Below are 72,089 nucleotides of genomic sequence, written 5' to 3'. Positions count from 1 at the left end.
AGATTTGAATTTACAGACCGTAGAGATTATTACATGTGCAGCTTTCCAAGAACCGTGTTCTGAGCAGTCTTCATGTGCAGTGTAGCTGTTCCACAGTCTTGAAACTTTGTTTCCAAAACAAGCCCAGACGGGCGAGGGAACGAGCAGCGCAGAAAGACCGGAATTAATTTAAATGAGTGTATACATGATCGCAGAATTATTCTATTCGGATTTAAAATCGGAATAAACCAGCCACTTACTTTGGAATTAAGTTTAATTCAGAATGGTCATTTTCATTCAGAATTAGGTGTTTACATGGTCATTTTTACTCATTTTAAATCGGATTTAATTTTAATTCTGAATTAAAGAGGAATTAAAATTCCCATGTAAACTCACTCAGTGACCTGAAGGCAGCGTGTCCTGGTTCCGTCATCGCTATTTAGACAGTGAGCATTTCTCTTTTATGAGGGGTACATTAGTGCGGGGTACGTAATCCATCCTGAGTTCATTATCATGAGTCGAAAGTCTTCCACCACAAGTCATCTTCTGCAGATGATACTTTATTCACTTTTCCATCCAGAGGGCAAACCCTAATGACCGGCTCAGAGGGAACACTCCCTCAGCTGCCTTGACCGGCTCGTGAAAACACAAATCTAGAGCATCTCAGAAGCTCTCCAGAAGGAGGAATGACTTCCCGAGACTGCTGCAGCCTGTGAAGGTCTGAAGTTTGTCAGAATCTGAAGAAATCCTGAAAAACTCCTCATCTGCTCTTTAATTCTTGCGTGCAGCTGCAACAGAAACACTCTTGTGAGTGCTGATGGTCCATTTGCAGCTGGCGATCATAACTAATTTAATCTTCCTAAAAATGTGAAGTAATATAAAAGTAAATTAAAAAAGATTTTCTCACTAACTGTTAAATCATGGAAAATGTGATATCATTGTTGTGCAGTCTCAAATTCTGCCCTCAGACCTGAGCTGCAGATGAACTGGATTTAGATTCGGTACGTAAGCTCCAATCCTACAAACTGACATCTGAAAAGTTCAGCTTCAGTTCAACAAATCATTTTCCCACCGCACACATGAAGAGCTGCTTCATCGGCTCAGGGCTCGCCTTGCTACAATGAATGTCCTACAGTCTGGTTTCCTGTTCTGTCATGTGTGCCTTTGAAATCGTTGGGACCTACATCAGTCCACAGTGAGACCAACGACGGCCGGATAGCAAAAGATTCATTCAGTGTTGAATCCAAAAGGTTGATTTGTGGTTGAGGTGGATCAACCATTAAACAGTCCAATTCTAGTCAATCAACGTGTTGAAAAGATGAAACTCCGTTGTTTTGTGGAAGAATTTCTTTTTTCTTCTGTCGAGGAATTTTAATGCCAATGTCTCATCAGTGTTGAATCAACGTATGCTCTTAGTCACCGCCCACTTTTGTATGATTTTAATTTCACGCTTCAACATGGATTTAATACTTCTGCCCAACCATATTTCCGAATGTTTCCAGCGACTACTGGCCATGTAGTGCATGAACAGCAGCAACAAGAGTCTCCGGGTGCATCCTGACGACCTTCCTCTGACCCCTATAACAAAAAAAAGGGAGGAAACTTTTTTCTAGCTTTATTCAACAGTGGATGTACAAAACAAGGTGTACGTGTTTCAAGTACTGCTCCACACACCACTGACTACGTTTACATGCAGTCAGAATTTGGGTTAAGGTCAATATTCCGGTTACTGAAACATTCGGAATAATGTGTTTCAATGCGTGAGCAAACAGGGTTATCCCTGTTTACATGGTGATTAATCATTCAGGATATCTGGATCAAACCAGCGACACACGGAGAACATGATGACGCAATTACCGTCATTTCCGCTTCTTCTTCCTGTATCCAAATCCAAAACAACATTAACAGCAGCACGGTGGATAATCAACAGTCCAGTAGAAGTTGTTTTGTTTCTTGGTCCTGTAGTTCTCCTTTTCCAGCGTCTTCCAGCGGAGCTTGATCTGGTCTGGCTTTCCTACAAATCCTGCTTTGTGCAACTTCTTGTAAATCTTCTACCCCGGTACTTTCTAGCGTCTACAAATGCAGAAATGTTCATATCCTTCATTACATTTATGAAGTGATTAGTCTCCTCCTGGTCTTGGTTTCTCCGTGTTTATAAGAACTTCCTGGACTCAAAAGACCAGGATTCCTTGTGAAAAGAACATGCGCAGAAAACAAATTCCTGTTCCTTTTGATGGGGAAATCCCGTTAGGCTAAACATGACCAAATATTGGGTTAGAAAAGGAGTAACCCAGGCGTCATTTTTGGGTTTTTAAAAACTGGAATTTGCTCATATTCCGGTTATTCAAAGGGGTTATTGGTGTTTACATGGCCTTGCGCAACCGGGTTATTGCTAATATTCCGGTTAGAAAAGGGTTATTAACAAGGCCTGTGGGCCTAATGGCTTTGGAATAGAATTCTATAAAAAAAACATATCGATATCATTTCCCCTCTTCTTCTTCGGATGATAAACTGTTCTGTGATAGATGGAATATTTCCCAGCAGCATATATGATGCTCATATCTGCTTCCTCCTGAACAAAGACGGGGACAGCACTAATGTTGCGTCTTATCGTCCTTTAAGCCTCCTGAACAGCAATCAAAAGATTATTGCGAAAGTTTTGACTAATCGATTAAAAGAACATGTTGGCACACTAATCCATCCTGACCAGTCAGGCTTTATTCCGGACAGATTTTCTTTCTCCAATACTCACCGTCTGTTAAATACTATATACACCTCTCAAAACCATTGCACTCTGCTGTTATCTCATGGGATGCTAGACAAGCATCTGATCAAATTGAATGGAGGTTTATGTTCATGACACTCCAAAAGTTCGGCTTTGGCGGTAAATTCACATCTCTTTTAAAAATGCTCTACGCTTGTCCCAAGTCCTCTGTCTTGACCAATCACGACATATCTCCTTCCTTCTTATTACAACGCGGAACTAGACATGGATACATGCTCTATACGCAGATGACGTGATCCTGACTTTGTCTGATGTAAGGTTGTCCCTCACCCCACTTTAAAATCTTATAAAGAACTTTGGACAGCTCTCTGGTTTTACCATCAACTGGGATAAGAGTCTGTTCATGCCCCTGTCCGACGGGCTCGACCCCGCCTTTCTCAATAACTTACCATTTAAAGTTTCCACAGAGTCCTTCGTGTATCTCGGAATCACCATCCCCAGGAATCCAAAACTTCTTTTTAAGTTGAATTATTCTGCCCTCACTGACAAACTCAAAAGTATGACAGATAAATGGAGGCTTCTCCCTCTCTCGTTAATTGGCCGTGTTCAGGGGTGGACTGGCGTACCGGGCAATGCCCGGTGGGCCGAGGCACATTTTTGGGCCGGCCCGCACGGGCCTGTGATTAGAGGGAAAAACAAAAACAAAAAAAAAAACTATATTACAAAGATATCTGTCGACCGCGAAGGCCCATTGGTTGATTTTTTTGAAGGACATTGACCTAATCCAATGATTTCTCTCAGCCCTCCTTGGCCCGCCCCTCCCTGCCCTGCCCCTTGACCAAAAACAGGTCAGAACATGTTCAGACAGCGAGCGAAAATGGAGAGAGCACCGGTACAAAAGCGCAAGGGGGGCGCAGAAAAATTGAGGGAGAAAAAAAGAAAAACCTAAAAAAAGATGCACAAAGGTGTGCTAAACTGACAGATATGTTTGCTTCCCCATCAACATCAGCAGCAGCAGCAGCAGCGCTTGCAGCAGGGCCGGAAAGGGTACAGGTGGATTTGGAGGAGGAGGAGGGGACGGGGGGGGACACGTCCCCCCCAGATTTATAATGACCCCGATCCGTCCCCCCCAAATTTATAATGACCCCGATCCCTCCCACCCACTGTCCCTATGTAACAGCCTGTCCTAACTGCATGAGAGCGCGCACTGCGTTACATCGGACATCTCTGTCCAGCTGAAAGCGTTAAGCCCCCTCCCCCCCCCACGTTATTTTGATTGACAGCTGAAACTCGCTTTGTAGGCTGATTTATAGTTCCGCATTACACCAACGCAGACCCTTCGGCGTAGGGTACGTGGCGACACGCACCGAACTCTGCGCGTCGCCGCGTAACTTACGCCGTCGATTTTACGCGGAACCATAAATCAGACTTAACCGCACTCCCCGTGCGCTCCTGAAAGAAACTCCTAAAAGAGTAAAGAGACAAGTAAAAGATGGGTGATTACTTCACTTGTAATCTTCCTACGTTTTTACTTTCTAAACAGAAAACAAGCTTGATATTGTGATATTTGAATGTTCTATTTTCTTCCTGCCGCTCGCATTGAAAGCTGGTTGAAAGCCTACCCATAATTTTTTCCGACTCGAGTTGACTGCGCATGTGTATAGCAGCAACTTCAGACTTCAGAAGGCCATAATATCCTGCTACCTGATCGCCGCGGAAGAGAAAAGGTTAGTTTCTTGTATTTTAATACTTTGTATTGACAGTATTTAATGCATATACGTTTGAGGGACAAATCAAATGCATGTCTTTATGCCTGTGCGTGAGTGAATGTGCCTTTCTAGCTGTATTAAACAGCTGGAAAAGTTATTCAGTTTTGTGCCAAAAGCAATGATGGAAATCAACAGGTAGAGCAGGAAATGGACAGACCACCAAAGGTTAACTGCAGCATCCAGCAAGAAGGTTTGATTGATTTTATTTATTATAATTTTTTGGCTACGGTAGGAAAGAATTTTAGGTAGGAAGAAATCTCAGAACACCGGTTGAAAGCCGGTTGAAAGCGCTGTAGGAAACAGTCATGGATGAAGAACGGCTGATCCAGTTAGTTGAAATGAGAAGTTATCTCTATGATTCCTCCTCATTTCACTACAAAAACATCAATAAAGTGGCAGAAAGAAATATTATCCTATTATTATATTATTTTTTTGTTAACAATTTTTTATACACACACACACACACACACACACACACACACACACATATATATATATATATATATATATATATATATATATATATATATATATATATATATATATATATATATATTTTATTTATTTATTTTTTTTTTTTTTTGAATCAACACAATGTGCACACATATCTCTGGTATGTTGTGTGCCTCTGCATATAAGTCATCATGGTGGGCCGCCATGACCAAAAATGCCAGGGCCATTTTTTGGTCCCAGTCCAGCCCTGGCCGTGTTAATATTGTTAAGATGGTAGTTCTTCCAAAATGTATGTACCTCTTTCAAAACATTCCCACATATCTCACAGCCTCTTTCTTCAAGCTGATAGATTCTATCATTACTCATTACTTTTATTTGGGCGGATAAACCTCCTCGTATCTCGAAGGCACACCTAAGAAGCCCGCAGCAGATGGAGGTCTTGGCCTCCCTGTCTTTCGCCACTACTATTGGGCCTGTAACGCCAGAGCTATGGTTTTCTGGCGTCTCTCTACTGCTGTGGCCCACCAGAGCGTTTTTTCTAGGTCGCCCTGTTGGCCTGAAATTGAGACTCAGATAGCTTCAGCCCATGCAGGTGCCTCCTTAGCAGCCATCCTATTTTCAAAATTGAATCTACCTTCTAAATGCTTTAAGGATGATTTTGTTATGCATAACACTTGTAAAATTTTGAAGCAGATTAAGAGTGTGCTGAACATCCCTGGTCTGTCTACCCACGCTCCTATCTGTCAAAATCCTAGTTTTAAACCAGGCACGATGGATACTGCATTTTTCCAGTGGTCCGTTAAAGGCCTGTCTTCCGTCAAAGACCTTTACATTAACAACCACTTTGCTTCTTTTGCTCAGTTGCAGGAGAAATTCAGCCTCCCCTCCAGCCACATTTTCCCGATATATGCAAGTCAGAAACTTCACTAAACAATCTATCCCTCACTTTGAGACTTTGCCAGTGCAACAGTTTTTATGAGCTTATGTCCAAACCCCCCACATCTAAACACTTGATTTCTCAGTTTGTTGATCTTTTCGGTTTGGCTGCCCCTTCTCTCCATATCAAAGAAGCCTGGGTATCAGACATTGGGATGGAGATTTCGGACGAGCTGTGGGCTCAGGGCCTTAAGAGGATCAAGTCTTACTCAATCAATGCCAGACTTCAACTTATTCAATTTAAGGTCATTCATCGTTTACATTATTCCAAGGCCAAACTGAACCGGATTTTTCCCTCGGTTTCTGCTACCTGCGATAAGTGTAAACTAGATGATGGTACGCTGGGTCACCATTTCTGGTCCTGCCCTAAGCTTCAGAACTTCTGGGTGGATGTTTTTCCATTTGTATAGCATTATATATGGTAAACAGTTGACCCCTGACAGTCATTTGATATTATTTGGCTGCTCAATCTTCTCTCTCACTCTTCCCTCATCATTGCAGCAAGCCCTTATGATCGGCATGGTGGTAGCAAACAGAGTTATTCTTAGAGACTGGAAATCAGTTTCTCCCCCCTGTTTCAAGAAGTGGTTGAACGACATGGTATCTTGTATCTACCTGGAAGAAATTCGGTATACTCTGTCAGACACCCGCTACAAGTTCCTAGATGCCTGGGGACCTTTATTGAGTATTTTAAAAATGGTAGACATCGCCCTCCGGACCAGTGATGTTGGATTCTTCTATTCCATCCCACGTTGTCTTGTTATGTCCACGTTAAGCTTTACACAGTCAAGTTTCCACCCCCTTGTCTACACTTGGACCTTGCTCTTTGGACACTGTGGACTCTGTCCTGGACTTTTTATTCTTCCTATAAACCTTGACTCTGTATGTGAGCTGACATGCATAAGTGTTACTATTACGTGACTATATCCCTTCTGGCAGTTTGTTTCGTTTTTGTTTCGTTTTGTCCTGATCTGTTCTTGTATTCTGTCTCTGCTGTTTTATGTGTGTTTTACACTGGAAAAAATCTTATAAATAAAATTTTCAAAAAAAAGAAAAGGGTTATTGACTGCATGTAAACGTAGTCACTGGCTTGAACTGAACCAAGCTGATTATGCTAGTCCGTCAGGTGGTCCCTGGATCCGTCCCTGGATCAGTCAGTGTTGGGACTGCAGTAAAATGTGGACATATGCATCCCAGACCGCCTTCAAAGCCATCCTCAGAGAAGGGACCTGAATACCTCCTGGATTGTGTTCAGTCCTTGCATTGGTGTGGGTCAGTTCTAGGGGTGTAACAATATATCGTGCCACGAAATTTTGCGATACAAAAACGTCACGATACGTGTCGTGGAGGTGACAAACTGTATCTGATATTGGGTTATTAATATTAATGTAGGGTCCGACCCAAAACCTGAGGTGAACCCGAGTAGCCAACAGGCAGGAGACCAAACGATTTAAATAAAGAGCCAGAAGGCTGTTTATTAAAGTGAAGGGGAAAAAACTGACTCACGGGTTGATCCGGAGGCGAAGGCAGAGGAAACGGGGGAGTGATGGTTGGGGGTCCAGGAGATCCCTGGTTTTTTGTGAGGGTTACGTTCCAAAAAGAACCTGTGATAAGTGATATCAGCACCGCCTCGCACTGCTCTTCTGACTGCAGCTGCATCCCGACTCGCTCTGTAGCGTCTTTTTCATCTAAAGCCCGCGGTGCAGGGGTGTTTTCTCCAGAGAAGAAAATAGTTATAGGTAGTTGTTGTCGCTCTTTTTTCTTCTGGGCAAAAAGATTCTTATAAACCAACATGCCACCATTGGTTATATCTGAGACTGTAATGAACGATTCATCAAATGGTCCCGTTCTTCAGCTGCTGCTGAAGCTCATTGGACGTTCTCAGCTTGTTGCTAAGCAACCAACGTTATTGACACAGGAAGTGAAGAAGCGGGGAGACTGTTTAGCCAATCAGAATGCAGAACACGATGCACAATGTAAATCCATACAGTACCTGCTGAAATGAAGGCTAGAGGGCATTGATTAAATTTTAAAGTAACTAAAAAGTTACATTTCATAGTAACTCATTACTTTTTGGTCTAAGTAACTGAGTTACTTTTTAATTAAGTAACTAAAAAGTTACTTTTCATAGTAACTCATTACTTTTTGGTCTAAGTAACTGAGTTACTAACAGAGTTACTTTTTAATGAAGTAACGAGTGGACTTCTGGTAAGATGGCACCGTGAGAAGACCGCAAGTCCGCTGCCCCCAATACACTTTTACTTTTTTGCCTTTTAATATATTCGTTCCTTGATAAAGTCACGGCTGCTGTACGCTCAAGGTACGACTTACGCAGTGGACCCTCAACAACAACGAGTATGCCGCCGAAACAAAACCCCCGTAAGACCGAGTCAAGCTCGGGCCCGGATCTTGAAAACCGCTCCAGAGGGAATAAAATCAGGTTGATAGGAGTCCCCGAGCGCGAAGAAGGACCCCGTCCCACTGCGTTCATGGAGTTCTTGCTCAAGGTTTTTGGGAAGGAGAGCTTCGCCAGACCCCCAGTCGTAGACAGAGCCCATCGCTCGCTGGCTCCACCGGCGAAACAGAACCTACTCCCGCGGCCGATGATTGTTCGGATACACCACTTCCAGAACGTATTCTACGCTTGTCGAGGGAGAAGGGCCAACTATTCTTCAGAGGAGTGAGGGTCCATTTCTATCCCGATTTTAGCGTCAAATTAGCCAAGAAGAGGGCTGCATTCATCCCGGTCAAAAGCAAGCTGCAGCGAGGCTGGTATGGAGTTTGCCCTGCTGCACCCAGCACGGCTGCGGGTCTTTCATGGTGGGAAGAAGCATTTCTTTGATTCACCTCAGGACAGAGGTCACCACCTTCTTACAACAAAAGATCCCGCAACCGCCGGGAGACTGAAGATGTGACACTGGGACTGCCCCGCTGTTCTCCGGTACTGTAAGCACTGTAAGTACTGTAAGGTCTCTGGCTGCTAAATTACTGGGAGTATGAGCAACCTAATACATTCAAGCTAACGTTAGCTATTAGCTTCTGGTGGTCGCTCCCTCTTCATTTGTACCATTGAACTTTTTTTTTTTTTCTCTTTCCTCGGACTATGTTGCACTTTCTGATTTGTCATGAATAACCTGAGAGGCTTCTGTTTATCCTAGTGGCTGCCTAGGTCGGTTTTATCTATCGGTTTTAATTTGGTGTAATCTTGTCAGGCCACAGTGTTTTTGATCACCCGACAGGCGCGCGAGCGCACACACATACACAGACAAACATACACACAAACAGGGCAGCTATTTATCTGGTTGATTTTACTGTTGACTGCATGCAAGGTACCCCACTTGTATATTTACTCCTTTGTGTGGGTTGGACGCAGATGTCATGCTGCTTAATTAAACAGTTTCATTGCTGTTGTTGTTGCTGCTATTATTTTATTTATTTATTTACTTATTTTTTAGATTATTGGAGGTATTTGATTTAGGAAGAGGCTGCTTGGCACCACTGGACAGGGGGTACAATAATTAGGGCCCGAGCACTTACAGTGTGAAGGCCCTATTGTATCTGTAGGAGATGTTCTCGTTTTTATTTTTCTTCCGACAAAATGAGAGCCTTTTTGCCCCCCTAAACGTGCCCCAAAAGTCAAATTTTGCACGCGAGCCAGGCCTGCCGAAAAATTTTATATTTAATGGTTTGCGTTTAATGGGCGTGGCCTAATGGCTCAACAGCGCCCCCTAGAAAACTTTGTGCCTCAAGCCCCACAATGTGGTTTGACGTACATGCACGAAAATCGGTACACACCTGTATCATGGCGCAACTTAAAGAAAAGTCTCTTGGTGCCATGGCCCAAACCCAACAGGAAGTCGGCCATTTTGAATTAATCCTGTAATTTTGGCGAAATTTATGCCATTCCTTCGGCCGTTAATACCAGAGTGCGAAATACGGGGGTCCGGGGGGGTCGGACCCCCCCGATTAACTCTTGAGCCCCCCTGAAGGACTCAAAAGCCAAATTTAGGGGGGGTCTCAATGTTGTCAAAAAATAAATAAAATTAGGCTATATAATATAATTTGATAATTTTATTGTCACTAATGGTCAATTAAATATGTTAAAGAGATCGCCATATCACGTATTCACAATTCAAAACTTTTATTGGTTTAACACAAGTCCTGCACCTTTATGTATGCAAATTAGCCATGTGCGCCAGCACAGTGCAATGACTAGGCTGGCTAGTTGAGATGCCACAATAACATGGCTAAGCGGAAGCTAACTCAGAGTGTGTCACTTGCACACTTGGGTTCACATCAAAAAAGGTGTCAGTGGCAGCCAGAGATGAGGATAGAGACGATGTCACAACAGAGGGTCCCGTTCCTCTCCCACCCTCTGTTGAAGAAAGTGAAGTCGAGGCCGAGCGCTCCGGGGCAGATGCTACTGCGCCCCCGCTGCTAGCATTGACTTGCTTTAACTTAAGGTAAGAGGCCAGCCTGCTTAATATGGCCTGAACCCACCTGAGAGCTAATGTTTTTTTTTAAATTATTGTTATTATTATTATTTTGCGTTATGGCCTGTTATGAGTGTGATTTGTGAATGTGTAAGCTGCATGAACCCACCTGTTGAGAGCCATCATGTTTTGTTTTTTTTATTTTGCGTGATCACCTGTTATGAGTGGAGTTTGTGAATGTCTTCACACAGCTGTGTTAAAACATTATTTCCTGGATGGTTACATAACGTTAAATAATCATTCATCATTGTGCAGGCTGAGGATCTGTTTAAGTGCACTGATTGCACGTCTCCGATAGTGGCATTTGTTGTTATTACTGTTGTTTGAATGCACAATTAATTTTCATTGTATTTTTTTTATTTATCTAAAAAAATACATTAGCCTATTTCATTTGTTTATTCGTCTCTGCAATGCACTGGTCGTGCGCCAGTGTCCTATACCTGGCATTTATTCATTAAGTGCACTGTGCACCAGTGTGGTGCCAATTAATGTCTTTTATTTATTTTAATTATCAGATTTAATTTGTAAATAACATTCTGCATCGTAATGCACAATTTTGCCTCCTGTTAGTGAAACAACGTGCATCTAAAATGGTTAAACATGTGCGTGTATTTGTCATAGGCTATAGTAGGCTGATTGTATTGGTTTATTGTATAGGGCCACACTGTTAAAAAAAATAAAAAAAAATAAAAAAAACGCTAGTTAGGGACCCCCCCCGAATATGGATGGGTATTTCGCACACTGGTTAATACTGCCCGAACCGTAACGCAACCAAAATGTGCGTCTCCATCCTGCGACGACGTGCATTACGGGGGTGGTAGCCTAGTGGTTACAGAGGAGGGCTGGAGTCTGGAGGACCCAGGTTCAAGCCCCTGGATTGCAACCAAAAGTCAACCACTTTGGGCCCCTGAGCAAGGCCCTTAACCCTTACTGCTCCCCGGGCGCCGTGCCCTTTGCATGGCGACCACTGCTACTAGTTCAACTAGAAAATGGGTCAAATGCAGAGAAAAATATTTTCCCCATTGTGGGACTCGAAGGTTCGCTAGATGCCAAAAAGCGCACCCCCCCTTCATCTGATTGGTCCATATTTGATAGTTCCTACTTTCTGCCATAACTTTTGAATGGTTTGACATAAAGACTCCTGGGTGGTGTCAACGGACTCGGTTTTGAGTCCTTGAACATAATTGGTGCAAATTAGCCCCGCCCGCCTTCTGATTGATCAATATTTGATAGTCCCTATTCTCTGCCATAACTTTTGAACGGGTTGTGATAAAGACATGTGGGTGGTTTCATCGGACTCGGTATTGAGTCCTTGACCTTCATTGGTCTGAATTAGCCCAGCTCCTTCTTCTGATTGGTCAATATTTGATACTCCCTATTCTCTGCCATAACTTTTGAACGGGTTGTGATAAAGACATGTGGGTGGTTTCATCGGACTTGGTATTGAGTACTTGACCTTCCTTGGCCTGAATTAGCCCCGCCCCTTCTTCTGATTGGTCAATATTTGATAGTCCCTATTTTCTGGCATAACTTTTGAATGGTTTGACATAAAGACTCGTGGGTCATGTCATCGGACTCGGTTTTGACTCTTTCATTTTAATTTGTGCAAATTAGCCCCGCCCCTTCCTCTGATTGATCGATATCTGATAGTTCCTACTTTCTGTCATAACTTTTGAATGGTTTGACAAACAGAGTCGTGGTGGTGTCATTCTGACTCGGTTTTGAGTACTTGACCTTCATTGGCATGAATTAGCTCTGATCTTAGCTCACAGCTTTGTACACAGGAGATAATGCAGCTGAGAGGTACACGTATATATGCAGTGTACACACGCACGCACAGGCACACACAGGCACACACACATATCATCTGGTGTGTGTCGTCTCTTTAATTTCCTGGCCTCATATCATTTTACTCTGCAGAGTCGTCAAAATAGGATTAGAGCGTTTAATAAAGGATAATTCCCACTGTGAGGAAATGACTCCACTGGGGAAACACACACACACGCACACACACACACACACACACACACACACACACACACACACACACACACACACACACACACACACACACACACACACACACACACACACACACACACACACACACACACACACACACACACACACACACACACACAGGCAGAGTAACACCTCAAGAGTCTTCACTCTGGTCATCTGCTTAGCTTCTCAGTTTCCACAGGATTAACAAACACCTGAAGACTTATATAACCTCACACACACAATTATCTCAGCTCACATGTGACTGCATATTTGTCACATCTATGCTCACAGGTTCTTTTAGAGTTGGATGTTTTTTGTTATTCTTTTACAGCTGGATTCTCAGTTTCTCAGCAGAACACACACCTGAACCTCACCCAAGTGACAATTCCTCCGAGCATCGTCAGCTTTAGCTCGACTATGTTCAAATCAACCCGGAAATTGACTGACAAAAATGTGATTTTTTTGTTTATGGCTGGTAATGCTGGAAGCATTCAGCAGGTGGCGCCATTTAAGACCTGTTCTGCCAGGGACGCTGCACGTGGCGATAAACAGCTGCAGGGGAAGAGGGTGGAGCACCAACTCTGACAGAACGCTGGGGAAATGAACGCTAGATGGTATGATGGAAAGCATTTGTAGTCCACGTACAACCACATATTCAAGAAAGCTTGGGATGACACATAATACGTAAACAAGAAAATTATTGACTGTAATTCTTGTGTTTAGTTTGAGTTTAATTCCGTAGGAGACAGGATGAACCCAGCGACTTTCATGTTTTTGTCCCGTCAACTCGATTTCATTTGATAATATTTTCACACCTTTCACACTTCGATCGATCGATCAATCAATCAATCAATCAATCAATCAATCAATCAATCAATCAATCAATCAATCAATCAATCAATCAATCAATCAATCAATCAATCAATCAATCAATCAATCAATCAATCAATCAATCAACCAACCAATCAATCAATCAATCAATCAATCAATCAATCAATCAATCAAATTGTATTTATATAGCACCTTTCATCCAGGTAAATGAAATACAAAGTGCTTAACATTTTGACCGAAAAATAAGCATAATAAAAATAAAAATAAAATAAAAACCGGGAGACCAATGCACACTGACATACAATATAGTTAAATTAAAATGAAATAATGATAAAAGTTCAAGAATTAAGGCTAAAAATAATCAGTCCACAACAATAAAATAACAATAATAAAAACATTACAAGAAATAGATAAATAAATAAAACAAGTACCTCTTAAAAATGTTGCATCACATATCCAAAATAAGTTGGTACAGGGGCAATTTATGTGTTTCATTTTATGTATTATTTATAACATTTGATTATAACAGGGTATTGTACTGATGATCTGATCCTGTGCTGATCTCTCTGACGGAAGATTTTAGAGCCACTCATGGTGCATTCAAGACCTCATGTTTTCCCGAAACAGCCATGCATTTACAAACAAGACGATGAAAAGCTGCATTCTGGACACGTGAGAAGGACGTGGCTGTGGAAAGGGCAACAAAGGTACCGGCTGACATGCCTGGTCCCGACCCGTCACTAATACACCATGTTTTCTTGAAATGAAAAAAGATCAAAGATTACCCTGTGCTACTGCACACCTTGTCACAGTTGTGTCACGGTTTTGTCACTTCCTGCTTTATTTTGAAGCCCAAAGCTGCGTCCGAAATTCCATCCTTCCACCCTAATGAGTTTGCAAAAACAGTATGCAAGATTTTTTAGTGTGTCTGAAACATTAGTACGTATTCAATAATATGTACTATCCATACTCATTCCGGAGAAATTTAATTTTAGTGTGGATTGATGGCAATAATGGCGATGTGCAATAAGCATTAGCACTTTATAGATCTGACAATTAAAGCACTTTAAGAAGCAATAACACTTTAAATCTCTTGCACTTAAGCACTTTAAACGTGACGGTCGGTCACTCACTGGTATTGATTGTAACATGTTTTTATTTCCTATTGATTTTATCTAGCTAAGTCCTGTTTTTAAATGTTGTCTTTCGTTGCTATATTTTGTCTTCCTTGTTTGTCTGATTTTATGTTTTATGTTTGGCATTGATTTGCCACAGGGATGAATGGTGGAAATTAGCCTATGGCTATAACCATACATGTTTACACTCGTGTTCATTAACATGTACAGTCCCTTTCATTAAATAAATAAATTGAAATTCAAATTGAAATTTAAATTGATGGACACTAGCTAAGCAGAAACTTCCCACAATGCAATGCAGCGGCGTTTGGTTGCTAAGTTAATATTAATGAATTAAATATCTCAGATTTATAGCGTCTGCAGAGAATTTAAAGTGTGACATTTTTCATCTTGTTTCAGTTTATGTTATCCCAACATTTATTTTTGTAGTTCTAAAACTTATTCACCTTGTGAATCAGACAGTTTAACAACGCTGTCAGTTCCAACGAAGTGACAGACATGTGTCATGTTTGCAGTGTCTGTAGGGACTTTTCCATATCAACAGTGAACACACTCTTCTGTAATATGACAAATTCAGAATCTGGATTCGTTTCTATTTCATGTCAATAATAAAGGAAAATCGAAGGAGAAAAAGGTTCTAGGTAGATTTAGAGCAGCAGTAGCAGGCGTATTAGTCCAGGAGGATAAATCGGTGCCATGGAGCTGAGGAACTCGGGGTTAACATCAGTACTCGAGTTGTAAAAAAAAAATCAGGGGGATGGTGGATTTGATCATATGGGGACAGATACTTTATGCTGATTACAAATAATATAATATATTACAAATAATAGCAGTGACCAAAACAGCTGCAGAAATACTGCAGGAATGACATAGCAGCAGTTAAATGCAGCCTTCTGTAAGCTTTAAATATCCACTGGGCTTACATCAAATACATCAAAACACAACAATAAAAAACACTTTTCTGAACTTATCAATATGACTCTGTCCTTCACAGGATAAGTAAAATGGATCACTGCAAAAACCCTAAATCTTAACAAGAATATTTGTATTATTTCTAGTTAAAATGTCTCATTTTAGTAAAAAAAATCTCATTACATTTAAAACAAGACTCATCACTGGAAAAAACAACAATTTTAACTTGTTTCAAGTAGATTTTCACTTGAAATAAGTAGAAAAATCTGCCAGTGGAACAAGATTTTTTTGCTAAATAAATATTGTCCCACTGGCAGATTTTTCTACTTATTTCAAGTGAAAATGTACTTGAAACAAGTGAAAATTGTCAAATAAGTTATTTTTCTGGTGTTATTTTTCTGGTGATGACTGTAAATGTTGAAATAGCAGTAAAACCACATTCATTGATGAAATGAATGTGGAGGGGGATGGAAAGGGATGGAAAGGGGGGGTGGCAGTTTTACAGGGGGGATGATTTGGACCGTTTTTATTTCAGGGAGGGATGCCATCACCCCTCATCCCCCCTCATCCCCCCTCAACTCCAGTACTGGTTAACATACTGTATTCTTCAAAAGAACATTTTCCTTCAAATGCTCCATGTTTGCTCAGGTCCCCGTCCTGCTGTCAGTATATTAAAGAAATATGTTGCGGCTCAGTGTGAGTGTGACCGGTATGTACACATACTTACTGTAGAAACACACACCTGGGTTACTGAGAGCAGTTCAGACCTGTGACACAGCACAGGTGCAGGGTGAAAATCATTACCGGGACAAATGCAGGTATGGAGCAAAAGTCTTCACATCAGTGCATCCAAAGGCCAATAATGATGTCACGGCGCTCAACATCCTCCCACATCACAGTCCCATAATTAGGACTCTCCGTAGGTTTCTCTATTAGACACATCCTAGAAATAAAATATAGCTATTTATTTTTCTCTGTCTGCAGAGGTCCTACAGTGATCTTCAAGTCTCATATCAGGAACATGAGGAGTACAAGCAGGAGGATTCCATAGATACATAGATCTTTATTGTCATTATCACCAGGTACAACGAAATTAAAAGTGCTCTCCAGTCAGTGCATCATATAAAAAATAAAATAAATAAAAAATAAATAAATAAAATGAAATAAAAACAAATAAAATAAAATAAATATACATACAGGACTGTCTCAGAAAATGTGAATATTGTGATAAAGTCCTTTATTTTCTGTAATGCAAAAATGTCATACATTCTGGATTCATTACAAATCAACTGAAATATTGCAAGCCTTTTATTATTTTAATATTGCTGATCATGGTTTACAGCTTAAGAAAACTCAAATATCCTATCTCAAAAAATTAGAATATTCTGGGAATCTTCATCTAAAGCTGTAAGCCATAATCAGCAATATTAAAATAATAAAAGGGTTGCAATATTTCAGTTGATTTGTAATGAATCCAGAATGTATGACATTTTAGTTTTTTTAATTGCATTACAGAAAATAAAGAACTTTATCACAATATTCTAATTTTCTGAGACAGTCCTGTATAGACACATTTACTCCCTTCACACATACATCAACATACGGACATTACAAGAACTTTCAGCAACATACAATCATTTTTGTTATTGCACATTAGCTCCTGTTTTTGTTGAGAGGTTATTGCTGTTGGGTAAAAGCTGTTTGAGTCTGTTTGTCCTTGTTTTCATGAGTCTGTATCTCCTCCCAGATGGCAGCAGTTCAAACAGTGAGTGTCCGGGGTGTGAAGTGTCTTTTATTATATTTTTGGCTTTTTTCTGACAACGGGAGATAGCTATATTCTTTCTCCTTACTGCCCCATGCTTGGGTATGTGTACTTTGAATTGTCAGTTAAGCCAGAAAAAGTTCATTTTAGGATGTGGAGATATGAAAGTGGATTTTTTTTGTAAGCCTGTATGTGTTGCTATACCTACCCAAGTTATTTGTAATTCACACCCTGGATTAGATGAGTGTTTGTGAGTCAGTCGGAAAACTAAGCGTAACTTCAAACCATGAAACAATGTCCCTGGTGGTCAAATGTTTTCCCAAGACACACAAATATAAGTAGAGGAAAACGATCTGCTAGGACAAGGTGAACATACTTGGTGATAAATCACCACACAGTTCAGTGTAATGACACAGATACATGACATATTGCAAGCCTTTTATTATTTTAATATTGCTGATTATGGTTTACAGTTTAAGATTAAGATTCCCAGAATATTCAAATTTTTTGAGATAGGATATTTGAGTTTTCTTAAGCTGTAAGCCATGATCAGCAATATTAAAATAATAAAAGGCTTGCAATATTTCAGTTGATTTGTAATGAATTCAGAATGTATGACATTTTTGCATTACAGAAAATAAAGGACTTTATCACAATATTCTAATTTTCTGAGACAGTCCTGTATATTGATAGACAATATGTCCCTGAAGCGCTCAGGTCCAAATACAACAACTTCAGTTTTATCCGATTTTAGCTGGAGAAAGTTTATCCAGGAAAGACATACTTGTGGTCCAACCAAATGGTTAGTTTCCCATGGTTTCATGGATAGGTTATAACTGAGTATCATCAGCATAGCAATGGAACTTAAAGGCATGCTGTCTAATAATATTACCCAATGGAATCAAATGTAAGGAGAAAAGACTCGGTCCAAACACCAAACCCTGCAGAACTCCATGGTCTTAGTCTGGTATGTGAGGACGACTCATCATTTATGATGAATTGGAATCTATCAGAAAAATAGGACTTAAACTAGTCTAATGCAGTGCCCTTAACCCAATAACATGGCCAAGTCTCTTTAGTAAAATGTTGGAATCGGTTGTGCTCAGCACTGAGATCCATCAGCACAAACACAGATACAAGTCCACCATCAGAGGCCAAGATGAGCAGTTTCTGTGCTATGATGCTCTAAATCCTGACTGGAACTGTTCAAGTGGATCATTTATGTGTAAATAATCACAGGGTTGAGCTGCAACTATGAGGGGGAGATTAGATATTCCTTAGGTCTCAAATTAATATTATATAATTATACAATTAATTTCCCTTTCAGGATTAATAATGTCATGGATCAAGAGTGGGTTTCTTTAGTAAAGGTTTATTAAAAATCTGTGGCACATAACCAGTAGACAATGGTTGATTGGTCAAATCCAATATGGAGGTGTTAATTAAATGACAAACATCCTTTAAGAGTCTGGTTGCAACAGGGTTTAAAATACAAGTTGATGATTTGGATGAAACTATGGTTGTTGGAAGGAAAGAAGTGGTTTTAACCTTTTTCATCTGGTTGTTTGGTTCCAGTGCATCTGTTTTTTGTTTGTTTCCCAAAGGTAGCAGCGTTTACACAGTGCTGGTTTCTTTCCTTGCAGCCAGATATTCACCTTCTTGTGGTGCCGTTTCAAATGCGTTATGAGATTTGACGTGTTGCCAGAAACATGCCCGGTTGCTGGTGAACAACGTCGGCACACTGCGTTCATCTGATCCACTTGTATTTGTCCGTTTTTCACCAGGAAACTGAAATGTTCCCAAACAGGACACCTTAAAGATAAGGGAGGGTCTTGTTTTCATCGACCATGTTGGCTGCTAGCGGATTAAAAAAAACTCATGTGGGAGTCCGGTGCTGACTACAAACTTCCAGTCCGCCACTTAAGATGTCCGTGTGGGAACTCGGTTTTGAAGTATGCTCTGCATGCAAAACAAGCCTGTTAACTAGCTGCTATTAAACATTGTATTCGGATCGGTACACATCTGCACCATACCGACAGCCCTGTACCGAAATGGTTCGGTACGAATGCGTGTACCGTTACAACCCTAATGGACATAAATAGAAACTAACAAAAAGTAATAGCATGAAATTTGAAACCAAGCTTATAGAAAGCAACAAGACGAGCCTCTGTTGGATGGGGCAAATGAAAACAACCAAAACCAGGAGGACCAGTTTGGAGGATAGCAGGGTCCCCAGGGAAAAGCCCAGTTTCAGTGGTCATGAAGATATCCAAAAGATTTGTCAGCTAGTGAGTGGTGGCAGGTTTGACAGGTCGGCCACGCCCCCCGCTGTCCTACCGCCGCTCCAAGATGCCGGTCCATGTGTGAGAGAGCATGTACGCTCCCTCATTTCTGTTCATCGTATGTTCTCCTTGTTTCCTGATCTCGAAGACCTCCATAATCCAGCGCTGGTGTCTGTTATTGTGAGGTTAATCAACCTTTTTGGATTAAGTTTTGTTCATGTGAAAAACAGAATCGGGTCAGCTTGAAGAGCTGACTGTGTGTTAGACAATTGCTTATCACCTGTTACCAGTTACAACAGCCACTCCCTAAACTGCTCAGGGGTTTGGGCTGGTCCACAACTGTCTCATTTCAGTTGGACAATTCTGTTGGAACACCCTCAACAGAAAGGATGTCTGTTTGCTCTGCAGAACATAGATTAGTTGTTATTCAACTGAAATGTCCTGTTTATCTGTTTGTTACCTCCCATTGTCCATCCACTGTCTACCATTGGTTGTCTTAACATAGCCGACGCCTGTCGGTTTCTGAAATAAATACCTCCTGCTAAGAAGGACCCAGCAAGCATTTCGTCGAGAGCCAGAGAGCCGTGTTGCTCGGCAGGGCTCCGACGGTGCTTCACTTCTGCGCAGAAGGCCTTAAAAATCATTTCCAAGTCTTTGGTGTTTTTCTTTGTTAAAAGCTGGGTTTGATGTTGGTTAAACCTAACAGTTATCCTCGGTGTGGATGACTCTGGCTTTGTCCCAGTTCATGATGTGATTGTCCCTTTTGCAAGGGAAAATCAAACCTTAGTCCCGCCGAAACTGTCAGTCTGAAGGTAAGAAGTCGGAACCTTGTCTGAAAAAAAGAAAACCATAAGATATCAATCTGAAGACATGATGAACAAAATACAACTAAGAAGCAGATATTTTTGACAATGGAGCCACCAATGGTAACGGTGGTTTATGAGATAAGTGGAGGAGGAGAAGCTGGTCCACTGGTGCAGGAGGAAAGGGAGGTGAAGAGGCCACAAGGGTAGCAGATCCGTCTGAGTGATCACCACTTCCCCCAACAATGATGTGGCAGGGTGGAGGATTGGGCGTGGTCTGCGGGGGAGCAGCACACAGGTGGCGCGAGCCTGGTTCGGCACAGGTGTGCCCAATCAATCTCTCCACCCTGCCTGGCTATTTAAGGGTTCTGCTCTGCTCGAGGGAAGACACGGAGCTACTGAGTGCTGGTACACGTCTGGGTGAAATAAAGATTCACAATTTTCCCATGAAACCCTGTGTCCTCTTTCCTGTCGGTCGACCCTAGTAGCACGAGATTGCTACAGTGGCGCCCAACGTGGGGCCCGACAGGATGACGGAGGAACGCGGGGATCGGACCCTCGAGACACTGGCGCAGGTGCTGGCGGACCTGGCAACCCTGATCCAGACCCAGGCGCTGGAGGCGCTGGTGGCGCAGCAGCCGGCAGGCCGTGGAGCGGAGGCTGGAGGCCACCAAGCACCGGTTCCGGAGGCGGTCCTGGACGCACCGGTTCCGGAGGTGGTCCTGGACGCACCGGTTCCGGAGGCGGTCCTGGACGCGCCGGCTGCGGAGGTGGTCCTGGACACGGCAGCTCCTGAGGCGGTCCTGGACGCGCCGGTTCCCGAGGCGGTCATGGACGTGCCGGCTCCGGAGGCGGACCAGCTGCTGGAGCAGTGCTGCATCGGGGAGGGGGTGGTCCTGGGCGCACCTCGGCCAGCGCCGCGGATTCCGTCTGCCCCGAGGCCACCCTGGGCCCAGTCCCGAGAACGGCCCTCTCGCCGGTCGGCCTGACCCCGAGGGCGGCCTCCAGAGCAGCCTCGCCGGTTGGCCCGACCTGGAGGACCCGGAAACCTGGAAGACCCGGTGGCCTCAGGCCCGGGGGGCTCAGATGGGGGTCCTTGGCCTCCTCTCCCGCTCCAAGGGGGGGGCGGGTTGGCTAGGCCGGATGGTCCCCGGCCTGAGTCAGACGATGGGGGTGTGTGACAGGGTGGAGGATTGGGCGTGGTCTGCGCGGGAGCAGCACACAGGTGGCGCGGGCCTGGTTCGGCTGATTGGCCACACCTGTGCCCAATCAATCTCTCCACCCTGCCTGGCTACTTAAGGAGCGGCTGCACACCAGCAAAGGGTTCTGCTGGGAGAGGAATGACACAGAGCGGAGTGCTGTTGCACGTCTGGGTGATTAGAAATAAAGATCACAATTTCTCCACGAAACCCTGTGTCCTCTGTCCTGTCTGGTGACACAAGGAATGACTTCCACCAAAGAGGTCTGGTGGTTTAGTGTGGAACAGGAAAAATTGTGTGGACAGGTAGCAGGATCCCACATCACTGTAACCCTAGAGTACTGCGTTGAGAAGGATGATCTGTTTGGACCACAAGCCATGAAGATGGACAGTCAAGCGAGGGTCCTTCTTCTTGTGTTCCTCAGGAAGCTGTGATGGTGATTTTTGGGTTTCATAGAGTGCGGCTAAGTTTGTTTTTCTTCCAGTAGACGTAACTTCCGGTCCGCCCCCCTATCCAATCAGAACCTTCCCAACCCCCAGACCTGTAGAGGAATTGGAGAAAGACCATCAAATGTGTTTTCCATGTAAACCTCGATTCGGAATTACTATTTCCATGTAAACTCAAATAGTTTAATTCTGAATTATTTAATTTGGAATAATTCATTCTGAATTAAAAAACATCATGTAACCGTGGCCATAGAGGTCAGAACAGACAGAACAACAGCTCTCTTTGGAAATATATATGTAGAACTGTGGTCATACAGTAGTAGCAGGTTTTAGGGGATGGAGTCAGATGCGACTTGACCCCACCCCTCTCCTCTGTAGGGTGTTCTTGTTTTGAAATTGATGTTTCAGTTTTAGTGCCACCCATGTCTCAGTTAATCCAATGAATATGATGTGAAGATGGGTGAAACAAAGGAAATAAAGATGGGAAGGCTGGATGGCTGCTTGGTGAATAATGTTTAACTCATAAAGTTTTTTACCTTTTAACACACGTAAAAACACTCATTTTCTGACTGTTTCTTGAAATACTGCAGGACACTATTCCTATATTTAGTCATTTTCATGTCCGCAGGGACAAGAGTGAAACACAAGTGGTTGAAGAGACAAATGTTTGGTGACGGTTTAATGAAGTGTAATGCTGGGATGGAAAAGCAAAGATTAGAACTTTGTAGTGAAACATACACAGAAAACAACCTGGTGATCATAAGTGGCTCATGAATGACTGCAGCTTGGTGTTCAGCGGTCTGACCAGAAAGATTTGAATCTTTATTTAGTCTTTATTGCGTGTATTTTTAAGCCATGAAAGTGTTTCTGACCTTGGAAACCGGTCTTTCAGCTGGAGTTTTGCTGGAGCGTGAAGGAAGGTGCTGTGAATGCATCAGCTGAAATGAACTCAGTAACCCACCTTGACTTGAATGTGTGTGTTATCAGAGAACGGTCGATCACCACGTTCCTGCAGTCATCTCTACACCAATCAGAGCGCGCCGTTCTCCGTGACATAGCAGTGGAGGAGTGCTGGTGACTCACAGTGCTCCATCATTACAACCCAAGATGATAATGATTGCTTCATACCTCGGACAGGGACACTGAGGGAGAGTTATTACCGTGGCAATGAGACAGGAAGTCAGGCAGCACTGTTTGATTGACAGAGCCCTAAAATAACTCGACATGAGTGTGTGTGGACATACTGCTCATATACGTGCAGGAAAACTGACGTCAAACAATCTTCAATTATTGATGTTCTATTGTGGTAGCTGTCCTTAGAGTGTGTGTCACAGAGTTCATTCCCAATCATCTGCATGTGTCATATTCATCCATCCTTCTCTCCCCACTTTCCTTATTTTTTATCTCCATACAGAATCATTCTCTTGTTCTCTGAAAGCACTTATTTTCTCAATTAATTTCCTACTGCTCCTCTGAATCTTCAGCATGGTTCCATTCACGCATTAATGCTGTTTTGAAACGTTTATTAACCGCTTTGATCACCATCAAATATAAAAGTATGAATAAGAGTTGCTATCCTCCTTGTTGGGGGTGGGATGGGAGGAAAGGTTATGAGCTCAAATATCAGTAAATTCCCCTCAGATTAGCAGTGACATCAGTACTGCTGTGTGATTAAAAACGATAATCTTTAATGTGTTCTCTGGACCTATGATCAGTTCAGGAGCTACTCACTTTAAAACAAGCTCCATAATGTCACTGTGTCATAAATAGACTGACTTACACTAACCTGTAAACACACTAAAGTCAGGGATTTATAAAGTAACAAAATACTCACAGAATCCAACTTAAATTTAAATGATATGCAGCGAGACAAGAATACCCAACAACTGCCGCTGGAAATAAATGTACTGGTCAACGCTGGGTTACATTTGAACAACCGGCTTTTAACAATATGGTATAAAATATATTGCAGGAGTTTCACTCTGGTTACATAGATTTACCATCTTCTGTTTGGTTTTAGTGTATAATTTTACACATACCTGAAACACCCCCTGAGGGAGGGGCATCCTCACCCGATGCCCAAACTACCTCAGCTAGCTCCTGTGGATGTGGAGGGATGAACACTCTCCTCCAAGTCCTTCCCAGACGGCAGAACCGCTCAGCCCATCTCTAAGGGAGAGTCCACTTCTCCTTACTGTGATGCCACCCACTACTCAATCATGTCACTTTTAACTTGTAGCTGAACACACTGTTGAAATGATTCCTGTCTTTGATGCAGACATGGTTAAGCTGCATTTTGTTCTATTTGGCTGATATCAATTCAATTCAATTCCATTTTATTTATATAGCACATTATATATGTCTTTGTCAGTGAGTGTATGTTAGTGTATCTGTGTGAATTTGTGTCCCTTGTCCAGCCTGGGGTTGGGAGTTTTGCTGCTGGGCTCGTCTGGTTAGCTCCTTGTAGGGGGGGTTCTCACGCTTTGAGCCCATCTCCGCTTCCCCCCGTTGACCTTGCAGCTGGACGCGCCTATGGCTGTGGGGTTCCCGCTTTTATTGGGGCGACTGTCAGGTGGGTCCATCTCTGTCACCGTGGGTTTCCTGGCTGCCTCCTCCCGGGGTCATGGGGGCTCCACCCGGGGCTTCCCTCCGTCGCCTGCTGGGAGGGGACGGGGCTTGCTGGCGGAGGATTTCCTCCTGTCCTTCTTCTGGTCCTCCGTGGGGGCTGCTGGTGGCCTGGGTTCGGTTTTGTTCCTCGTCGGCTTCTGGCGTGGTTGTGCCCTCCCTCCTTCACTTTTGGCAAAGTTCAGGTAAAGCCTTGTTTTCATTTTGCACACACACAATTACACGGACATACACATCTGCTCACTCACCTACACACTCACCCCACAGTTCTGGGGACAGAGAATCGCAGTAGCCTAGTACTGACTTCGTTTTAGAGACCTGGAATGGTAGCTGTTTGTGTCTCTGCCTGTTCCCATTTCTCTTTGTTTGTTTTCTCTCTTGCAGATTCCAAAGGTTTTTACCTGTTTCCCTCATTTCAGACTTGCAGCAGATGTTGCAGCATCTTGTTTTGTCTTTTGGAACAAAGAGGATTAAATGATATTGATGCCGAATCAGTTTCAGCCAATTCTGCATCTGAGGGTTATTGTTAAGGGCCAGCACGGTGGGTTAATGATAAGCACTATTGCCTCACAGCAAGAAGGTTGCTGGCTTGACTCTCTTTCTAGGTGTTGTTTGCATGTTCCCCCTGTGCTTGTGTGGGTTCCCTTCAGGTGCTCCGGCCTACTCCTACAGACCAAAAACATGCTAGGTTAATTGATGGTTCTAAATTGCCCGTAGGTCTGGATGTGAACGTGTAAGGTTGTCTGTCTCTCTGTCCCTGTGATGGGCTGGTGACCTGTCCAGGTGTACCACTGCTTCTCACCTGTAAGGAGCTGGGATAGGCTCCAGCAGACCCCTGTGAAAAGGATAAAATAGGAATAGAAGATTGATGGATGGATGGTTTTTGTTAAGAATTGAAGAAAGTCTGAAAAGTTTCCAGAGCTTTTCTGGCTCCATTCTCAAAACACAGAACTGTATATTTATATTCTGTAATCCAGTTTTAAAGTTCTCAGCTGCAGGAAAGCTGTAATTCAGTTGTTCAGTTTCTCCTGAGTTTACTACAAAGACACACAGAAAACCTTGACCCCATAAACTAAAGAGTCTTATATAAGGATTAGAAGGCCTGTGTGTGTGTGTGTGTGTGTGAAGCAAAACGTTCTCACCGTAAATCAAAACACAGATGGATCAACAGCGACAACATTCATCTTCAACAAAGACACAGAGATGAACAGAACAACTCAAAACAAAAGCAGATCAGACTACGTGGAAAAGAGATCCTGGGCAGGGATGAGCGGTTGTGGAGGTTTGGTGTGCTCTGCTCTGTTAGAGATGGGTGTGGCAAGGTTTTATCCTCAGAACTGGATTCTGTCGCGGTTTACGGATGACGATTATCACTTGTATTCTTGTAGGAGGTCAGAGGGGTAAGTGGGGGCAAGATAGAGAGGGGGGCAATTCTGAATGATTTGCAGACTGTTAATGAGTTTGGTGGGGAGTCCCCTGAGGAGGGCAATGCAGTAGTCGAGATGTTGCGGAGGTGGAAGAAGGCAGTCCGGGTGATGTTTTGAATGTGAGGTGCAAATGAGAGGGTGCTTTCCAGGATGACGCGAGGCTTTTGACTTGGGGGAGTGAAGGGTACAGGGACTCTGTCAATGAAGATGGGTTGGACTGGGGTGTGTTGAGATTTGGTGAGTGTGGATTTGGAGGCAATGAGCAGGGCCTCAGTTTTATTGCCGTTCAGCTTCAGGACGTTCCTGCTCATCCAGCTCCGGATGTCTTCGAGGAAGGTGATGGGGGAGGTGGGAGCGATGGCAGCGGTGGGTTCTGAGATGTAGTCCTGTGTGTCATCGGCATAACAATGAAAATGCTTCCCATGATGACGGAGGATTGTCCCAAGGAGTGGACCCGAGACTGACCCCTGGGGGACACCCAGTGAAACAACCGAACACCCAGACTTGTGGTCCCTTATTTGTACAAACTGTTGGCAGTCATTGAGGTATTATTTAAACCCGCGGAGTGCAACACCAGTGATCCCAATGCCAGCCAGGCAGTCCAGGAGCAGTGTGTGGGAGATGGTGTCGAATGCTCTGATGAGGTCAAGGAGGATGAGAATGGTGAGTAGTCCGGAGTCAGCTGCACGGAGGAGGTCATTAGTGATTTTGAACAGGGCTGTTTCAGTGCTGAGTTTAGGACGGAAACTGGATTGGAAATGTTCATGGAGGTTGTTTATGTCAAGGTGGAACAGTAGTTGTGCGGCAACCACCCTTTCAAGTGTTTTGGAGATGAAGGGGAGGTTGGAGATGGGCCGGTAGAGGTTGAGGTCGGTTGGCTCAGCACCAGGTTTTTTCAGGATGGGTTTGATAGCAGCCAGTTTGAGAGTTGGGGGTACAGTAGTGAGGGAGGAGTTAATTATGTTAGTGATCATGGGAGAAATGGATGGCAGACAGGCTTTGAAGAGGGAGGTGGGAAGAGGATCAAGCTGACAGGTGGTGGGTTTGGCTTTGCAGATGAATTCAGAGATAGTGTGTTCTGCTACTGGGGTGAAGTCGGAGAGGTAGCTGATGAGAGGTTGGCCGGTGGTGATCATCCAGGTTGGATCGTTTGATGTGCGGTGCAGGATGATGCCAGTCGTTGGTGAATGGTGTTGATTTTAGAGCTGAAGAAGTCCAGGAATAACAACCATAGTCATATGCTGTAACAATGCACCTTTCAATAATCATATCTACCTCATACTGCTGCACCTTTCACTTTTTAAATTGTATGTTAATAAGAGCTGTCATTTGGCTATTGCCTATTTACCGTACAGTGAGCGAAAAATAACCAAGTCAAATTCCATGTCTTGTTTGACCTGACTTGGCCAAATAAACATGATTCTGATTCTGAAAGCAGTGCACTGATCTGTGAAACTGTCTGGTGGGATGGTTTTGGATGCCTGAATTAGGTGGCTGACTATTGAGAAGAGGACTCTGTTGTTGCCTGTACCAGTGCTGATGAGGGTGGAGTAGTATGTGGATTTGGCAGTGGTAAGTGCATTCTTGTAGTGATGAAGGTGGTCCGAGTACATTTGGCTATGTATTGTGAGTCCAGACTTTTTGTACAGTCGCTCCAGTTGACGGCCTGTGGCTTTGAGCTGACGTAGGTCAGGGGTGTACCAGGGAGCAGTGTGAGTGAATGAGACTGAGCAGGTTTTCAGGGGAGCCAGGGTCTTGAGGGAAGAGGAGAGACAGTTATTGTAATGAGTCACCAGGTCAGCAGGAGAGGATGCTGGGGTAGGAGCTGATCAGGGTGGAGTGATCTGCAGTGTTGATATGTTTGATGTTTCTGAAGGAGATGGTCCGTTGTTCTTTGACTTTGTGTAGTTGGGTGTGAATGTCAAAAAGTACTGCTTTGTGGTCAAAAATGGGGAAATCCGTGAGGGAAAGGTTGGTGGGAGTGACGTCAGTACAGCAAATTAAGTCCAGTATGTGGCTTTCGTTTTGGGTTGGGAGGTTGACATGTTGAGTGATACCGAGACAGTCCAGGAGTGATGTGAAGTCATTGGCAAGGATATTGAATGGATTGTCAATGTGGATGTTGAAATCACCAAGGAGGATGACAGTGGGGGACATTGCACACACAGATGTGCGTAGTGATGAGAATTAATTGAGGAAAACCGCAGAGGGTTTTGGAGGCCTATAGATGATAATGATGATGGTGGGTTTGGGGTCAGTGAGTTTTACACCTAAGCATTCAAATGAAGAGTGATGTAGGACAGTGACAGGAGTGACTTTAATGTTTTTACGGTGAAGGAGAGCAAGGCCGCCACCCTCCCTGTAGCACGGGGTTTACTAATAAAGGAGAAACCTCATTTAGCTGGGAAAAGTTGTTGGGCTGTTGCCAGGTCTCAGTGAGGCATAGAATATCCAGCTTATGGTCAGTTATAAAGTTATAAAGTCAGTAATCAGAAGAGCCTTGTTAGTGAGAGATCTGATGTTCAGCGGACAGAGTTTCAGACAGGTGATTGGTGTGTATGTGATTGGCTTTGAGCAGGGGAGACAGTACATTGTGATTGACAGGGCAGGGAGGACGGGCAGTGCGGGGAGGGGGGTGGAGCTTAGTTGACCAGAAGGAGCCGATGTCTGTGTTACCGTAAGCCTCTGTGGATGTATCTTGGTCGTTTGAGGATGTAGTGGTGGAGTGCAAGCTGTGGTGGAGGGGTCCTGGAGAAGGTCCGGAGGTGAAACATCTCTGTTGCCGTATAATGGAGCGGGAGAGCTGCACTCGTCAGAGTCCAACACAGCACAACCCAGAGGAGCATGCTAAAAATCCAGTCCAGTCGGCTAGGATGCAGCAGGCAGAGCCGTCTGGGAGATTTGCGAGGCCCTGTGCGAAACGGCCGGGGGGGGGGCCTTTGGAAATTTTTGGGTTTTTCGAGTCGGATCGGGTGTCTACATGCGCAATTTTAACTCTCCAATTAGCAAAATACTGGATACCTTCCCCTGCCTCATCATCTCGGCTTGCCTCGACGTGGGGCCCCACGGCTGCTTGAGACCCAGTCGGATCGGTGATTTTTCTAACAAATTTATCAAACAAGCCTTTCAGAGAGGCATTAAACTCTTCCATTTTCTTTAGTTTTTTTCTTCTTTTATCCCCTGATGGAAATTTCCTGAATCTGTCTCGTTCTCTCGACATTGTGTGACAGTTTGTTCCAACTCCACCCGTCTGGATCAGAGCAGCTTGTGTCTGCGCTTGGTCTGACGCAGTTGTATTGAACAACAGACACGCGCATCATTGAACATATTTATTGATATGCACAGACTAGTAAAAATTAAGGTCTGTAATGGAACGTGACTTTTGATATTTATAAGGGGAAAAAAAAAAACATTTTTGAAAAAAAAAAAAAAAACGGCCCATAGCGCGAGGCCCCTTTGGGCGCGAGGACCCGTGCGGTCGCACGGTTCGCACACCCCTTGCGGCGGCCCTGGCAGCAGGTCATCTACGTCAGCAGCAGGCCAGGTGGCAGCCTTGCTGAGGACAGGGAAGCAGCCGAGCGACGCCGGGGATTAGCAGCAGGCTAGTCGGCTAAGTTGTAGCTTCGCCAAAGACAGAGAAACAGCTGAGCGACGCCGGGGATTAGCAGCGGACTAGCCGACCAGCAGGTGAACACCCTCGGGGCTGAACGTAACAGAGACCTATAAATGACAGCAAGAAAAATAAAGAACTACATCGTAAGTTAATGAATTCATATGCTTTGCTCATCAGTCGCTTTCTGTTGTAGAAGACATCGTGTTTAAACACGCCGTTAGCAGCTTGGTTCCCGGTACACGCTGCCGCATTGTAAATATTTCATTGATGAATGTCTGCCGGAGTTATACCAAACTATATACAGTCCAAAGCCTCACGCAGGATAACAGTCGTGTCAGTCGGCTTCACGAGTGACATTTGGAGCTCTAGTGTGAAGAGTTTTGCTTCACTCACAAGAGTTTCCTGACACACGGCAGATGCTATTGCTAAAGCTTTCACAAAGCTTAATAATTCATTAATTCATTTTTTAAGATTTAATTCTTCTTTCCACAGGAAAACTAAGGTTTATAGTTTATAACTTGTGTAAATCTCTTACTCTTTGTAAGGAGTCTAAGTCGTCTCTAAGAGTCTTTAGAGGGTGAAATATTGCTCATTGCCTCAGCCTACAATAACACAGACAATTCATGATACTTTCTCATCTCCTAATTTTTATACCTAATAATACAATGTCAGTGTTGTACATGAGACAACTATATTGAAGAATTTATGGATTTCACACTGTGATCGGCCCTCAAAATCCTGATCGGTGCATCTCTAGTGGAGAGGAGTCCCAGGAGTCCCGTACAGGTGAGCCTTGTACCGGCGTAGCTAGCCCACAGGCTAACCAGTGGCGGGGCAGTAGCAGCAGATAGGTAACTTAGAAACTGTTTAGCTAGTGTTTCAGCATCACAGAGAGCTAGATCGATCAAGTCGAATCTAACAGATGGCTTTAAAGTCCTGAAAGTCCAGAGTTTGTGCACATAAATGTTGTGATGCAACAAAATATATCAGAAAAAGCAAAAAGCAGCAGACGAGGCGCAGCAGCAGCTTGCCAGCGGTCCCTCACATCTGCCTCACATCATAACCAATTAAATGATCACAGGGGCGTACTGGCCATCTGGCATAGCGGGCATCGTCCCGTTAACCCAATGTGGACCGGTCCGCTACGTTTTTTTTTTCTTTCTAAATTCTCTCCAATTGGGCCGGCCAATTGGCTACAGAGGGCTAGCATTGTGTTGGCAGCATCGACATCAATCAATCCTCGGCTGAAAGGCTCAGAGAGCCCTGACAGTTCTGTCAATCACGAGCCTGGGTGGGCGGGGCCTCGTGGGCGGGATGGGCTGCTTCTTGGCCAGTTAAAGGCTGATTTATGGTTCCGCGTTACACCAACACAGAACCTACGCCGTAGGGTACGCCGTACCCTACGGCGTAGGTTCTGCGTCGATTTAACGCGGAACCATAATTCAGGCTTAAGGAGTAGAGCAGCTTTGAAACTGTTCGGTAACTTGTGGAAAAAAATGGACAGAAAGAAAAAAACACCCGGGTGGCGCTGAGAAACAGCATTTGAAAAAGCAAAAATATCTCGAGGTGGAGGCTGGTAAATGTGCTAAATTGACGGACCTATTTGGTGCCGGTGTCAGCAGCAGGAGACAGCGAGGAGGTCCCGGAGTCTGACCCGACAATGAGGAGCGAGTGGAGGCAGACATGGTAAGTAACTTTAGCCTGGGGTTTATCATGTTTATCATTATCAAGTTTATCATGTATTTTTTAATGTTGTATAAATTCATACTTCATAATTATAATAATTAATCATTTGAAAAAGTTTTAAAAGAAACGCACATCCAAAAAGTAAAAAAAAAAGTAACTCTAGGTGCAGGACAGAGGAAAAACATTGTTTTTATTTTTCAGACTTAATAATGTTTCCATGTCTCTTTAAGGTTGACCACTCTATATATGAGAGCCTAAGGAGTTGTTTTCCCTCTGTCCCCTTTTGAAGACCTGCTTTCTCTCCTCCATCATTCACTGGGCCACTTTTGGGTTCCTGAGCTTATTTCATGTGGTGAGAGGAATGCACTATGTGTATGTTTAAATGTTTATGTGAAGAAACAGACTATATGTGTGATCAAATGACAATTGGTAATTAATAATGTATCTTTATATTCTCTACTACCATCATCTCCTGTCAAACAGGTTTTCCTGACCTGCTAGAAGTTCTTCTATGGTGCTTGAGTCATCCATCATGTCTGAGACCTTCGTCTTGACTTTGTGAGTTTATTATGCAGCTTGTTTTAGTCTCAGATTGAAACAAAAGCTTTTGTCTTGATTATTTCCTGGTTGAAGATTTTCATATTGATGATTTTAATTTCAAACATCTGCATATCTTTTAAGTAAATAAGCAGTTATGCAGGTAGGCCTTAGGGGCTCTTTTGAGACTTTTAAGTCATCCTTCATGACAGAAGATTTGTTCACTAGGTGTCACAAAAAGACTACTTGGCTACATATACTTGTCAGTACACAGATACTGAGTACAAGTTCTGTTTGCTGTTTCTTGCAGGTCACGAATTTGGTGAGGAGTGGAGCTGGCTGGCTGCGGACGAGGAAGTAGGGCAATACATACTTGTGCACATACACATATATGACAATGCATATCTATTCAGACCTGTAATTCATGTCATTTTCACATAGCTATAGATAATCATTTTTTTTCAATTTTCTACTATCTATGGTTTCATAATGACTGAGTCACCGTTAATACTAATGAGTTCCAGATCTAATACTGCTGCTGTCTGTAATATGTTTCTATTTAGATTATTTGTCAGGATATTTTGTTATTATTGGTCCTATTTGTCATTATCTCCCTGTCTCTGTCTCTTTGTCTCTCTCGCTCTCTCTCCCCCTCCACCCAACTGTCATATACTGATTTATATATAAAGTGATCGTTATGACAGTTTTACAACAGTGATGTTTTACATGACAGGTATGATGCTTTACGGGTCATTCAGAAAACTCCACGCTTGTCGTATGTTGGTCGTTGTGAGCTGTATGCTGAGAGCTGTTAATAAAGCCGAGTTAAAGAGAGAAGCCTTCCCTCGATCATTCTACATGGTGTCAGAAGTGTTTCAACACACGGATAAACGAGGACGGACAAAGCGGAATGGCAAAGTTTAATCCCCCGGCGAGCTTCTCCTTTGATAAGCCGACAGAGTGGCCGGACTGGAAACAGCGCTTTGAGCGGTACAGACTCGCCACTAAACTCAATAAAGATGACGGATAAGTGCAGGTGAGCTGTCTGATCTACGCGATGGGCAACGAGGCAGAAAACATCTATAAATCATTCACGTTCACTGACGAGGACGACCGCGATGACTTTGCCGTCGTGGTGGGGAAGTTTGATGAGTATTTCTTCCCACGGAGGAATATCATCCACGAACGGGCGTGTTTTCACCTGCGAGTCCAGGGGCCAGGGGAAAGAGCTGAGTGTTTTATCCGAGCCCTGTACGAGCTATCAGAACACTGTGAGTTTGGCGAGAGCAGAGAGGAAAATATCCGCGACCGTATTGTCGTCGGGATTTTGGACAGAGAGCTCTCCCGCAAGCTGCAGCTGATGACGGACCTGACGCTGGCGCAGACGGACTGTCAGGCAGTCGGAGGAGGTCGCAGCGCAAGTGCTCCTGCAGGGGGACACGGCCGGATCTGTACAGGAGGTACAGTTTAAACGGAAAAACACCAACTGGAAACCACATCAGCGACAACAAGGCAAGCCAAAAGACAGAAGATGGGGAGGAAATGACAGGAAGTGTGGAAGATGTGGGAAAATGCAGCATAATAAAGATGAAATGTGCTATGCAGAAAAAAGTACATGCCATAACTGCCATAAAGTGGGACACTGGGCTAGAGCATGTCGCAGCGGCAAAGCAGTGAATGAGGTGACAGAGACTGAGAGGGCAGAGCAGACCTCATATTTTTTAGGCTCAGTGTGTGAAGTTAAAGAGACAAGTGAACAGTGGACTGTGCAGTAAAAGGTGGATTCCACCCCAATAAAATTTTAAATTGACAGAGGAGCTGATGTCACTGTCATGAGCGAAGACACATTTCACACACTCACTCCGGAGAAGACTCTAGCACCACCAGACATCCCTCTGGACAGCCCAGGAGGAGAGCTGTTGTGTCTGGGCCATTTTGATGCGACAGCCAGCCACAAGGGGAAAGATTACCCATTCACAGCTTATGTAGTCCGTGGACACAGAGTCAACAATCTACTCAGCCGGACCCTGTCGGTAAAGATGAATCTGGTGAGGCGAGTAGATGAATTAAAGTCCAGCACCTGTCATCTGCAAGTTATGGTGAGCATGGCACACTAAAAACTGAACCAGTGAAAATCAAGCTAAGGGATGATGCTGTCCCATATGCTGTACATACTGCACGCCGTGAACCTTTCCCCATGCTCCAGAAAATTAAAGAGGAACTTAAAAGGATGGAGAGCAACGGGGTCATCGAGCAAGTGACACAACCTACTGAGTAGTGTGCGCCCATGGTCCCAGTCTTGAAAAAGAACACAGCCAAGGCCAGAATCTGTGTTGATCTGACCAAACTGAATAAGTCAGTCAAAAGGGAACGCTACATCCTGCCGACCCCTGATGAAATAACAGCAAAGCTGAGTGGTGCAACAGTGTTTTCCTCCCTGGTTGCTGCCAGTGGGTTCTGGCAAATCCCACTGCATCCAGATAGCTGCAAGCTGACAACGTTTATTACACCGTTCGGGAGGTACTGCTTTAAGAGACTACCTTTCGGCATAACAAGTGCACCAGAGATCTTCCAGCGGAAGATGCTGGAGACTCTGGAGGGACTGGAAGGTGTAGAAGTCTTCATGGACGACATTCTTGTGTATGGGACTTCAATGGAGCAACATGATGCACGGCTCGAGATGGTACTGCAGCGCGTTGAGTCAACAGGCTTGAAACTCAACAAGGATAAATGCTGCCTCAGACAGAGCCAACTACGTTTCCTGGGTCATCTCATCGACCAATCAGGAGTCAGGCCCGACCCTGACAAAGCTGAGGCCATTCGCCAGCTGCCGCCGCCTGAAAATGTGCAAGAGTTAAAAAGATTCCTCGGCATGGTGAACTACCTGGGAAAGTTTGTCCCAGCCCTCGCAACAGTAGGCCAACCATTGTACGAGCTCCTTAAGTTGAAGAACATCTGGACTTGGGGCCACTCACAACAATCAGCCTTTGAGGATATTAAAAGGATGCTGACAAAGGCACCAGTTCTCGCCTTTTATGATCTCACAAGGCCCACAGCCGTGTCTGCCGATGCCAGCAGTTATGGACTGGGAGCTGTGCTGCTCCAACTCCATGGAGAAGAATGGAAGCCGATAGCTTACTGCTACAGGCGTTTATCTGAGGCGGAAACACGCTATGCCCAGATAGAGAAGGAGTGTCTGGCTGGCGTGTGGGCTTGTGAAAAGTTTGAGAAATATTTATGTGGCCTGGATGAGTTCAAACTTGAGACGGATCACAAGCCGTTAGTGCCACTCATCAACAACCGGAGTCTCGACAACGTCCCTTTAAGGTGTCAACGCCTTTTAATGCGGATCATGAGGTATAAACCGGTGGCTAAATATGTGCCGGGGAAAACCCTACTCATAGCTGATGCTTTATCCCGAAGCCCACAGACCTACACAAAAGAAGTGACTGATGCACATAGCGAGGTGGAGTGCTACGTAGCGACAGTGATACAGGGCATCCCTGCATCTCCAAGCAGGATGGAGAGCATCAAAAGAGCCATTGCAACTGACTATGAACTGCAGTCTGTCATCGAACATGTGAGAAGAGGATGGCCAGAATATAGTGGAAATGTCCCACAGACGGTCAGAGAGTACATGAAGGTGAAAAATGAATTATCAGAGGCTGATGGTGTGTTCATACGTGGGAGCAGGATCATCATTCCACAATCAATGGGAGCCGACATTTTGAAAAGAATATATGACGGACATCAGGGGCTAACAAAATGTAGAGACAGGGCAAAGTCGTCAGGTTGGTGGCCAGGACTTTCTACTGAACTGAAAAACATAGTGTTGTCATGTCACAGCTGCCAGGAACAGAAGCGGGCCCAGCAAAAGGAGCCTCTCATCTCTACGCCTCTGCCCGACCGTCCATGGAAAAGGATAGCTCTCGACCTCTGTGAGTACAACAAAAATAACCATCTTATCATCTCTGATTACTACTCACGTTTTCTGGAGGTGCTGCACCTACCATCCACTATCAGCACTCAGGTTATTCAGAGACTCAAAGCAACCTTTGCAAGGTTTGGGATCCCGGATGAGGTGGTGAGTGACAACGGTCCTCAATTCTCCAGCGCAGAATTTCAGGAGCTGGCAAACCAGCTGGACTTCAGACACATCACATCAAGTCCTCACCATCCTCAGGGGAACGGTCATGCGGAAAGAGCAGTGCAGACTGCAAAGAGAATCCTCCGCCAGGAAGATCCACTACTAGCACTCATGTGCTATAGATCAACTCCCTGCACCACCACAGGAGTTAGTCCAGCAGAACTCTTAATGGGGAGAAAGATTAAAACAACACTCCCTACACTGGAGAAGAATCTTCGGCCCAAGTGGCCTAACAGAAGGACTGTAGAACAGAAAGATGCTGGTGAGAAGGCAAAACAAACTTTCTATTACAACCGCCGCCACGGAGCCAGACCTCTTCCACCACTTCAGCCAGGAGACGCAGTCATAGTCAAGTTGGACCAGGAAAAGGCCTGGGTGACACCAGCAGTCGTTTCTAAGGAAAGTGTTACTCCAAGATCCTACATCATCCAGACACCGCAAGGGGCGGAGTTACGGCGGAACCGCCGCCATCTACGGGCGGATCTGTTTTCACAATCTGCACAGGAGACCCCTCCTGCATCTGCTGTGAGCAGGAGAGGCTTCCCAATCTGCGAGCGTCGTCACGCCAGGGACTGTTTCTTCACCTACACGGTCGCCGGGGCAGTTTCGCACCAGGGCCGGACGGCTGTGCAAACCTGTCGACAGGCTGAGCCTATAGCGGAGAAAAGAGACTGTCTTATCTTTCATAGAGCCTTTATTTAAAAAAAAAAAAAAAAAAAAGGGGTGTAAGGCGAAAACATATACATATGTAAGATGACTGTATTCTAATTGTTTGTTATTATTCTAATTGAGAATATTAGAAGGGTTATGGGTCCAGATAATTGCATTTTGAGTTTTGGAAAGGCAGGTTTACAGCTGATTGCACTTTGAGTTTGTTTACGGAAATATTACTGTTAAAGGAGAAATATTTACAGGGTAATTGTGTTTACTAGAGAAGTAACATTGTTACTGTTATACATTTTATGTTTTATAAGGAAGGCTTATTTGACATTTTCTGGCTGGTATTATTGTTTGCCTGGGGTTATTGAAAGTTACTATATGCATCTTGTGTTATTAGAAATAACATAAAAAGGGGGGAGATATCATATACTGATTTATATATAAAGTGATCGTTACGACAGTTTTACGACAGTGATGTTTTACGTGACAGGTACGATGCTTTACGGCTCATTCAGAAAACTCCACGCTTGTCGTATGTTGGTCGTTGTGAGCTGTATGCTGAGAGCTGTTAATAAAGCCAAGTTAAATGAGAGAAGCCTTCCCTCGATCATTCTACACCAAGCAGTAGAGGTAGCGCCCATCCCGAGTCTGGTTTTAACTAAGGGTTCTTCCCGTTAGTCTCGTCCCACCCCTAGTCATCACATAACTTCTGTTGTGATTTGACATAATAATGAATAAAGATTGATTGATTGATTGCTATTACAATTTTAGTCCTTGAGTTCATAGCTATGTGCTTTATTTGTTCACTGCTATCAAGAAATATGACTTTCCTTTGTAGTATGCATGACAGAAGACGCCGCGAGATTTGTGGACTTTGCGGTGTCCGCTGATAATGTAGTGGGCTGGTCTGGACAGAAAATGCCAGGGCTGAATTTTTGTCCCAGTCCACCCCCGAATGATTATGTTAAATAGAATAGAATTGAGCTGAATCTATGTGAACTTGAAGTGAACTGACTTGCCTTTAAAACCGCCCTGCGTCTGTCGTTAGCAGCTGCTTCACAAATAAACTGAACTGATATGATCATGTTGTGGTCACAACAGTTATCCTCATCAAAACTTTTCTTGTTCTCGAAGGCTGAACTCGCCAAAATGCTGCTTTAGAGGTTATATCTGTCACTGGAGACTGACAGTTGGAAACGAACATCGATGAGTGTGACTGTCAAATGATTCCGGTTACCAACCGTTGTGAGACGACACCTTCAAGGCTTGTTTCCTTTTTTTGGAGGATTTCTAGAACTGTTTTTAATTCAAGTATGCCTCTTTTATTGTGAAGGGCTGCATCCTATGGCATTAAGATTAAATCAATTAAGTTTGCAAGTAAACATTTTATAATTCCTAGACTAGGGACCATTTACGTTGCCTGCTAAAGCACCAATCTTACTGGCAAAGTCTTTTTTTTTATTTCATTTATTTAATCCAATAGACTGTCTGATGGTACATAAAGAAATAAACAATAATAGCAAAAACGACGATGTGTTGAATGTTTAAAATCTACCATGTTTATTTCTTTAAACTTCTGATACTGAAATAGAAATCAAAGATAATTATCAGTCTCTACAACTGAAGATTCCAAGCAGCCAGATTTTGATCCTTGATGGTACTGTTTAGGATCAGCTCTCTTGACCAGGACCGGGACCAGGACCAGGACAGGGACTGGCACCCAGGCTATCGGACGGGGATCCGATCAAAGTGGAAGTTCACGCTGTGAATGCAGTCAACCAGCATCATCAAAGAGATGTCATCAAACACATTCCAGCAGAGGAACACAGCGTTCTGAGAAAAGAGACACCAGATATCATCAGTTTGACGGGCCACCGACGAACAGCAGATTTCCCATGAGACTTTGTGCCCGGCGGCGATCCCACACAGACAGGAAGAGCTGAGAGACAATTTGGATGGGTGGGAGGGGAGGAAAGGTAAATTATTATAAAATTGACACTGACTGCTGCATGATGGGTAATTCTTCACTGGAGGTCTCCATCATCAGGATTTCCTAGCAGCCTATAAAAAGCTTCTGTAGGTTACCAGATACAAGAACATTTTCTAAGCATCCACAGTACATTTATTTATTCTTGAAATAAAAAATAGTTGAAATAATACTAAAATATCAAGAAATAAAAAACAGCCTTTTTTCAGTTGTTTTACATAGCAGGAGCTAAGAAAAGCAATCAGATCCTAAGTACAATGAGATGGACAACAACATATGACATGGTTGACTCTTATTGGCTTATGCTGCAGGGGGGCACCGACATGATCCGCTGGGCGGTGCCTCTCACCCTTCTTCTCCTCTCCTTTTTCCTGCCTCTCTTCTCCATTATCATTTTAATTTATTATAAATATCTCATAGCTATCATTTTTGTCCATCGTTCCTGTAGTTTCTTGTGCCGGCCCCCCTTTTTTGTCTTTTGTGCATGTTTGCAGGCTGGAGCCTCGGGAGCTGCGTTCTGGCCTGTGTTCCCGGCCCCCTCCATCCCCGGTCATCCCGTTGCTGCTTCCACCTGCCTACGTGGATGTCTGCTGTTGCTGCTTCCGCCTGCCTGCACCCCCCCCCCCCCCCCCCGGTCATCCCGCTGCTGCTTCCACATGACTGGTGTGTGCTGCTGACGCCCCCCCCCCCCCCACCTCTGGTCATCCCGCTGTTGCTTCCACCTGCCTGCTGTGTGCTGCTGGCGTCCCTGACTCCCCCGGTCTGGCCTTCGGCAGGAGGGTCCCTCCTTATGAGCCTGGTCCTGCTCAAGGTTTCTTCCCTCCTAAAGGGGAGTTTTTCCTTGCCACTGTTTGGCTTAAGGCTTTTCTCCCACTATGGGAGTTTTTACCTGCCATTGTTTATATAATAATTGCTCGGGGGTTTATGTTTATGTTTATGTTTATGTTTATGTTCATGTTCTGGATCTCTGGAAAGCGTCTAGAGATAACATCTGTTGTATTAGACGCTATATAAATAAAATTGAATTGAATTGAATTGAATTATTTCATAAAAAAAAGATGAGGGTAGAGTGCAGAAACAGAGTGTGGGAACAAGTCCAGCTCAAGACTGATCAATTTAATTCAATTCAATTTTATTTATATAGCGTCTATTACAAAAGAGTTGTCTCTAGGATCTTTCCAGAGACCCAGAACATCACACTTAATGTTAACATCACAGTTATGTTTATTACATAAACATAACATAAACAATTGCAGGTGAAAAACTCCCCTAGTGGGAGGAAAATCTTAAGCCAAACAGTGGCAAGGAAAAACTCCCCTTTAAGAGGGAAGAAACCTTGAGCAGGACCTGGATGATAAGGGGGGACCCTCCTGCTGAAGACCAGCTGGACAGAGCAGGAAAAGAGAAAAAAGATAGAGAGAATGAATAACAGAGAGAGGAAATACACATACACAATGGCTAACTGGTGCAATACAGGGATGACTATGTAAGCAGATGTAGACAGCAGACACTGAGGTGGTCAGAGGGGGGATGGGGGCAGGCCAGGCTCTTACCAGACATCGATAATGACAGGTTGAAGAAAGCAGTAGGATGATCAGATGGTGGGACTGCAGGTCAGCATGCAGCTCTTGAAGCTCTGGCCTGCAAACATGCACAGAAGAGAAAAAGAGAGGACAGACCAGCACAACAAACTACAGTACTTAATAATATTATATAATAATATAATAATTAATAAACGAGAAAGGAAGAGAAGGAGAGGAGAGAAGGAGGGGTGATGGGCACCACTCAGTGGATCATGTCGGTGCCCCCCTGCAGCATAGGCCTATAGCAGCATCTACCACAAAGCTATGTTTGAGACTAACTACTATAGTCTTGTTCTATAGCTGCAGCTATGACTACTGACTCTAACACACTTTACAATAACTAGAGGTTTACTAAACACTAACTAAAGGTTTACTGAATGCTAACTAGAGGTTTACTAACACTAACTATAGGCTTTACTAAACAGAAAGGTTTTAAGTTTAGTTTTAAAGGTGGAGGTGGTGTCAGCCTCCTTAACCCAGATTGGAAGTTGGTTCCATAGTAATGGTGCCTGATAGCAGAACGCCCGCCCTCCAAATCTACATTTGGATACTCTAGGAACTACGAGTAAACCTGCACTCTGAGAACGGAGAACTCTGCCAGGAACATAAGGCACTATCAGGTCTCGCAAATATCGCGGGGCTAAGCCGTTTTGGGCTTTATACACAAGTAATAAAATTTAGAATTAGATTAGATTGAATTTTACAGGTAGCCAATGGAGTGAAGCTAACACTGAAGAGACGTTGTCTCTCTTGATAATTCCTGTCAGCACTTGCGCTGCTGCATTTTGGATCAGCTGGAGTCTATTCAGCAAATTACTTGGACATCCTGCTAATAACACATTACAGTAATCTAGTCTAGAAAATATGAACGCATGAACTAGTTTTTCTGCATCACTCTGTGAGAGGATGTTCCTTTATCTTTGTGATATTATGGAGAGGGAAAAATGCTACTTTACAAACCTCATTAATATAGCAATGCTTCTCACAGTTGTACTGGAAGCCATCGCAACACCATCTAATCCCTTCCTAAAATGGCTTGGACCAAAAATGCTAACATCTGTTTTATTGAAATTTAGAAGCAAAAAATATCCAGACATCCAGTCCTTGATGTCCTTAAGACATGCCTGAAGTTTAGCTAACGGTTCTGTTTCATCTGGCTTCATACACAAATAGAGCTGCGTATCATCAGCAATGACCGTTACAGACCAAGGACCATTACGTCGCCCGGATCAGCGTCACCGGGGCCCCTCCCTGGAGCCAGGCCTGGGGTTGGGGCTCGTAGGCGTCTTTGCCAGTGGGACCCGGACGGGCTCAGCCCGAAATGGCGATGTGGGCCCGCCTTCCCATAGGCCCACCACCCGCAGGAAGGACCGTGAGAAGCCAGTGCAATGTGAACTGGGTAGCAGTCGTGGCGGGGCCTCGACGACCCAATCCGTGGACCAAAACCCTCTCAGTAGGGACATGGAATGTAGGGACATGGAATGTCAACTCGCTGGGGGGTGTGCGTGAGGTTGAGAGATACCGACTAGAGATAGTCGGGCTCACCTCCACACATAGCTTGGGCTCTGGAACCCAGCTCCCTGAAAGGGGCTGGACCCTCCACTACTCTGGAGTTGCCCAGGGTGAGAGGCGGTGGGCTGGTGTGGTCTTGTTCATAGCCCCTCAGCTCAGTCGCCAGGTGTTGGAGTTTACCCCGGTGAATGAGAGCATCGCTTCCCTGCGCCTTTGGGTTGGGAAAAGGTCTCTCACTGTTGTTTATGCCTACGGGCCGAACAGCAGTGCGGAGTACCCGGCCTTCTAGGACTCCCTGGGAGGGGTACTTGATGGTGCTCCAACTGGGGACTCCATTGTTCTACTGGGGGACTTCAACGCTCACGTGGGCAATGACAGTCATACCTGGATACCAGGCGTGATTGGGAGGAACGGCCTCCCCGATCTGAACCCGAACAGTGCTTTGTTGTTGGACTTCTGTGCTAGCCACGGTTTGTCCATAACGAACACCATGTTCCGGCATAAGGGTGTCCATCAGTGCACGTGGCACCAGGACACCCTAGGCCGGAGGTCAATGATCGACTTTGTTGTCGTTTCATCTGACCTTCGGCCGCATGTCTTGGACACTCAGGTGAAGACAGGGGCTGAGCTGTCAACTGATCACCACCTGGTGGTGAGTTGGATGCGCTGGTGGAGGAGGAGGTCGGACAGACCGGGCAGACCCAAACGGATTGTGAGGGTCTGTTGGGAACGTCTGGCTCAGCCCTCTGTCAGGGACATCTTCAACTCCCACCTCAGAGAGAGCTTCTCTCAGATCCCGGGGGAGGCAGGGGACATCGAGTCTGAGTCGACCATGTTTTCTGCCTCCATTGTCGACGCGGCGGCTCGAAGTTGTGGACGCAAGGTCTCCGGTGCCTGTCGTGGCAGCAATCCTAGAACCCGGTGGTGGTAGCCGGAAGGAAAGGAGGCCTACCCTGCTATGTATACCCTCTGGGACTCCTGACGCAGTAGATAGGTACCTGCAGGCCAAGCGAGCCGCAGCTCGGGCAGTCCTGGAGGCAAAAACTCAGGTCTGGGAGGAGTTCGGTGAGGCCATGGAAGAAGACTTTTGGTCGGCCTCGAGGAAATTCTGGCGAACCGTTCGGCGCCTCAGAAGGGGGAAGCAGTACTCTGCGGGCACCATTTACAATGCGGGTGGGGAGCTGTCGGCAGTGGAAGGAATAGTTCGAGGATCTCCTCAACCCGACTGACATGCCTTCCATTGAGGAAGCAGAGGGTGGGGACTCGGGGACGTGCTCATCCATCACCCAAGCCCAGGTCACTGAGGTGGTTCGTAAGCTCCTCAGTGGCAGGGCACCGGGGGTGGATGAGATTCGCACTGAGTACCTCAAGTCTCTGGATTTCGTGGGGCTGTCTTGGTTGACACGCCTCTGCGACATTGCATGGAGGAAGGGGACAGTACCGCTGGAGTGGCAAACCGGGGTGGTGGTCCCTCTTTTCAAAAAGGGAGATGGTGTTCCAACTATAGGGGGATCACACTTCTCAGCCTCCCCGGGAAAGTCTACGCCAGGGTACTGGAGAGGAGAATACGGCCGATAGTTGAACCTCGGATTCAGGAGGAACAATGCGGTTTTCGTCCCGGTCATGGAACATTGGACTAGCTCTATACCCTCCGCAGGGTGCTCGAGGGTTCATGGGAATTTGCCCAACCAGTCTACATGTGCTTTGTGGATCTGGAGAAGGCATTTGACTGTGTCCCTCGTGACATTCTGTGGGAGATCAGTGAGTATGGAGTCCGGGGCCCTCTATTAAGGGCTGTCCGGTCTCTGTATGATCGGAGCAGGAGTCTGGTTCGCATTGCCGGCAGTAAGTCAGACTTGTTCCCAGTGCATGTTGGACTCCGGCAGGGCTGCCCTTTGTCCCTTTGTCCTGTTCATAATTTTTATGGACAGGATTTCTAGGCGCAGCCAGGGGCCGGAGGGGATCCGGTTCGGGAACCTCCAACCTGTTGGCTTCATCGGACTGGGACCTTCAGCATGTTCTGGGGCGGTTTGAGGCCGAGTGCGACGCGGCAGGGATGAGAATCAGCACCTCCAAAACCGAGGCCATGGCTCTCCACCGGGAAAGGGTGGCATGCCTTCTCCGGGTGGGTGGAGAAGTCCTGCCTCAGGTGGAGGAGTTCAAGTATCTCGGGGTCTTGTTCACGAGTGAGGGAATGATGGAGCGTGAGATTGACAGACGGATCGGTGCAGCGTCCGCAGTTATGCGGCCAGTGTACCAGACCGTCGTGGTGAAGAAGGAGCTGAGTCGAAAGGTGAATCTCTCGATTTACCGGTCAATCTACGCACCTACCCTCACCTATGGTCATGAACTGGTCGCGGATACAAGCGGCCGAGATGAGTTTCCTCCGCAGGGTGGCTGGACGCTCCCTTAGAGATGAGTTTCCTCCACAGGGTGGCTGGACGCTCCCTTAGAGATAGGGTGAGGAGTTCGGTCACCGGGAGGAGCTCGGAGTCGAGCCGCTGCTCCTTCACATTGAGAGGAGTCAACTGAGGTGGCTTGGGCATCTGTATCGGATCCTCCTGGACGCCTCCCTAGGGAGGTGTTCCAGGCATGTCCCACCGGGAGGAGACCCCGGGGAAGACCCAGGACACGCTGGAGAGACTATGTCTCTCGGCTGGCCTGGGAACGCCTCGGACTCCCCTCGGAAGAGCTGAAGGAAGAGCTGGAGGAAGAGCTGGAGGTAGAGCTGGAGGAAGAGCTGGAGGAAGAGCTGGAGGAAGTGTCTGGGGTGAAGGAAGTCTGGGCATCTCTGCTGAGACTGCTTCCCCCGCGACCCGGTTCTGGATAAGCGGCGGAAAATGGATGGATGGATGGATCATCAACATAGCAATGAAAGTGTATGCCGTGATTCTGGATTATACTTCCCAATGGCTGCATGTATAAACTGAACAAGATTGGCCCTAGCACTGAACCCTGCGGAACACCATAACAGACCCTTGACTGTTCTGAAGAAACCTCATGTACATGAACAAACTGGAACCTGTCAGATAGATATGATTTAAACCAACGTAGAGCTGTCCCTTTAATCCCAACAACATGCTCTAACCTGTGCAGTAGAATACCATGATCTACAGCAGGGGTGTCCAAAGTCAGTCCCCGAGGGCCAGTGTCCTGCATGTTTTAGATGTGTCCCTTTTTTTTATCAAACCGTGATACCAGGAGCTTGGTCATCCACAGAACTATCCAGACTTTGATGACAAGGTGGTGACGACCGTTAATTAGAATCAGGTGTGATGATGCAGGGAAACAACTAAAACATGCAGGAGAGCGGCCCTCGAGGACCGACTTTGGACACCCCTGATCTACAGTGTCAAAAGCAGCACTGAGGTCCAGTAGAACCAGTATGGACACTAATCCCTTATCTGAGGCCATAAGAAGGTAATTAGTGACTCGAACCAGTGCTGTCTCTATGATGCATTCTCAACCCTGACTGAAAAACCTCCAACAGATCATTTCTATACAAATGGTCACAAAACTGACTTGCGACTACTTTTTCCAGAATTTTAGATCCAAATGCAAGGTTGGAAATTGGTCTATAATGATCTAAAATGTCTGGGTCAAGAGAAGGTTTTCTAAGTAAAGGTTTAATTGCTGCAACTTTGAAAACCTGTGGTACATATCCTAAGCTTAGGGATCAGTTGATCTGGTCCAGTAGTAGTCGTGCCAGAAAGAACGTTTTTGAATAGTCAGGTCGGGATGGGGTTTAACATACACATGGTTGATTTAGCTCTATTGACGAGTGAGGTCAGCTTAGGGAGGTCTATAGGATCAAAACAGTCTAGAGTCAAGTCAGAGCCTAGGAAGTCACTAAAGCTGAAGAAATGCCCACAACCGACTGGTTGATTTCTTCTCTAATTCTCATGATTTTACTGTTAAAGAAGTTCATGAATTGCTGCCTGACAATTATCCCAAGCTTGTTGAGTCACTGATTGGAAGCACCTGCTGCTGGCTGAGTAGCCGGCTGCTGGATGACTCGGTGTGAACACCAGAATGCCACCGAAAAAAAGCCAGACACCGGAGGAGTTTGATGAAATTGTCACGATTCAGACAGACTACCAGAGGACCACAATTGCGTCACACAAGAAGGTGTATTAATCCTTCAGGGGAAAGGGAAGTTGGGAGTGAATGAGGGCTTCAGGGGGTCCAGGGGGTCCCGGGGGTTCAGGGGGTCCACGGTGTTCAGGGGGTCCACGGTGTTCAGGGGGTCCAGGGTGTCCACGGTGTTCAGGGGGTCCACGGTGTTCAGGGGGTCCAGGGTGTTCAGGGGGTTCAGGGGGTTCAGGGGGTCTGTGTGTGTGTGTTCCCCCGGCAGCGATCACGGGAGCTGGAGGATCCGGGCAGTCCTGGGGGAAACACACACACAACAGAACAGGTGAAAACGGAGCAGTAGTGCAGTCGAGGGCAAAGCAGAAATCGTAGTCGGGGGCAGAAGGCAGGTCAACATTACCGGGGCAGGAGATCAGAGTTGGGGTGGAATCCAAGTCCGGGTCACAGATGGGAGTCAGAGAGGCAAGCAGACAGGCAGGGTTCCGGTGCAGGTTTGCAGACGATCTGACAAGGGAGAGCTGAAAGACAGGGCTTTAAATACTGGGAGAGGTTAAGTGGAGAATGCAATACAGCTGTGCAGGTAAATCAGAGCAGAGTGGGGGCAGGTGGAGCTAATTGGATAGAGGGTCAACGGGTGGAGTGACAGGGCTCATGACAGAAATAAAAACTTCTCTCAACTCCTTAACCGAGGACATGACTGCTGTTAGGGTGCAGCAAAAGCAACTTCTGGAGCTACTGGAGTTCGATCTACTCATTAAAGTGTGGGGGAACCCGGGTCCTCGGCGCTGACTGTGGGGGAACCCGGGTCCTCGGCTGCGGGGGAACCCGGGTCCTCGGCGCTGGCTGCGGGGAAACCCGGGTCCTTGGCGCTGGCTGTGGGGGAACCCGGGTCCGTGGCGCTGGCTGTGGGGGAACCCGGGTCCGTGGCGCTGGCTGTGGGGGAACCCGGGTCCGTGGCGCTGGCTGTGGGGGAACCTGGGTCCTCGGCGCTGGCTGTGGGGGAACCCGGGTCCTTGGCGCTGGCTGTGGGGGAACCCGGGTCCTCGGCGCTGGCTGTGGGGGAACCCGGGTCCGTGGCGCTGGCTGTGGGGGGACCCAGGTCCTTGGCGCTGGCTGCGGAAGGAAACATGGAGGAAGGAAACAGTAAGGACCGACAGGGAGCAGGGAAAGACAAGACCAGATCTACACAGGGGATAACGAGACACAGGTGCGAACAATCAGGGCAGATGGAAACAGGAAGAGCAGAACTGAAAACCCAAACTGGGGGAAATGTCAAACCCTGACACCCCTAAACTCAGCTACCATGTTCTTTTCAGACAGAAGAAGAGTTCTCCAGGTAACCCCTCTAAATAAGTCATACTTATTATTTATTTCTCTAATTATGCAGTAACAACATTTAACATTGCTAATTGAGGCCTGTGAACGCAGTCAAGTACCAAATCTTTTGAATGGAGCTCTGTTTAGAAGTGTTTAACAAATGTTTCCCACAGTAATCACTTGTCCATGTGGTTAAAATGACATTAAAATGACGTGGACTCGATTTGAAACAAATGTTGAAGTCTGGTGTTTTCCTCTCATGAGAACGCGTATGACCCAAAAGAGAAACAAAGCCCAGAACCATGTGCTTTGAGGCACTGAATTAAGCGTGGTCTTAATGCACGCATTATGCATTCAGAATACTGGACTGTTTTCTTATTGTGCCTTTCATTACTTGAATGCAATGAAACATTCCTCCGGCCATAGCTGCCTCTCCTTTTAAAAGGGGTTTTTAGCAAATATGATGATTAAAGCTTCATAAGGAATCACTATAGGTTGGCCCTATCAGCCAGGATCAGCAGTACACCAGTATATCGCAGAATGCAGGACTTTCTTTGTGTATTCACATTTTTGTTGCACGTTTACAAGCAAGAGATTTTGACCCGAGCAAACGACCCAGGATGTGAAAGCAACCAAATACTCTATTTGCTATATACCAAAGTAATGAGACAGAGAATTTCTTAGAAAATGTATTTTGTGAATTACTTAAAAAGTCAGAAGTTTCCTTCTCACATTTCTATACCTTAAAACATGTTTTGGAAAGCCCAAATGATGTCATGGCTTTGAAAGCTTGTGATAGGTTAACTGACAACAACTGACTTAACTGGAGGTACAACTGTGGATGTATTTAACCCTTTATGACCGGCTAGAGCTCCGGCACTCCTGTTTGCATATTGATTTTCAAAATGTATGTGCAATTACAACCAAATAAAACAGAGCAATCATTCTTTTTTGCATGTTAAACAGGAAAGGTTTTTACTTACATATCCTAATTAGTGTCCCAGAGTTTTAATCCATTAAATCGTGTGGAAAAATCACATAATAATCCAGTAAAATTGTGCACACGGAAATATTCATTATTGACATTGCGGGTTATTTATAGATCCGGTACGTGTTCACAGCACGTCCAAAGTTGACGTACGTTGACACGTAGCTACATCACGTCTTTCACGCCACTTCCCGCGAGAAGGGAGGTGACGTCATTCCCCCGGGAAACTAGTCGGTTTAAATTTTTGCACTTGTTCGTGCTTTTTATCAGAGATTTTCATGAAAGATTACTCAGCGACGACCCACACACACCGTACACACAGTACACACTCACTATACAAGTCCACACATCACGGTTTACCGTGAGCGAAGCAGAGTTCAGCGCTGGATGAAGACGCAATATCTAAACGCAATATATGAAATGATATATCTCAAAAACTAAACTATCAATTCATTCCAGTTAAACTTCCTGTGGTTTGAAAGGCTTCTGTGTTACTTTTTTCCATTGACAGTTTTGAGGGATCCAGCTGTAGGATTTCTGTATTTAGAAAAATATATGTAAAATTAAAAAACAATTTACATTTCTTTGGTAGTTATTTGCAATTTTTAGCAATTCATTTAGTTAGTATGGACTTCTAACATACAGATCATTAAAGATTGGCTTATATTGGTTGTTTAGATGCATAGCAAATAAGAATACAGCATAAAATGGCAGTATAGCATGCAAAAATGTAAGAATATGCTTAGGCGGACTTGTTCTATGGTCGGTCATAAAGGGTTAAAGGCACACCTGAAACAAACTGTCTCCTTGTGTGACGTCATGGGAAAATCAAAGGAAATCAGCCAAGAAACCAGGAAGAAAATTGTGGACCCCCACATTTCTGGTTCATCCTTGGGTACAGTGTCCAGTAAATAAAGACACAGTGGAACACGTCATTTGTTGCTCTTCATCTGGTGTTCTTACCTCCTTAAAGTCCTGTCACACCTTGGGTGCTGAATACGCTGAATATGCTGGCTAACGTCAAATAAGTTATGGGTAGGTTTTGTATGACTTCAGGGCACGATGAAGGATGGCACAGGTCGCAGTACGGCGAGGTTGTTAAGAAACTTTGTGCGTGCAGCATACAGCTTGTGTGAGCTATGCCTTTGTTATGCCTTTGTTGACACTCGTTCACACACGCCACCTCAAAACTCCATGCTGAGCAGACGTCGGATGGAAGATCCAGCAAGACGGAGACTAGAATTTTTACAAATTGTACTCCAACATCTGCAGCACCTTGTCATAAGAGCGTCATGGTCCCTTTAACAAGCTGGGCTCAGTTTGTGTGAGTGCAATGTGCACGAGAGGCGCGTGGATGAGAGTGACGGCGTGGTGCTGCACAGATGTATAGAGAAGTTGACCGGGAAGGTCTTGTTACACCCGCAAACGTAATAACAGCCCACAAACGTAATAAACCACAAACGTAATACAAATCTGCAGCTTTGAATGTAATAATCCCGCAAATGTAATACATTTCCCACAAACCTAATAAAATTTGTCTACTGCAAACGTAATACTGAATTTCCTTTGCCGCACACGCACACGCACGCACACGCACGCACACGCACACGCACACACACACACACAGCTCATTCATGCTCATATGATTTTAAGGGCTATGGCTACGAGCCTATGCTGGTGGCTTATGAGCCAATGTTTGTACCATTTAATGTCTGCATATCAAAAGCCAAAAACTTGAATAGGTAGTCCATTCTTTGAAGTAGGCCTAATAAAAACATTTGTCAAGATTTAAGACTGGTCCGTGTTGTTTTTGATAGTAACATGGGCCAAGACTGTCTGAACACTGACAATTAAAGGCTTGCAAATAAATAATGACTGGTGAACTTAAATTAATCTACCTTATGTGAATGCAGGAAAGTGAGAATTGCCATGTAGGCTACGGTAAGTACCAGAAAATTTCCCAATGTTACATTATTTTACCTTATTTTAAATAAACGGCCTTTCAATTAAGTGTGATGTAATTGTTAATGAGTTGTTGCTGCAAATAGATGAATGTATGGGTGTGCACCAACACTCTGCCAATCAGAACAAAGAAGACGCACAGGCAATGGTCACTTCGCGGTAAAACAGGCTACAACTTTTCACCCCTTTCCCAGTAAGTCAGCATGATGTATCGATTAATTCATTGAAATCTCAAGATATATGATGGTTTCACGGTGGTTTTAAAGCTCAGTGTGCTATATTGTCAAAAGTGTCACCCTTGTATTTTTTTCCTCTTATGTAGCATGATACTCCACCATAATTAGCTGCACCACATGCCAGCTTAAAATGAAGTCGATAGTCACTTCACGGTAAAACAGTTCAACTTTGCAACAACTTTTCACTCCTTACCCGGTCAGCCAGCATGATGTATTTGGTATCAATGGATTTGTTGAAATCTACCTTAAACATTCAGTCCGCTAGATTGTCAAACATGTCGATGTTACATTTTTCTCTCTTATGCAGCACGCTAGGATCCCCTCAGTTATAATGTTTGAAAACATTATAATTCATTAATTGTTATTAGTAAGGATCATTTTAGATGTTTATGTTGTTTTAAGATGTTATGCTTAATGTTTATAGCCTGTACTATTTACAACATCAGCATTTAGTTTGTTTTCACAAAATGTAGTTTGATATTGTAATACTTTGTATTACAGTTGTGGTCTATATGACCGTTGTGGTCAGAGGTGTAAATGCTCAGAAATCTTATGTGTTTTATTGTAGGAGCTTCTAGGCTGTGACCTGTCTGAGCCTTCAGGACCATAGACAGCGATGGTCACAGACTGACTGCTGCCAGTCTTAAAGGTACTATATGTAAGACATTTGTAGATTTGTAAATTGATTTATTTTTGAAAAAATGGGACATGCTGATGCACATATTCATGTGAACATGTGGGATTATAGCCGTATGGCTAATTTCCATCTCTAGTCCCATTGGCAGGTTGGTTTTTAATATAGAAATCACATTATTAATAAAACACACAAAGATACGTGTTGAGTGCGTATTATATTGCAACTTGCTCAATTGCACACTAGATATAAAGTGCTATTTTAATTGCACAATTCTCAATACATATTACAATAATTAAATACGAACAATGGTCATTTTATTATACTGAGAGAACTCAGCTGTACAGAAATATAAAGTGCTTGTTGCATTGCACATTGCACTACTGCCTAAGAATAAAAGATTTATACCAAATCATATTTGTGTTCTCGCAGGTTGAATTTGAATCTCCGCATAACGTTGATTCTACTGTCTACACTCTGTATGATATGTGCTGGACAAAGCGTACGCCCAATGGATGATGAGACCTACAGTACTATACTTAAGATACTCAAGGGGGAATTTGATGTCCCGGTTGCACACAGGACGTAAACTCAACGGTCCGCTTCGGTCAGAGTATGGAGAAATAGGGACAAGTATTCCTTGAGTGATGATGGAAAGTCCATTTTGTGCAACAGGAGGTTAGTCGTGAAGAAATCTGATATCCCAGAACTAGCTAAGAGAGGATTTGATGCCACCAAAGGTTGGGTCTCAGTGGATGTCAGGGGCTTCACTGAGTGTTTTGTTTTGCTTTTTGAATTAATCGTGTAATTTTGGCGCAATTTATGCCATTTCTTCGGCCGTTAATGTGGCCCGAACCGTAACGTGCACCCAGGTGTGTTATACATCAAAATGTGCGTCTCGATCCTGTGACGATAGGCCTTACTTTTCTCCTTCCTACTTTCTGCCATAACTTTTGAATGGTTTGACATAAAGACTCGTGGGTGGTGTCATCTGACTCGGTTTTGACTCCTTTGGTGTAAATTAGCCCCACCCCTTCATCTGATTGGTCGATATCTGATATTTCCTTCTTTCTGCCATAACTTTTGAATGGTTTGATATAGAGAGTCGTGGGTGGTGTCATCCGCTAAATGTCCAGGCCTGAAGAATCTACATGCAAGTCATACAAGCTTCCACTGCAGCCTGAACGTGCACAAGGGTGTGAGGGCCCGTTCATCGCTGCTTGCAGCTTTAATTTAGTTTATTGCTGGCTACACGCAAAGCATTAATTGGTAGAAGTAATCTGTAGGCTATTGAAACGTTCTATGAACGTTCTACGAAACCAATACGTTGTAAATATGTCCAACTCGTTATGAATACGCTCTGTGCACGGCCAAAGTTGAAAAAAAAAAAAAAAGAATACTTCAGCTTAAAGGTAGTGTCCTTGATGTTGGAAAGCTAGCAAGGTTTGAAAGTGGCGCCTTCTCTAAGCCCTGCCCCCCCTCCCCCTCCCGTCAGCGCTTCGTCCAAAGCCACGCCCCCACAAACTTTGGGGAACGCGCATTTGCAGGAGTCGAGTTTTCCAGGACATTTTGGACAGCACATTTTCAATAAAACTACCCCATGTCTCATTCACCTGTAAGCGAGGCCGGTTTTAGGGGGGGCTGTGCCCACCCAAACGTGCGTCCTGCCCACCTGCGTCTCCATCCCGGCGAGAGTGGAGAGTGGGTGGCGGTGCGCTGCAGGCTCTAGAGCCACAGCTACGCCGTCTACGCCGTAGCCTACGCTGTCTACGCCGTAGGGTACGCCGTAGCCTACGCCGTAGCCTACGCCGTAGCCTACGCCATAGCCTACGCCGTAGCCTACGCCGTAGACGCCGTAGGCTACAGCGTACCCTACGGCGTAGCCGTGGCTCTAGAGCCTGCAGCGCACTGCCACCTACTCTCCGCTCTCGCCGGGATGGAGACCCCTCCATCCCCACGGACCCCCATACTGCTTCCGAGCCGGAGCTGCTGCGGCGCTTCATTGCGGCTGCACGGGTCTCCGCGGGCTGCTGCTGCTGCAGGGGTTGGGCGGCATGAAGGCATCTGATTGGTTCTTTCCCCCCCTGCCAAGCCTCTGGTCCTGGACCAATCCGTTTCATTCGGACCGAATGAAACAGATTGGTTGGAGTTTTTACATGATTTAAGCTGGGAGGGGGAGGAGGCGGCGGGGCTTAGAGGAGGTGCCACTTTCAAATCTTGCTAGCTCTCCAAAATCAAGGACACTACCTTTAAACTAACTTTTTAGAGAAATTTTGATAATTCAGCCTAAACTGGCTAAACCATCCATATGTGATTGGGTTTTAAACTCTGGTGGGGACCAGAAGATTATTTTATAAATCTCCTGCTGCATAAATCCCTTGTACTGAAAAAAGAGTAAAAAAGACTGTAGACCGGGAGTCAGTTTAAAATATGAGGTAAACTGAACCCGGCTTGTCAGAGGGGATGTCAACATATAGCTGAAAAAGACGGATATGTAATAAAAATCAAAATGTGCTTCTCAACAGGCAATACGGAAAGTCTTTTGGGTTGTGTCCTTCACAAAGGTGTTATTTAACTTGGTAAACGTTTTATATCCACAGCGTTGATGTCATGATTGCTGTGCAGGTCTTGAACTTAGGTTCCATGATGCCAGCTCACTTTATGAAACTGTCAGAAGCATGTGAAGAATGACATTTTATTCTCCCTGCAAGTCAGCTTCAAGGCAGTAAAAACCACCAACATAAAAGCAGCAACATTTAATTTAATTTATTATTTTTTTTGCTTCACATTTTCCTTTAATTCCACAGTAAACACCAAAATAAGCAGATTGCTTTCCTCTCTGCTGTGTGATCGTAATAAACATCTCAGTGCACACATGTCCTAGCTGGTCTAAGGTCTTTTTCCAAGCAGAGGAATGTGCAGAACGGGAGGAATGTGACTGAACTCAGCTTTGCTCTGCAGGGTGGAGCAGACTCAAGAAACTGAGACTTTTATTTTGTAGAGCCTCATTTTCAATATTTATTGAAAATCTATCCAATTATATATCCTTCCATGTGACTTTCAATATTTGTAGTTGTTTTGGCAGAGACCACATGCTCTGTCTAGCCATCTGTTTGCATGTGTGCAGGGCCGCTGCAAGGGGTGTGCGAACCGTGCGACTGCACGGGGCCTCGCGCCCCAAGGGCGTTGCGCTTTGGGTCATTATTATTTTTTTTCCTCTCCGTTTTTCTTTTCGTTTTTTTTTCCTTTTTTCCCTTATAAATATCAACAGTCACGTTCCATTACAGACCTAAATGTGTACTAGTCTGTGCATATCAATAAATATATGTGCAATGATGCGCGTGTCTGTTTTTCAATACAACTGATCAGACCAAGCGCAGACACAAGCTGCTCTGATCCAGACAGGTGGAGTTGGAACAAACTGTCACACAATGTCGAGAGAACGAGACAGATTCAGGAAATTTCCATCAGGGAATGAAAAAAGAAAAAAACTAAATAAAATGGAAGAGTTTAATGCCTCTCTGAAAGGCTTGTTTGATAAATTTGATACAAAAATCACCGATCCGACCGGGTCTCAAGCAGCCGCGGGGCCCCGCGTCGAAGCAAGCCCAAATGATGATGAGGCAGGGGAAGGTATCCAGTATTTTGCTAATTGGAGAGTTAAAATTGCGCATATAGACACCCGATCCGACCCAAAAAAAACCCCAAAATTTCACGCAAGGGCCCCCCCCGGCCGTTTCGCACAGGGCCTCGCAAATCTCCCAGACAGCTCTGCATGTGTGTGTTTGTTTTGGTGTACACCAGGGGTCCGTTTCACAAAGCAGGTTTAGTGAAAACTCGGAGTCTGTTAACCCTGAAATGAGGGAAACTCTGAGTTTTCCGTTTCACAAAGGGAGGTAACTCAAACCAGAGAAAGAGGAGTAATTCTAGCCCGTTTCACAAAGAGAGGTAACTTAAGCTCTCGGTCAGTTACCGTAGTAACAGACTCTCTGAACCTAACCTGGTCGGGACCAGGTTTATATCGTGAAACCTGGAGTTTTTTTCTGCGTCTCCGCCTCTTTCAGAGCCGCACGCACATTTGATTTCCTCATTCATTCAGTCAGCAGGCGAGTTTTGGCGAAGTTCTGTCGTTTGTCATTAAAAACAGAGTCAGTGTATATATATTAGAAGTCCATTGTCACGAACACGGCATGTCCTTTTGATGAAGACACAATTGATGAAGGTGCAGCATTAATGCGCAGAGAATTAAATATTCGTCGGGAGATGGTTATCAGACCGCTTAATACATGTATATTATACATAGTCTCATTACAGGCAAAGCAATATATGTTAATCCTTTATTTGTTATAATTTTGATGACTGAATTGTTTAATGATTTCATAATATATTCTAATTTTTTGAGATTTTTTATTTGGGGTTTTCATAAACTGTGAGCCATAGGCTAATCATCAAAATTATAACAAATAAAGGCTAGAAATATCTCACTTTGCATGTAGTGGGAAATAATATTTGTTTCACCTTAAGTTGAATTTACTACGAATTAAGTTTTGCAATATATCCAAATTTTCCGACCTCCACCTGTATATTATTACATGAATAAATAAGAGCATAATACAGGGGTCTCCTACTCCAGTCCTGGATCCACCTATCCAGCATGTTTTAGGTGTCTCCCTGCATGAACACACCTGATTCTAATCAATGGTCGTCATTAACTTGTCATCAAGGTCCGGACAGTTCTGTTGCTGACACAGCTCCTTGTATCATGGTGTTCTGAAGCAGGGAAAGATCTAAAACATGCTGGATAGGTGCTCTCCAGGACCAGGGTTGGAGAACCCTGGCATAATATGTGTCTGTATTGGTTCAATACGGAACGCTACTTTTAATTCCCAATTACGGAACAATTCCGTATTTCAAGGGACGGGTGGCAAGCCTATTATCATAAACCTGTCCAAGCCATCAAGGGGTTCCACAGGATTGCAGGTGAATGATGTAGAGATCTGTTAAATTAATTTTATATTATATTCTGTGCTGCGGTGTTACTCTTTTTTCGAAAAACATGTTCAAATTCGCCGTATGCGCGCATTAAAATCTCTAATTCCATTCGGGTGAAAAAGGACACGGCGTGAAGTATGTGGATCTTCAGATGCAAACTAACGTTTCCTCAAAGGGATTTTGTAAATTGAAATGATAAATAAAGTTTAAAATAAAAATAATAAGTATGTCGCTCTTTTGTTGTCGCCGGTTGCCATGGTGAATCCTTGTATCAGCGCTCTACTGATGATGGCTTTTTATTTCCCTCACGCGCTTGCTTAACTCCAGGTGAAACTACTTAGAGTTGAGTAAATTACCTCAAATCTGCTGTTCTGGAACCCAAAACTCAGAGTTTCCGATCTCAGAGTAGATCAACTAAGAGTTCAGGATTAGACTCAGAGTTTGTTGAACCAGCTTTGTGAAACGGACCCCAGGGGTGTTCAACCCTGGTCCTGGGGACCCCTGGTGTACACAGATTACATGTGCACCATTCAGTATAGAGTAAAGACCAGGGGTAGGCATTCCTGGTTCTCTGGGGCCGCTGTCCTGCATGTTTTAGGCCCTGTTTACACGTAGAAGAAAAACAGTGGTGTTTTCATGCGTTTTGGCCGTTCGTTTACACGAAAACGAAGCTCAAAGTCACCAAAAACCATCATTTCTGAAAACTCCAGCCAAAGTGGAGATTTTTAAAACCTCTGTCTTCACGTTTGCTTGTAAACGGAGAGAAACGGACATTTAAGATTCAGAACGTCACATTATGAGACAGAAACGTCACCAGCGTCATGAGTGACACCTGCGTTTACAATTAGTTTGGCCACCGTCAATATCTTCTTGTATTTTACCTGTTTTATATTCTAACGTCACACTTAAAAGTAACTCCACTTCTCTGTCACTCCAAACCAAAGACTCTGGTTCATCTTGGAAGTAACTGGAAGTTACTCGTGTCATTTGTTGATGTTTTTTTCCAGGATTCTGATTGGCTAGCATGACTTTATCTTCTCGTTACACTGCCCCCTGTAGGTTTTGCTGCTCATAGCACCTTAACAGCTATTTATGCAGGTTCCATGAAATTATGGTATTTTTCAAAACGTAGAGGGGGAAATATCTGTTTTTGTAAATACCCGGCTATGTGTAAACGTGGCCCTGCTCTAACACGGCTGATTCTAATTAATCATCGTCATCAGCTTGTCATCAAGGTCTGCACAATTCTGTTAACGACACAGTCACTTGTATCATGGTGATACAAAGGAAACATCTAAAAACCTGGCCCTCGAGGACCAGGAATGCCCACCCCTGGTCTAGACGTATGTCTACACACACACACACACACACACACACACACACACACACACACACACACACACACACACACACACACACACACACACACACACACACACACACACACACACACACACACACACACACACACACACCAGTACCCACCCGGAGGGTTAGAAGATCCACTTTATACGATTTCTTGTCTCTGTTTATGTAATTGAACCATCAGAATTTATCCAAAGTGTTGTTTACCAACTGCTTGACACTGGTGTGATTGTGTGACATTTCTGATTGAAAGAAGTCGTCTTCGTTTATTTTACCCATATTTGCCGCCAAGGTTGGTTGCCGAAGCTACGCTCAAATTTCACTCTTCAATTATACTATGCATAATAATTGCTCTGGAGACTGATTTCTGCTGTTAAAAGTTATCATTTTCCTGGGAAACCAGGTGGTGCCCCACGAGGATTATATCATTTTGATAATTCAATTTGATAAATAGTCGAATTTATTAATTATTAATAATTGTTGAATAAAATTATTAATAACCCTCTGATAACTGGACAGCCCGCTACTTGTTGCACAAACGTTGCCAGAAAACCAAGAGTGGTCAGCACCTTTATGTGCACCGAGATGGCGCGATTCCGGCGGGTCGGTCTGTCTAACACTGGACCAGTTCAGCACAGAGATCCAAGACTCTGCTCTAGGGAATCACAATCGGCTTATTAGCCAGTCATCATCATGGGCCAGGGAATCTTCATGGTCCCTAAATACTCTCTCCATCCTGATCCATTTACGTGATCTTCAAGCAGTGCCAGCGCATCCATGGTGCAGCATTACGCACGGCTGTCACCACGCAATTTATATTCTTCCTCAGCAATTTGTTACACACCTTGTCACGATAAATAATCAATCTGGTGCTATTCACCACTCCATACCATTTGAAGATGGACGTATGATATATGAACGTAGTACCTACTACAAATACAGGCGTAATGGCTCACTTACAGAACACATAGATCTATAACGCTGCCGGCTTGGGTGTACATGGATCTATTGATTGATTGATTGATTGATTGATTGATTGATTGATTGATTGATTGATTGATTGATTGATTGATTGATTGATTGATTGAAAAAAACAAAAAACAAAAAAAAAACAATTACACAAAACAAAAAAGAATACAAATAAACAGTCATTAAACAAAATCAAGGGGAAATAAACCTTCATGCCCGAAAAGGAGTAGGAAGAAGTAAAAAACTTATTGGGTCCTACCCCCTGTTTCTATTTCAATTTTGCTTGAAAATAAAAATAAGAAAAAGATAAAACAGCAAGCTTTACTTTATCAAAAAAATTATACTTGTTATTAGCAGAGCAATTATAAATATTATACATTATACATAGTATACATATACAACCAGAACATTTGTCCCACCTCCAACCAGCAGACCCAGGGGATTACACTTTCGAAAGTCTGCTGATTTTCAACTCTGGAAACTTTTAATGGATTTTAAAGGGGAAGATATAGGAGTTAATGGAATTGACTGTTCATTTACATGTTCACTTACTGTTCACTTACATGTTCATTGACTGTTAATTTACATGTTCATGTACTGTTCATTTTCTGTTTATTTACACGTTAATTTACATGTTCATTTACTGTTCAGTTACCATTCATTTACATTTACATTTTCATTGTGTTGCTGTTATGTAGCTGACCTGTCACACACACAGAGTCATACAGGCTGTTCTTGGACATGCCCATCCTTACCTCAAGTACAGCCCACACACCACATCATCACACACACACACACACACACACACACACACACACACACACACACACACACACACACACACACACACACACACACACACACACACACACACACACACACACACACACACACACACACACACACACACACTTGCACACACACACTTGCACACACACACTTGCACACACCCACACACCCACAGACGACCAGACAAACAACATGAGCAGAGAACACACACAATCACAACACACACGTGTGAGCCATGAGTAATTGCCTGAATCATGCTGAGAAAGTCACAGAAAGTGTACTTATGTGGTTGTGACTTGCTGTTCCAGTCAGCCTTAATGTGAAAATGACACTTGTTAAATGATTTTCAGCTGCTCTATACACTTTTTATTTCAGTCATATATTTATATGAGGAGCAGATTTGAAGGCACCTGTTGAATGCATCCCAGAGGCTTTCACATTTAAAATGTCAACTGTGAACCTAAACACTGTCCAATCTGAGCGAAGCTCAGGGAATATCTTTGTGTCTGCAATAAAAGTATTTTATTCCCAGTCAGCAAAACACCTATAACTCTTCAAGCAGCCTCAAGAAAATGTGCCCTACATCAGCAATCTCTTAACCTTTAAAAGGGCCCGAGCACTGAGGGTGGGAAGACCCTATTGAAGCTGGGAAAAAAATCCCAAAGGGATTAATAAATGGTAAATGGTAAATGGCTTACACTTACACGGTTTCCAGCTGTACTCCTACAGCCCCAAAGCGCTTTACACTGTAGACATTCACCCACACACGCACACATTCACACACCGGTTGTCGGCGGAGCTGCCATACAACGGCGCTGGCCTGACAACCGGGAGCAACCAGGGGATTCAGTGTCTTGCCCAAGGACACTTTGGTGGACACAGGAGGAACTAGTGTTGGAACCACTGACCTTCAGGTTCATGGGCGAACGCTCTACCAACTGAGCCACCTTCCCCACAATAAAGTCATCTGAATCTGGTGGCGAAGAGCATCTCTGAATGCACAACACCGGAACCTGCAGCGTGGGAGTGAGAGGGGCAGGGTAACGGCCGGTCAGGCGAGATTTGTCCGTCAAGACTCCTCTCCCTGGCCCTGCCCCTTCTCAACCTTTCCCCGACCCTGCACCTAACCTGGGGTTTGCTGATTGGGCCGGAGCTTCGGGAGCTGCATGCTGGGCTGCGGTCCCCGCCCCTGGTCATCCCGTTGCTGCTTCCACCTGCCTGCTGTGTGCTGTTGACGTCCCCGACCCCCCATTCTGGCCCTCGGCAGGAGGGTCCCCCCTTATGATCCAGGTCCTGCTCAAGGTTTCTAAAGGGGAGTTTTCCTTGCCACTGTTTGGCTTAAGGCTTTTCTCCCACTATGGGAGTTTTTAATTCAATTCAATTCAATTTTATTTATATAGCGTCTAATACGACAGATGTTGTCTCTAGCAGAGGTGTCAAGTAACGAAGTACAAATACTTTGTTACCTTACTTAAGTAGAAATTTTGGTTATCTATACTTCACTGGAGTAATTATTTTTCAGATGACTTTTTACTTTTACTCCTTCCATTTTAACGCAATTATATGTACTTTTTACTCCTTACATTTTAAAAACAGCCTCGTTACTCTATTTCATTTCGGCCTTTAAAAAAAAAACTATCCAGTTTAATTGCGCAAAACCTGGATAGAGTGAATTTGGTTGTAGTTGTGGCACAGATGTTCTTGTCCAGTTTTGTTCTTACATCCGTTCCCTCAGATTCCTGCAACTAAACTTGGATGTACATTCCAATAAAGGTTAGGATAAATGATAACATGCCTCTGAAGTTTGACTTTTTGCACCATTACAATACTTATAGGCAACTAGTCATCATATCTCCTGCTCTCTGAAACACATGTTAATGCTCAATAGTACACATATATGGTTCTTTAATATATTTGCATTATACTAAGATGCTTCATTTTCAATGGCTTTTGTCCTTAATGGCTTTTTTTCCCTTACCTTACTTTTACTTTTATACTTTAAGTAGTTTTGAAACCAGTACTTTTATACTTTTACTTGAGTAAAAAACTTGAGTTGATACTTCAACTTGTACAGGAGTATTTTTAAACTCTAGTATCTATACTTCTACCTGAGTAATGAATGTGAATACTGAAGACACCTCTGGTCTTTAGACGCTTTCCAGAGACCCAGAACATGAACATAAACATAAACCCCTGAGCAGTTATTACATAAACAATGGCAGGTAAAACGGGGGCTTACAGTTTAAGATTAAGATTCCCAGAATATTCTAATTTTTTGAGATAGGATATTTGAGTTTTCTTAAGCTGTAAGCCATGATCAGCAATATTAAAATAATAAAACGCTTGCAATATTTCAGTTGATTTGTAATGAATCCAGAATGTATGACATTTTTGCATTACTGAAAATAAAGGACTTTATCACAATATTCTAATTTTCTGAGACAGTCCTGTATGGTTTTAATCGGTTAAAATCACGGTACTTTTGTCCATGTCACGCGGGGTGAGAAGTATGAAGAACTCTAGTTTGACTCCCAAGAGAAATTTCAGATGATATTAAATTCCCTACGTTTCTCTCTGCTGCTTTGAGTCTGTTGTTACGCTGACAAAGAAACTTTTCTAGGTCAAGTCGGGTCTTCGGGAAAACATCTCCAGCTACAGAAAAAAGGACCCAAATTTCTGAAAGCTGCCAGATGTTCTCAAAGTCTACAGCGTAGTTCAGTTTTGGCCCGTAAGAAAGCTTTAATAACCAGGAGCGCTTACTGTAACTCCTATTTACTGTAACTCCTATTGGTGACTGACTTATGTGGGTTTGAAAAGGGCCACGCTCTGAGAACAGACAGCAGAAACATGGAACCCATCAGTCTGATCATGATCACGCTCGTCCAGGTGGAACATACTATGTAGTTTTCTGAAAGGCTAAAATGATGGAAAGATTAGAGCATTATGGTTTTAATGTGGGGCTTGATCTCTGCTACAGTTTGCCAAGCCTTGCTGAAGGTTAAATTGCACTGCGACTGAAGCTCTTCCAATATAAAGTGAATTCGACACAAGTCAAAATAATCTACCCTGCATTTGTTGAGTTCTTCAGTTCCGTCTGTAACATAATAACCTCTGATAATGATCAAAAGACCTAAACATGTCTTGATTTGAAATCCAAGAACGGTGCATGTGTTTTCTGTTTAAACCTGCTGCTTGATACTGATTCGTAATAAATCCTGATCAGAATCATGAGTGAAGTCAGCATGGAGGGTGGCAATTTGTGATAAATCCATCCGGATCAGTAATAATCCCCATCCATGGGGTTTTACTCAGGAGCTTTAAGTATTTAGATCAGTGTTTGGTGAAATGCTTCTGTTCTGGCTTTGATTAAGGGAGGTGAGGGAAAAAGCAGGCACACACACAAACAAGTGTGCAAGGAGATCTGTGCAGCCATGAGTACCTAGCATCAAAATGGTCTCACACATAAAGATACTGCTGCCAAAAAATACTGCATCTGAAAAAAAAAGAAACATTTCCTGCATTACCAATTTCTCCAAAAAGAAGTTTAAATGCAGGGAAGAAAACCTCAGGACATCTGAAATTGTCTATTAAGAGCCAGGACTGGTTCTTTGCAAAGATCCATGTCCTCACAAGTGTAAAGGTGCTCAACAAAGGCAGCTGGGGCGTAAATGTATCTGCATGCACCGTGATGACAAGACTTTTGAACAACAGCCTGGTGTCTTGGTACAATTCAGATATCCGCATGTTGAAACAAAGAGTGCGTAAAATAGAAAGGAAGTGGCACTCTTGTAAGTCTGTAGACTCTTATCGTGAATGGAAAGATATTCTAATAGTATATAAAAAAGCCATTCGCAAAGCAAGAACAGCTTATTATTCAACGTTGATAGAGGATAACAAAAGTAACCCACGTTTTCTGTTCAGCACTGTAGCCAGGCTGACAAAGAGTCACAGCTCTGTGGAGCCGTGTATTCCTGCAGCTCTCAGTAGTGAGGACTTTATGAGCTTCTTTAACAGTAAAATCACGAGAATTAGAGAAGAAATCAACCAGCCGGTTGTGGGCGTTTCTTCAGCTTTAGCGACTTCCCTAGGCTCTGACTTGTCTCTAGACTGTTTTGATCCTATAGACCTCCCTGAGCTGACTTCACTCGTTAATAGAGCTAAGTCTACCACATGTATGTTAGACCCCATCCCGACTCGACTATTCAAAAATGTTTTTTCTCTTATTGGTGTGACAATACTGGACCAAATCAACCTATCCCTAAGCTTAGGATATGTACCACAGGTTTTCAAATTGGCAGTAATTAAACCTTTACTTAAAAAACCTTCCCTTGACCCAGACACCTTAGCTAATTATAGGCCAATTTCTAACCTTCCATTTGTATCTAAAATTCTGGAAAAGGCAGTTTCAAGCCAGTTATGTGACTATTTGTATAGAAATGATCTGTTTGAAGTCTTTCAGTCAGGGTTCAGAATGCATCATAGCACAGAGACAGCACTGGTTCGAGTCACGAATTACCTCCTTATGGCCTCAGATAAGGGACTAGTGTCCATACTGGTTCTACTGGACCTCAGTGCTGCTTTTGACACTGTTGATCATGGCATTTTACTGCACAGGTTAGAGCATGTTGTTGGGATTAAAGGGACATCTCTACGTTGGTTTAAATCATATCTATCTGACAGGTTCCAGTTTGTTCATGTACATGAGGTTTCTTCAGAACAGTCGAGGGTCTGTTATGGTGTTCCGCAGGGTTCAGTGCTAGGGCCAATCTTGTTTAGTTTATACATGCAGCCCTTGGGAAGTATAATCCAGAATCACGGCATACACTTTCGTTGTTATGCTGATGATACGCAGCTCTACTTGTCTATGAAGCCGGATGAAACAGAACCGTTAGTTAAACTTCAGGCATGTCTTAGGGACATCAAGGACTGGATGTCCAGAAATTTCTTGCTTCTAAATTCAGATAAAACAGAGGTTATCATTCTTGGTCCAGAGCATCTTAGGAAGGGATTAGATGGTGTTGCGATGGCTTCCAGTGCAACTGTGAGAAACCTTGGTGTTGTTTTCGATCAGGATTTGTCGTTTAAACCATATGTTAATCAGGTTTGTAAAATAGCGTTTTTCCATCTCCGTAATATTGCAAAAATTAGGAAAATCCTCTCGCAGAGGGATGCAGAAAAACTAGTTCATGCGTTTGTATCTTCTAGACTGGATTACTGTAATGTGTTGTTAGCAGGATGTCCAAGTAATTTGCTGAATAGGCTCCAGCTGATCCAGAATGCAGCAGCACGAGTACTGACAGGAATTAGCAGGAGAGACCACGTCTCTCCAGTGTTAGCGTCGCTCCATTGGCTACCTGTAAAATTCAGAATTCAATTTAAAATTTTATTACTTGCATATAAAGCCCAAAACGGCTTAGCTCCGCAGTATTTACAAGATTTGATAGTGCCTTATGTTCCTGGCCGAGCTCTCCGCTCCCAGGGTGCAGGTTTACTCGTAGTTCCTAGAGTATCTAAATGTAGATTTGGAGGGCGGGCGTTCTGCTATCAGGCACCATTACTTTGGAACCAACTTCCAATCTGGGTTAAGGAGGCTGACACCACCTCCACCTTTAAAACTAAACTTAAACCTTTCTGTTTAGTAAAGCTTATAGTTAGTGTTTAGTAAACCTCTAGCTGGTGTTGGTAAATCTCTAGGTAGTGTAAACTTTAGTGTGTTAGAGTCAGTAGTCATAGTCGCAGCTATAGAACAAAACTATAATAGTTAGTCTCAAATATAGCTTCGCGGTAGATATGCTGCTATAGGCTTATGCTGCAGGGGGGCACCGACATGATCCGCTGGGCGGTGCCTCTCACCCTTCTTCTCCTCTCCTTTTCCCTGCCTCTCTTCTCCATTACCATTTTTATTTATTATAAATATCTCATAGCTATCATTTTTGTCCATCGTTCCTGTAGTTTCTTGTGCCGGCCCCCCTTTTTTCTCTTTTGTGTATGTTTGCAGGCCGGAGCCTCAGGAGCGGCGTTCTGGCCTGTGTTCCCGGCCCTCCCCCCCCCTCTGGTCATCCCATTGCTTCTTCCACCTGCCTACGTGGATGTCTGCTGTTGCTGCTTCCGCCTGCCTGCACCGCCCCCCCCTCTGGTCATCCCGCTACTCCTTCCACATGACTGTTGTGTGCTGCTGACGCCCCCCCCCCCCTCTGGTCATCCCGCTGCTGCTTCCACATGACTGTTGTGTGCTGCTGACGCCCCCCCCCCCCCCCCACCTCTGGTCATCCCGCTGCTGCTTCCACCTGCCTGCTGTCTGCTGTCAACGTCCCTGACTCCCCCAGTCTGGCCTTCGGCAGGAGGGTCCCCCCTTATGAGCCTGGTCCTGCTCAAGGTCTCTTCCCTCCTAAAGGGGAGTTTTTCCTTGCCACTGTTTGGCTTAAGGCTTTTCTCCCACTAAGGGAGTTTTTACCTGCCATTGTTTATATAATAATTGCTCGGGGGTTTATGTTTATGTTTATGTTTATGTTCATGTTCTGGATCTCTGGAAAGCGTCTAGAGACAACATCTGTTGTATTAGACGCTATATAAATAAAATTGAATTGAATTGAATTGAATTGTCAAGAATCGCAACAAAGCAGCCACTCCAGGTATTAGGGCCCGAGCACTGACAGTGCGAATTTTTTTTTTTTTCTTGTTATTTTTCCGACGAAAGGAGGGCCTTTTTGCCCCCCCCCACACTAATTCACACAGGAAGATTTAATTGAATTCTAAACAGGTACACCACAGTTATTTACTCAGATTCCTCATCATTTCACTTCTTATGTTACAAGACAAATGAATCATGTTAACTGTAAAGAAATCACAACACGGAACGTTCACAAATGACAACTTTATTGTTAAAAAAATAAATAAAACAACATTTGTAAACATTATATACACCATTTATATACACCATACACTGTTTATATACACCAAGTTGTAAAATAACGTCACTTACCGATGACTCGTGTGCAGTTGCCGGGTCCGTACTGTTGGTACTGATCCTTTTATGAGGATAAGTGTCGATGCAAAACCTCATTTTTACTGTCCCTCGTTGTTCAAACAGCCACACGATTCACCGCTTCGGAACAATGGCGGAGTTCTTGTCCCGGCGGAGTTAGTTGTGGGCGTGGTTTCAGCAGCGGAGGCCGACCTCTGGAAATTGCTCCCGTCGTTGCGTAAGGGGAGCAGAATCTGAATGGCTCGTAGAAGCCACATGACACTGGACGGCTCATCCGGGCGGCTGTAGAATTTGGTTGCTTTCCTCCTTCTCTGAGTTGCAGTCTGAGGGGAGACCACATATATGTTAAAACGTGTTTTTCATAATAGGTCCCAGGTTTTCTCCCACTAGGGGAGTTTTTACCGGCCATTGTTTATGTAATAATTGCTCAGAGTTCATGTTCTGGGTCTCTGGAAAGCGTCTGGAGACAACTTCTGTTGTATTAGACGCTATACAAATAAAATTGAATTGAATTGAATTGATTTGAATTGATTGGTCGATATCTGATAGTTCCTACTTTCTGCCATAACTTTTGAATGGTTTGATATAGAGAGTCGTGGGTGGTGTCATCCGCTAAATGTCCAGGCCTGAAGAATCTACATGCAAGTCATACAAGCTTCCACTGCAGCCTGAATGTGCACAAGGGTGGAGGACCCGTTCATCGCTGCTTGCAGCTTTAATATTCTAATTAAAATGTTCAGAGTCAAAGTTCATTCAATGCCAAAAGTCATGAACTGACAAAATATGATCAAATAAAGCAGTGTTGTGCCACAGAGGGGGTGCTGGTTTAGTTATCAAAGAGTTATCAATGATTGTCCTTCAACAATTATTGATAATTAATAAAGTAGATTATTTATCACCTTGAATTATCAAAATGAATTAATCAAAACGGGGCACCACCTGACATAATCAGGAAAATAATAACTAAACAGCAAAATCAGTCTCAAGGTAAGTTATTTTTCAGAATAATAGTGAAGGAAGGAGTCCGAGCACAGACCTTTGCAACCAGCAGTTGTGACAAATATGTGTGAAATAAGCACAAACAACTTCTCTCATTCAAATTGATTAGAATTTATTTACACAAGTGTTAAAAGATGATAAAACAACACTTAAAAAATACATTCCGATGGCTAAACTACACAAAAACAACAACTAACTAAACATCAACACAAACTTCCGATCATCTGCGTGTGTGTGGGTGTCAGAACAAGGTAGGGGTGTAACGATACACAAATCTCACAATACGGTACGATACACGATATTGAGGTCACGATAACGATACGATATTATGGCAGTATTTTTTTAACAACCTTGAATGAGGAACATATGACTGGAAAAAATTGTCTTTTATTTGAAAGACACAAAATACAAAACAATGCTGTGCGTTTGCCTTATTGTTACAGTTTGTAATTCTTTATAACTGTTTAAGTTTTAAAGAGAAACTCAGGCCAACCATTTTAAATGTCAGGTTTGCATTATGCATCTTCAGTTCTATTTCGTCCCTACTGACCGCCAGGCGGTGCTGTAAGCACTGGATATCTCCCCTCGTGACCCCTGCATGACCCCCGGAAGGGGTATATCTTCCGGCGTCAAGCATGGGATCGACTCCTTTTATCTTCTCGCTCCGCGCGTCTAAAGTACGGGACGGAAATAGGAGCTTGGTGAAGCTTTTTCCTTTCCTCCCTAACACCGCCGGCCGGGTGCAGCTTCGTGCCATTCAGGTAGGAGTAACGTTTTTTTTTCGTCCTCCGAGGAGCTGTGGCCGGCGCGATATTTGATTGTGTCGGGTTGCGGCGGCGTCTCCCCGCCCCGCCCCCCAGCGCGGCTGACAGAAGGTGAGCTGTCAGCTGCGCCTGACACCTGAACAATCTGTGCAGGGAGACAGCGTTTCGCTCCCTCACCCACTTTATTAATGTGACAACATTATTTTTTCCTTGCAGATTATTTTTTTCTTTGAAAAAAAAAGAGGAAAAAAAAAAGAAGACAGAAAAGGATAATTTTTTTCTTTTGAAAAAAACAACACAAACACCTTTTTTTTTGTCTTTCTTACAGCCGTGGTGAAGGCAGCGTGTCCGCTCCCCTCTCCCACCGGCACATTTGTGGTGACGGCAGCGTTTCGCTCCCTCTCCCACTTTATTAATTTGACAACATTATATTTTCCTTGCAGATTATTTTTTTCTTTGAAAAAAAAAAAGGAGACAGAAAAGGATTAATTTTTTTCTTTTGAAAAAACAACACAAACACCTTTTTTTTTGTCTTTCTTACAGCCGTGGTGAAGGTAGCGTGTCCGCTCCCCCCTCCCACCGGCACATTTGTGGTGACGGCAGCGTTTCGCTCCCTCTCCCACTTTATTAATGTGACAACATTATTTTTTCCTTGCAGATTATTTTTTCTTTAAAGAAAAATTATAATATAAGAAAGGAAAAGAACAGCGCCTTTTTGGCCTGTTTTGCGGCCGTGGTGACAGCGGCGTTTCCGCTCCCTCTCCCACCGGCTCGTTCAGGGTGACGGCAGCATTCGCTCCCTCTCCCACTTATTGATGTGACATTATTATTTTTCCTTGCAGTTATTTTTTTCTTTGAAAAAAAAAAAAAGGAAAGAAACAAGAGAGGATTGTTCTCTTCTTTTTGAGTAAAGACGCCTTTTTTTGCCTTTTCTCATAGCCGTGGTGACAGTAGCGTGGCCCTCCCCTCTCCCACTGACACACCCGTATTGACGGTAGCGTGGCCCTCCCCTCTCCCGCCGGCACATTGGCGGTGACGGCAGCGTGCTCGCTGTGGTGACGGCAGCGTTTCCGCTCCCCTCTCCCACTGACACATCCGTGCTGACGGTAGCGTGGCCACTCCCCTCTCCTGCCGGCATATTGGAGGTGACGGCAGCGTGCTCGCTGTGGTGACGGCGGCGTTTCCGCTCCCCTCTCCCACCGACACCTACGTGGTGACGGCCGCACGTCTGCTCCCCTCTCCCACCGGCACATCCGTGGTGACGGCAGCGTGACCGCTCCCACCGACACATTCGTGTGGACGGCAGCGTGTCCGCTCGTCTCTCCTACCAGCACATCCGTGGTGACGGCAGCATGTCCGCTCCCTCTCCCACTGACGCATCTGTGCTGACGGTAGCGTGGCCGCTCCCCTCTCCCGCCGGCATGTTGGTGGTGACGGCAGCGTTCTCGCTGTGGTGATGGCAGCGTTTTTGCTCCCCTCTCCCACCGACACCTACGTGGTGACGGCAGCTTGTCCGCCCCCCTATCCCACCGGCACATCCGTGGTGACGGCAGCGTGTCCGTTTCCCTCTCCTGCCAGCACATCCGTGGCAACGGCAGCGTGCCCGCTCCCTCTCCCACCGGTTGCTGTGATGGAGCGTTCATGCCCAGGGTGCATGGCCGCCCTGGATCCTGCGGATGACCAGGCCGTCGGCCAGCCTCCCCTCATCCCAGCCGGGGTCTTCTCTGAAGCGATCGGCGAAGAGAGTGAGGGGTGCCCCCAAACGACGGCAGATGACGAGCCAGCTCTCCTCTAAGGTAGATCGCTTGGCCGCCGATATGGAGCAGATGAAGGCGCTCCTCCTCAATCTGCAGCCTGGTACTGGCCAGGTGGAACCTGCCATGCCAGAAGTTTGCTCTGGGCTCGCCACCGCCGCTGCCAGAGGACGCCATCTCCATTGCAGCCTTGGCGAGCCGCTCCAACAGCCGCTCCCATCAGGGGACCCGGCCTCACAGCGCTCGGGGTTCTCCTCGCACTCATCTGCCCAGGGCTCTCGGGAGGGGACGGCTTGTTCCTCCGTGGAGAGCGTTCTCTGCACTGCCCTGGCGCACTTGCAGCTGGATACACCGCGTGCAGAGTTAGCCTCTAGCGCCTTCCACAGGTGCAATCCTTCTCCGGTGGAATTCACCATTCCGCCTTCGTCGGATTTTGAGGGAGCTGCACTCATGCTGGAGAGGTGTCACAGCCCTCTCCAGGCTGACAGCTGATGACCGCGCTCTGACGGCGATGGAGGACGCGGCAGTGGCTGGTCTCCACCACATGCCCCCCATCGAGCCCTCCATTGCAGCGCTGATAGTGGCTCCTGATGAGGCTCTGAAGCCAGATCCCAAGGGCCCCTCTACCCAGTGTAGGGTTACTGATGGGCATATTTGTCAGGCTTATAACACAGCGGCCCGCATTGGCCGGCTGGGGAACACCCTTTCCCATCTTCTGCTGGCTCTCTCAACCTCCCTGCAGGATGCACAGGTGGAGGATTCCACACGGGACATGTGTGACATATCCCTACAGGCTTTTGCCTCCCAGACGAGGGGGCTGGGGCGGCTGATGTCCACCCTGGTGCACACGCGCCATCATGTCTGGCTGGCGCAGTCACCCCTGACGGGGACTGCTCGTAAGGTTCTTCGTCAGGCACCTGCAGAACCGGGGGAGCTGTTTGGGGCGACCGCCCTGGAAGCTCTGAACGCACCGCCCTGGCTGGTGTGACCAGGCAGCGGCTGGTGTACCTTCACAGGAGTGAGGCAGCTTCCAGTACACCAGGAGGCCCTTCACCGGCCCCCGGGCGTCGCCCCCGGCCGCCTGCCCACGGCGGCCGGCGCGGCTTTCAGCGGTCTGTGAGTCAGCCTGCTGGTCACTTTCGCCCCCCTGTGCGCGGACCGTCCCAGCAGCGTCGGGGCGTTGGTCCCGACCGTCGCCCCCCCGGGACGTCAAGAGCCCGGGGGAGACGGCGCTAAGGCCACGGGGCCGGTCGTCGGCTACTTTTCCGGCAGCAGCTCAGTTACTGGGCTGCCTGCTCATCGGGGCCCGGGCGGTTTCCTCCCTAGCCCATGGGTACGTATTGCAGTTCCGACACCGGCCTCCTACCTCCGGCCGGGTTGAGATGACCATCGTCAGAGACCCGGCAAACATTCTGGCTCGGGCTCAGTACAGTACCCTACTGGCCAAGAGCGGCATCATGCCGGTGGACCCCGCCGCGGCCCGGGAGTTCTACTTGAGCTACTTTCTCGTCAGCAAGAGAGACGACGGACGTCGTCCCATCTTGGACCTGAGGGACCTCGACGAATACGTGAAGGTCCTGCCCTTCCGGAGGCTTGACCACAGCGGATGCTCTGCATTGGTCAGGAGGAAGTGGTTTGCAACTGTGGACCTACAGGGCGCTTGTTTCACGTGCCGGTCGCGGCACGTCACCGGTAGTTCCGGGGGTTCACCTACCGGGGCCACCGTTGTCGGTTCAGGGTGCTCCTGTGCGGGCTCTCCCTGTCACCGAGGATTTTTTTCACCAGGTGCGTGGTGGCAACCCTTGCCCCTCTTATACCTTTGGGCCTGCTGTCGCTACGCCCCCTGCAATGTGGCTCGACAGCCCTCGCCTGGATACCAAGAGGCACGGGCGCAGGCTGGTCAGGGTTTTGCGGGTGTGTGTCCATACCCTTGCACCCTGGAAAGACGGGACATTCCGGCTGAGGGGTGTGCCCTTGGGCGCTGTCCCCTCCCTGCCGGGAGGCTGTCATCAATGGTCCTCCCGGGTCCGCACGCGCCACGTCAACGTGCTGGAGCTCTGGGCTCTGCACTTCACACTCGAACATTTTTTGCAACTCCTGTGGGGGACGCACGTGCCGGTTCGGTCAGACAGTGTGTCCACTGTCCCTTGATCGGCCACCAGGGGGGGACCGACTCTGCACAGCTGCTGCAGGTGTCCCGGGGCCTCCTAGGGTGGACCGCTCCTCGCCTGCCCGGCCTTCGGGCGAACCGGGTGACGGACTTCCTCTCCCGGCGCAAGCCGACTTTGCAGAGGGTCCTCCAGAGGGCCCACGGGCTCCTCTTGGTGGCCCCCTTCCGTCCGGGGAAACATAGTTTCCACTGCTGCGGAGGCTCTGCTGCGACACTACATGACGCCCCCCAGAGGGACCGTCTTTCCCAGCTGGGGATTCAGGTTTTGCACCCCGACCCCGTCGTTTCAGCTCTGGGTCTGGCCGCTGCGGGGCCCGACCCATTGTTGTCAAGCTGTCCTGAACCCGTCAGGGCTGGCATCTCGAATGCCCATGTGCCTCCCACCCGCCTCTAGTATGAGTGCGAGTGGGGGAGGTTCTCTGCCTGGTGTGCAGACGGGGCAGAGGACCCTGTTCTTCGCCCCTGTTCTTCGCCCCGTGTTCCTCGCCCCGTGTTCCTTTCGGTCCCTCCTGGATGGTGGCCGTGCTCAGTCCACTCTAAGGGTATACGTGGCGGTCATTTCGTCGCAA

At 45.1% G+C, this 72,089-nt stretch overlaps 1 protein-coding gene across 1 annotated transcript; it reads left to right on the top strand.

The window, feature by feature from the left end:
* Positions 1-33,905: 33,905 nt before the first annotated feature.
* LOC133423729 (uncharacterized protein K02A2.6-like) lies at positions 33,906-70,470 on the top strand. Its single transcript, XM_061714043.1, has 2 exons — positions 33,906-36,438; positions 70,343-70,470. The coding sequence occupies exons 1-2, from the start codon at positions 33,906-33,908 to the stop codon at positions 70,468-70,470; spliced, it is 2,661 nt and encodes an 886-aa protein (XP_061570027.1).
* Positions 70,471-72,089: the final 1,619 nt, after the last annotated feature.

The sequence above is a fragment of the Cololabis saira genome, chromosome 22 (genome assembly GCF_033807715.1).
Source record: "Cololabis saira isolate AMF1-May2022 chromosome 22, fColSai1.1, whole genome shotgun sequence".
In the NCBI taxonomy this organism is placed as follows: Eukaryota; Metazoa; Chordata; class Actinopteri; order Beloniformes; family Belonidae; genus Cololabis; species Cololabis saira.
Note: the sequence above shows the minus strand (reverse complement) of the source record. Positions and strands in the feature narration are given on the sequence as shown.

Bases quoted from the DNA above. Each gene is read 5' to 3' on its own strand.
- LOC133423729 (XM_061714043.1), top strand. From the start codon at position 33,906: ATGGTCCCAGTCTTGAAAAAGAACACAGCCAAGGCCAGAATCTGTGTT. The intron at 36,439-70,342 runs GTCTTATCTTTC...TGGTGTGACCAG, and splicing joins TATAGCGGAGAAAAGAGACT to GCAGCGGCTGGTGTACCTTC.